The following is a 63256-nucleotide window of genomic DNA, read 5'->3' as shown; positions in this document are numbered from 1 at the left end:
ATAACAAGTGAGGAACACTCAGGAAACCTCTGTTTTGGTTTTCAGTGAAAGCTGCCTGTCTTTGCTGCTTATTCCCAATTTGAGAGTGTGAAACTGCTGTATTCACTAAATTAGATAGAAAAAAAAAAATGCATGCATGCAGGTGTTTTCAGTAAGGATCCAAAGTTTAGAAGCAGTGTTAGCAAAAACAGGGGTTTTTAATTTTAGAAAATGAGGTAGATCAAATTAAGAAGCATCATATCTGGGACTGGTAGAGGAACTATTCTCTCCCTGAGTTTTTTCTTCCTCCCTTTTCCTATATGAAATAAGGATTGATCAACCAAAAATCAGATCTGAATAGGAAGTGTAGATGACTCGTGTGTCAGTCAAAAGTTCAGGCAAGAAGAGAGAACTGATCTTCCAGGGTGTGTCTGAATCTTCATTCACGACAGGACTCCTCACAGTGGTGTGGGCAGGTGTAGGGAGTAAGCAAGCAATGGCTCCTAGACAAGCAACAATAGGAAGACCTTGCTTTCCCCAGAGAATAAGGGACAAGGGCAGGAAATAAAGTTTCTGGAGTCAAAGAGAAGTGGAAATGTGTAGATAGGGCTGCCCTGCTTCTCCTGGACAATCTTGCGGGGAAACAGCTATTGGCAGAGAGCTGGTGTTGAAACAAGGAGGGAGCAGGGTACCAGTACCCCACATCTCTCTGCCCCCGGCCTCTACTCTCTTCTCAGTGCCCTGGCCAAACCTAGAGGGAGACCAGCCCCCATGGGGGCATGAGAAACACATTCTGCAGCGCTCAGCCTTGGAGGGCACAGAGCAGGAGACAGAAGGATGGAGCGTGGATGGGAGTGGAAATGCAAACAGAATAATCAGCACACTCAGCTTTTCCTGCATTAAAATCCCCTGGGTAAATTCCAAGATGGAGCAAAATGTGTACGTGTGTCTCTGACTGGTAAGATATTAGTAACCTCGGTTTTTCCAAATCGCAACTAGCTCTGGGTGATTATGGGAGCCCTGTGGAAGTAGAGTTTTAAGGAAAGATTCTCTGGATATCTGTTCATGACATATGCATCATTGCCATAGTATGTTGCTTATCATATTTTGAGATATGTAGTTAATATTCTAGATAAACAACAAAGTGCTTGCATAAATTCTCAAGTTTCCCACCTAGAGGAATTGAATGATCAGATTAAAATCTAAAAAAAGAAAAAGTGCATATTCAACTTTAACTAAAGAATAATAATCTGAGTAAAATTGGAGGGTTTTACAAAAGATCATGTTAAGGAGAAAAGATATAGTTAACTCTTTCCTTCTGCATTTTGAAAGGGAAAGCTGCAATTTTAAAACTGTAATGTGTGAAAATTTAATTTAATTAAAGAAAATTAGCATTCAGATGGTAGGGTCTAATTTTTTACCGAGTTTTGAAGTGGAAAACAAAGTGTATTTATTTGAGGACTAAAAATTTTTCTTAAAGAAGGAATCATTTGCTCTAATCAGAAAGAATGAGTGTGTTTAAATGTATTTGCCCAAAAACGTTACAAACTTTTCATTTCTAAGATGAAGCATAACAAGCAAAACAAAAATATTACTACAGATTAAACTGTACTACACTAATAATTCTCTTTTCCAACATCACTTTACACCCAAAAGGGAAAAAAAAATTAACTTCTGTGCTGATAGAAATTGGCAGCACACCAATAAAAACATGTGCTGACATAATTAATTGCCTTAAGATTGACTATGTTAATAGCCAGGTGGGAACAAAAATTATTCTCTTTGGGTAAAGTTTTTATATAAATTTGGTTATTGTTGTTCTTTTAATTTTATGATAAACGTTTTCAGTGAAAATTAGGACTTGAGATGACTGAGATTTTTATCATTTACCTACTCTGAGAGTTATTTCAGTAATGTTAAAAGAAATTTATATTAGTAGATTAAGCCTTTTTTTCCATAGAAGTCTGACTCCTTATTTTACTGTCTCTGTGGTAATGAAACTGGGATGAAAGTATGGTGTATTTTTAATTCATGAAAAGATTCCTATTGAAGCTAAAATGACTATATTTTCTAGAGCTATAATTTCAATACTTGGTTTACATTTACCACCATCAAAACTGATATTTTAGGGCATAGAAATCTAGGGTAAATATGAGTACACAGTAGAATGTGTTAAAATCTAATAATGTGTGTCTTATATAAATCGATTTTTGTTAAACTAAAACAATTTTAAAAGTAAGCAAAACTATGAAATTCTTCTACTTAAATTATCTTGGAAATTCTGTTAAAAAACCAGCTTCATTGAGATAAAATTCATATACCATAAAATTCATTTATTTAAAATGTGCAGTTCAACGGTGTTTATATTCACAGAGTTGTGAATCATCTTCACAATCATTTTGAGAATGTATTCATCCCTTCAAAGAAAATTCCCATACCCATTAGCAGTCAGCTCCCCATTTCTCTCCCATCCTCCTAGCCCTGGACAACCAATAATCTTTCTGTCTCTATAGATTTGTCTATTCTGGACATCTTGGCAAATTTTTAAAGGTACAATATTTCTCAGACAAATTCTGAATTTTACATTGATTTGTTATACAAATTTGTTTTCTTTCTAATTAATTGACTATTGAAATTTTGTATGAATTTAATACTGAGGTCACATATAAGATTTTTGAAAAAAGTATAGTTGATCCTCAAACTGCTGTCATAAAGTATGAATAAATGATACCCTTGGATTTCTGTTGAGGTGAAATCTTGGCCCATAAAATGTAAAACACTTTAGGAGAATTTTAAACAGATAAAAAAAATCAATAAATCAAACAAACAACTTTCAAAATGTTACTTTAGTCTGTATTCATTCCCTTGGCCCTGGAATATCAGTGAAGGGAAATGTTTATCTTGATCTGATCCTTTATCTTTTGTCACCTAGATCTCTGTCCCATGTCATCAGCACCGAGCTGACTTTCCTATATAAGATTTTTGCTAATTTCAGAGAATTCCTAGTTTTCTACCAGTCTTTGCTGGAGGTTGAGTTCAGGCTCCTCAGTCATGTATTTGTAAGGATGAGTTCCTGCACTGGTCCATTAGAGGCTGGAGGTCAAAAAGCTTTCAATTGCAAAACATTCTGCCAAATGCTGACTGCTGTTCATGATTTAAGAAATTGCTTATCTCTGTTTGCCTGATTTTGTTGCTCTCTGTTCTGTTTCCCTGCCCTCCCCATGTTCCTCTGAATTGCACTGGAACAGCATAGAGTGTTTGGAGGCTGCATTTTATTGGGTGGAGCGTTTGACTGGTAGTAGATTGTGAACCACTTCCCGGTTCTTGAGTGCTTCTGAGAAAATACTCCTGATGCAGTAAGCTAGGGAGTGAATACCCCATCTAAAGGAAAGAGCGGCTGCTGTCTGCTCTGCTCCTGGTGATTGTGCCTTTATGGGATTTGGGCCTTGTCATATCTGTTTTTCAGATTTGTCAAGAGAAAGTAGAAATTCAGATTTGGGGTGGAATTTCCTAATTTGAAAATGTTTTTAACTAATTCAAAATAATTTTATAGCTTTATGTGATCAAGTAAAATATAAACTGGATACAGTCCATCGATTGCCACCTTTTAATTCCTACTTTAACTGGTGAGAAGTACACAGCGCATAAAGAAGTCCCATAAAAATGGTGAGATAACAGGCAGTGGGAATACAAAAGCCAGGAGAATTGAAAAGAACAGAATCTGATTGACAGTGTACAAGTTAGAGAGTGATTCATTAGATAAGAACAGAGTAATGTCCACTGTGTCTATTGTATTGAGAGCTTGAACGTCATTGCTAATCTGTGTCGAATCTCTTTAGATGAATAATAGGAGAAAAGTCCACGTTATAGAGGGTTGAGGAATGAATGAGAGGTGAGATAGTGGAGGCAGAGTACAGATTATTCCACAGGTTGTATCTAGAGGGAGACATAAGAAGACTTTTCTTTTCTTTTTTTTTTTTTTTTTAAAAGAGCTAGCCAAGGCTGAAGCATTTATGTGTGTGTGGGTATCTTGAATGAGGCAAACTTTACTAATTATATTATTTCAATTATTGTATCCTTATTTACAAAACTTTATAAAGCATATTTACAGGCTCAGATTAATAAAAACCACCATAGAGGGAGAAATTTAAAATGATGGAGGGAAAGCTCTGCTAATAGAGTGAATTTCTAGAAGAGATGGGAGGGGGTACCATAGCTATGAAAACACAGCTGGAAAATGAGATTCTCAGAGAGTGGAGGGAAGGTTATTAGAAATGGTATGGACTTGGGCAAACTCATGGTAATGCTGGCAGTGGAGGAAGCTGACAGAATTCTTTCCTGGTGGCAGAATTTTCTAGCTAAGTAGATGAGAGAAAGTTCACTGAGAGGGAGGGGAGTGGAAGCGGATATGCTGCTTGAGGAAGGTGGTGAGGGTTTGGAAGTGCCAGAGAGGGAGAGATGGGAAAAGAGAGATGTGCATAATGTATTGCTCTTAAAGAACCCGGTTGAGATTAGATACCATACTTGTGTAAGGTCACTCAGTGGAACTTTTTGAGGATTTCATCCTTGCTCAGCAGCATGGGTATAGGTGTGGAGAAGGTGGATTTCATCGATGGTTAGGATTTTGGTCAGAGATTGTGTGGAAATGAACTGAACCAAGGATCTGGTGAGAGAATCATTGAGGAGATTGAGGTAGGAAATGACATGAGGTCTGGAGGGCTAGAATGTTAAAAAATTGAGAGAGAGGCCTGTCTACCCTTGGTTCAGGCCATGCACCTTGGGATGTTGTTGCATCTGGATGCAACCTTAGGAGGATGTCACTTGTTATTGTTTGGAATATGTGTATTCCATCTGGTTGCTTAGACCTCCATGTTCTTAGAAGACGTGGATCAGATAAGAAGCAGTTTTGGCTTCCTGACCCATGAATGAAGCTAAAATGCTACTCTAAGATGATGTAAAACTCCTGGAAGAAGTAGGCAAGTGCCAAGGAAGGGAAGTGGACCAAATGTGAACTTAGGGGAAGACCACAGTTAGAATGTTGCAATTCCATTCAAAATTCATGTCTCTTCTTGACAAACTTACCACTTGATAAAACCACCACCTATGGCTGGAAGGAATGGTAGAGGCAAGTCTACAACTCTTAGCCAGCCCAACTTAAGTCTCATTGGGAAGAAGATCTCCTTTAAGATGGTGAAGGCTGAGAATATTCTTAGAAAGTATGTGCCCTGTGATGTTTATGGCCAAGTGCCTTTACCACCAGCAGGTGCACTCCTACAGATAAGGCTAGTTATGTGTAGGAATCCTGGCCATGTCAGGCTAGGGGAACAGGGTGAGCATGGCTTCTCTGTAGCCTTATCAGAGACCCATGCATGGGTATTCTGGCTACTTTTGGAACATCAGGTAGCCAGGGCTCACTCAGAACTTGAAATGGTTCTAGGCAGTAGTTCTCAAATTTTAGCATGCATAAGAGTCACCTGGAAAGCTTGTTAAGTCATAGATCTTGACCCCAAGTGAATTTTGTTCAGTGATTCTGGGGTAGTACTCTTGTTAGATACTTTAGATAGAAATGAGCACTGGGCAGGGGGAGTGGAAGGGGAAAGGAACAATCCAGGACACAAGGAACCTGAGCTGTCAGTCAACCAGAGAGCAGGGAACCTGAGTTGTCAATCAATCAATCAATCATGAAACCAGGATATAAAAATAGGAGAAACAAAGGAACGGCACCATTTTTCCTCTCTTGGATTGGCCCGCTCCCAATTCTCAGGAGTGTACTATCTTTCACTATTTTTTTACTTCACTAATGAAAATCTTGCTTATATCACGCTTTCTGTCTCTCATCAAAAATCTTTTTTCGGGGGACTAAGAACCGAAGTAATTCATATTTTCCTTTTCCTGGTAACACTCTAACATTGTATTTCCAGCAAGCTCCCAGGTAATGCTGATGCTGCTGGTCCAGGCACCAACGCTTGAAGCAGCACTGTTTCAATTTGGGAATTTTATTGTCTGGGTCCTGGTTCCACATACTTAATAAATAAATTGCTCTAGATCTATTTTGATAACTTTCCCTGGGGCACTGATCCTACAGAAGTCTCTACCTTAGGAGTTTCAGGTATGGCTAGCCTTTTGAGTAATCCAGTTCCTCTGCTATCATTAGCCAGTAAGCCCACAGCAATTTCAAGAAACTATAGAGACTGACCTTTGCCTTGGTCTTTCACTGCAACCACTGTTTATGGGAAGCATCATGACCATGAAATCACCCCAACACTTTTTTTTTTGATGCTAGAAAAGATAGAGATCTATCCAGATCTCTTGGAACTAGAATAGATATACAGCCCTCTCTGTCTCACCAGAATTGTAACTTTGTCTCTAATTTCTTGCTTGCCTCAAATTCTTGAGAAAAGAGAGATCTGAGTTGTTAGGGAATTAATACAAGAGACTTTTGGTGGGAATATATCTGGCTCCCAACCGTACCAGTTGGTTCCTGGGCCATATTCTTAAAATAGAAAAATGACAAATTACAGCTCTGCCAGGACTACATTTGGTGTAATCCAGAGAATATGTTTTCAAGTTGTCTAAGGACTCAGCCACAGGAATCTTGATGGTACCAGCCAAGATATCTGAGGTCCAAGGATGGCAAAACCCAGGGACCATCAGTACTCATGGGGGGAGTCCAGCTAAGCAGAAGCTGGGATTTGGACATGTCTGGGCAGGTCTGCTGAATACTCAGGGCAGGCATGCCTGGAGTCTATTTACATGACAGCTTTTGGCTGAAGAGTGATTGCTGATCTGAATGGAAAGTGGAATGGGAAGAACAGAAATGTGTCTGTCTTAGGACTCAGGTTTTGAAAAATGTTTTTTAATATATGAGTTTGTTGATTAAATCATATATTATCTTTTTAAATCTGGTAATTGTACAATTTACATTGGGATTTTTGGTAGTTTAGAAATAGCTTATTACTATCTTTAGGAATCTATAGTCCTCTTGTAGGAAATTATATCAAAATTAAAGAAGATGGGTTTAATTTAGTTTACTACCAGGGACTGTGTTGAGTGTGTGAATAAAAAGACAAAAGGCATATTTTGTGGCTTCGGAAAGGTGGGTGGGTGATGAAATTTTTTCTAAATTTCCATGGAAAATAATGTAGCTAAACCTGGTATTTGGACTGTGAACTTTTGCTATAGCACCTAGAACTTTTTGATGTTTTGTTAAACATTAACATGGCTAGATACTTTAAAATTATATATACCTTTCATTTAAAACAAATGTTTACACTTGTGCTTCTGGTCTTGATTGGTGCCATTCCTCATTCATTGAATCTTCAAGGTAGAGTTTGGTTAATGAATCGCAATTCCAGGTTTATTTCCTTTAATTAATAGCAATTATTATAATCCTAGAGGATACTTATTTACTGACTGTTTCTTTATATCCCAAGCACTGATCCAAGCACTTTATACATCTTATTTCTTTTAATCCTCAGAACATTATTTTCAGGGAGACAGTTTCATTATCCTGATTACAAACATGGGGAAATTAAGGCACAAAGGGGTTAAATTCCTTGTCCAAATAATACATACCAAGTAGTGGGGAGAACTGGGGTTTTGGGTGTTTGAAGTGTTTTAGCAAAGCTATTAATCATTCTCAATTTTAAGATGATTATAGAAAAGAAAAAATCTATTTTTCTCAGTTTAGGTAGGGTTTAGATGTCAGAAATTCTCTCATTGCCAATTTTGATTTTTAGCCTTTGTAAAATCACTGGAATTACTTTCCAGTCTTTCGGTCATTCAAAATGATTTAAAATTTTTTTTTATAAATCATTTTTTATGGGGGGAGTAATTAGGTTTTAATTAATTAATTTATTTTAATGGAGGTACTGGGGATTGAACCAGGACCTCCTGCATGTTAAGCACACTCTACCACTGAGCTATACCCTCCCCCCACAAAATGATTTGGTAAATGACTCTCTTTCAGTTGCTTTCCTAGAGATTGGGAGAAGCAGTCCACTGTGCACTTATCCTTGAGAATGACTTTTTAAATTTTTAAACTTTTTATTTGGCTATAACTTCAAACACAGAAAAGTTGCAAAAATAAAGATAGTATTAAAGATACCCATATACCTTTTACTCAAATTTACTTACTGTTAATAAACATTTTACTCCGCTTCTTTTATCATTTTTATGCTCTCTGAATTCATATTTTTTCTTGCTTAATCATTTAAGGGTAAATTACATTTTGGTCCTTTCCCCTAAATACTTCAGTGTGTCTTTCCTAAGTATAGGAATATTCTCTTGAATGTATAGTACAGTAATTAATTTCAGTAAATTTGACATTGATACTTTAATCTCTGAACAGTAGTCCAGTTTTGTCAATTGGCTTAATAATGTTATATATAGCACTTTCCTCCTTGGGTACAATTTAAGGTCTGGTACCGTATTGAGCTACATTGTTTGAGAATGATTCCAATTATGGCAGATTTTGTTTTTGCTATACACTAAGGACCATACCTATGGAACATATAAAAATCTTAATTGAAGTGGATATCTGATGAAAATTAGACATCTGATAGGTTTCTCTTTATTACTTGATATTTTGCAATTCCTAATGATGATTAGAATGTAATCATACTAATTAAAACTAGTTACTAGCAACTGTTTCTATTAATTACATTATACGCCTAAGTGAATTAGAATCTTCTGAGTCATAACTAAAATTCTAACAGTAGCCTAATGGTATTAATCTAGTTTTAATTTTAAAAGAGATTTCTATTTTTTGGTATTAATTATCCTAATGAAGGATTACGGGAAAAGTTGGAAACTCCAAGAAGGAAAGTGAGATACTGTCTGGTGTTTGAGAGGAATGATTGATGCTGACAAACATAAAATAAAATTTTTAAATAAATAATCCAGATATTGTTTAAAAGGCAAGCTGTTTATTTTGTCACACTCCTTTGCCAGGACACATATTAGTGCCTGTTAAATTTGGCGTTTTTACTCTGATCATCAATGGTAGTTTTAAAGCATCTGTAGCATCCCAGAAAAAGGTAACATATCAATTCCAGGATGGGATATGAAACCTTATCTGCCCATTCTTTCCTATTCCCAGAGCCCATCCTTAGTGGCAAGCCAGCAGCTCCTGGTCACCATAGAGGTTATAATCCTTGTCTTCCCGTGGTTAACGGCAGCCTGTTTGTCTTCTGCACCTCCCTTTCCCCTTTCTCTGGGAACCCGGGGCTGAGGGCTAACAAAACCCTACAGGCTCCTAATCATTATACAAACTCTGCCCACCCAAGAGGCCCCTCTGCCTCCACCAAATTTCTCATTTGGTGACCACATTTGACAGCCAACAGTCTCCTATAATCATTTAAAATAATTATTTATATTAGGTTTTCACAAAAGGGATAAACATTTTAAAAGAACTTGGGCCACAGTCTTTGAAAGAACATATTTGTTTAGCAAATGTTGGCAATATTGATTATTCTTTGCTTATTCGCTCCCACAATCCTAATCCTCACTTCACAACTTGCAATTGGTATTTTTAATACTTAGCCAATGAATTAGCACACAGTGAGTTGGAAACTTGAGATTATCTAGTTATGTGTCACTGCGTATTAGTGTATTACAGGGACAACTGATGTGGCAAATGCCAATCTGAGGCTCTAATAGTGTGAGTGACCTGGCTGTCTAGTGGAAACTGCAATATATTGCCACGTCTTCTTACCTTGAGGGTGTCATTGATCTCCATGTGACATGGACTTCTTTGTGGAAACCCACCCCTGCCCCATCCTTTGCTCACCAAGCCCCCCTAGAATTCCAACACTATATGGCCTTTATTTCTGTAGCTGATATTCTGATTTCTAGAATATGTTGTCATAGATTAGTCTATTTTCACTGTTCCTTGTAATGTGCTTTGTCTTTTAAAGATCTAAGATCCACTTTATTTAGATCAGGAAAGATAAAGGGTGCCTCTGGCTATGGAGATGAGTTTGGAACAAGGCTAGCTAAGAAGACTGTGTTTTTAAAGAGGAAACTTTAGGCTTGGTGCACTGCAGGAGGAACATCTGTAGCCCTCCTCTCCCTTGCTTAGTGGTAGGTCTGCCATCACTCCTACAAAGGGGTTACTGGACCTTAGGTCCCTTTATCTTTTGAGCTCCACTGAGATGACCTGTAATTTACCTTGCTTTGGAGCTCTGGCTGCCCTGGCCATTTAATTTCAGTGACAACTCTATTTCTCAGCAAATGTATCATATACATTTTTACTCAAAAGCCCAAATAACTTCTTTGACATCAGCAGCAATTGAGACCATTGGCTTTTTAAAATTTTTTTATTTTTTCACTCATCATTTATTTACAAATACACATTATAACTTTTATATACATTGCACATTTACATGGTAGAAAAGTACAAAACTATATATTTAAATGAATTTATATTTAACTTGCCATGTTTGAAAATATAAAATTGCATCAGAAAAAAGTATTATGAAAAGCAAGAAACTTGAACTGATAAAGCTTTGATATAACTTTTCATGACACATTGGGTGAAGAGAACTAACTTGAAAGGTACAGCAGACTAGCTTAAAGGAAACACCTAAGAAAAGGTTGAATGTGTAGGATTCCCCTTCAGGCTCTTGACACCCATATCACTCAATTTCTTTGGATCTGGAAAGTCTTAAAAGTACAGTAATTAGAAACCTAACAATCCTATCACCCCCTCTCTCTCACAAATGTCTTCATCAAAACAAGAGAACTGAAGTAGGAGTTTCCTCAAAGATGTATCCTCTGTACCTTCTCTTTGAGTCAGAGTTATAATGCCTTTTGGTCAGTCAAGATTCCTTGTAAACAAAACCCGAGGGATCATGTATGTACACAACAGGCAGCAGAGAATCCAATAAATAAACATGACAGAAACTGACATGCCAGTTTGCTAAAGTGGAAAGGAGCCTAACAACAGTGAAATGAAGGGAGATGGATGAGTGAATGGATAGTAAGGAATGGACTTAAATGGTTTACAAGGAAAAAAAAAAGCTTTTACTTTACAAGCAAGAGACCTCACAATAAATAACTGCTCTTCCTTTCACGAATAAATTTCTTCAAAAACAAGGTGTACAGTCAACCAGACATTTTATGTATAAATTATAAAACATGACACAGTATAAATAAATGTCTACAAGTCTCAACTACGGGCCTCATCCAGTAGACCTCACAATGACCGCCTCTCCGGGTCCAATGAGTAACAAGGTGGCCTGGGAGAGAGCATTAGGACAAAGGTCCTTTATGTATAGTTTTCCCCCCAAATAAATAAGCATACACTTATTTACAGTATGGACAATATATTTTTCTTTTTCTTTTTTTTCTTTTCTTTTTTCTTTCCTTCTTTTTTTTTTTTTTTTTTGCCCAAAGGCTATGTCAACACTTAACATTGGTGGAGGGTTTACCACTCTAGAATGGAAGATATAGGAAAGCTGTAGTCCTGGTCTTCATCTTCCTCCTCTTCCTCGGTGTCTTCCGAAATGGCTAGATGGGGGAATACAGGGGAGCTGCTGTTTAAATATGGACAACAACAGCGCAGAAGCAGCTCAGTGTATGTTTTCAAAGCCCTCTGAAACAGCCATATTACAGCGTTGCATTTTTATGTGACTTGCAGTAAGATGGTTTTTTTTTTTTTTTTTTGGTTTGTTTTTGGCATCTGCTGTTATGAAATAAGTTTAAAATTTTTTTTTAAAAAAACATTATCTATGAAGTCAAAAACTGCAGAAAGTTCTGAAGAATCAATGGCTCAGGTTTTACAGGCAGATTCCTGAAATTAGATAAAAAGCGCTCTTGTGTTCTAGGTATAACTGCTTTGGGTCCTTAATTCAGTTAGTAGAGGCAACTGCACAAAGCAGCAGCCCACGTGTGACAAAGCTGTCTTTGGAAAAGAAAAAAAAAAACATACTTTGAAGCAGTTAGTTTAGATTCAAGTGTTAATAAAGCAAACAGCAAAGCACACTACTAAAGCAAAAGAAATTATGAGCAAATGAGTGGAAACAGGTTTTTAGATGCAACCCCATTGATGATCATTGAGCAAGACCTAAAAGCCCGGAGACATTCCAGGGACTTTCTCCGTGAATTGCTGAATTGCTGAATTGCTGGTGAAACTTATCAGCTACCTAACTGAAACAGAAATGGGCCTATATGGGGAGTTTTTAGTGCTTCTTACATCTCCATTCCCTAGGGCTTGCCTAGGAAAGCCTTAAATTGTGGCAAGGTTAGAAATCGCACTTACAGTTACAAGATCCAGAGTGCTTAACTTCCAGCAGCACACCTGAGGAGCAGGCCGCCTCCTTCATGGCACACTCGCTGGCGTAGGTGGCATTGTCACTGGCACAGACAGGCTCCTCAGACTTGCTCTCAGGGCACAGCTCATCGCAGAGGGAACACCGGCCTCTGCCAACCTTGAAATCCCATAAACACTTTTTTCCACCAGTACACTGGATATCTTCACAGGACTTTGCTTCTAGGATATAATATACCTGTGATGAGTAAATCCATTTCCTCCTTGCCCCCTTTCTCTAGTCTCCTATCAATGCATGTCAACATATAACATACAGCTTATCTCTCACTAATGGAGATACTGTGCAAAAAATGCTTTATAATAAAACTGAAACCAACCCCCCCAACCCCCGTTTCCTACTTATTATATTAGTGTATGAAAATACTGTAGTATTTTTTTTGGAACAGGATTTCACAGTATTCTTGACTTAAATGTGTATTTGATTTCCCACAAGGGGGTTCTTTAAAAAAAAAAGAATTCCATCAGTTATCAGAATCTGATAACACATTTTAGGAACTGTTAAGTAATTATTTCTTGCTTCCAGCAAGTCTAGCACTTAAGAAATGTGTAAAATTGAGTTCTAAGTTTTCTAAGAAGGGAAATTGTTTCCCATTTCTTGCTGGTATTTGAATATATATGCCAATGCTTCCGGAAGACAATGGTTTTCTTCAGGAATGCTGTGGTCATGACAGTTTACCCAAGCTGGAGAGTATTTCTCCCTTTGGTGAAGCTATGTGTTTGGGGAGGCTTTGGGCCTATTTATTGGTTAACCTCACAGTTTTAACACTAGAAGTAGCATTTTTCTCTTTTCCTGTTTTTTCTTTTCTTTCCTCAATCCAGAATACCTACTGATACACTTTCCCTCATAGGCCAGTCCAATAGATCTGCCCAGGAGGCAGGTAGCCTTTCTTAGGTGACAGGCACTGGAGTAGGTCACTCCATCATTCCCACAGAGATACTGCTCAGAGGAGGTGGGCTCCGGGCAAATGCGGTTACATGTCACACAGTAGGCGTTATTAGTCTGGTCTACCACGCATGTGGAGCTGCCTGGACAGAAAACATCCCGACAGGTCTCTGAAACAAAGAGGGAAACAGACATTAATAGGCATCTTCTGGTCCCTGAGGACTGAGCATTTAATACTATTAAGGAAATCACAAAATAGAAGCACCCAGCTTTCAAAAAGCCCTTTGGGAGCCCTGTGGTTTTCAAAACCAAACTACGACTCTAGGTTGGTCCCTTCAGTGTTCTTAAGGAGTCTTTGGAAGTTAGAAAAGGGTTCCTTTATTTGGTATCATTATTATTATTTTTATTATGCTCTTACTGCAGACCACACCTTCCCACAGGGGTCTTCCAGTGGGTCTAGCTCAGGCAGAAAGCTGGAGGAGGGGTGGGGTAGGACCTACTTTTACATTTGCCCTGGTACTGGACTTCCAGTTCTGGCTGCTCTTTACATCTAGCCTTGAGGAGTGCACATTCGTTGCGGTAGGTTTTCCCGTCCAGCCCACAGACTGGGCCTTTCCAGGTGATGTTAGAACAGTCTGGGGCGCAGACACAGCGGGGTTTGTTCTTCTTGTTCATTCGGCATTTTTTCCCGGGTCCACAGTCCACGTTCTCGCACGTTTCTAGGAGTTGGAAAGAGGCAGAGATTGAAACCAGGGTCAGGCATCACGCAGGTCAGCCAGCAGGGCTGCGGATGCCTTGCGCAATCTGCAACCAAGAGTTCGAGACCGAGGGGCCTAGGCTCTTGCCCAGAAGCTGAGGAGGGACGGGGGTTGGGGACCGTGGGTTGCATCCCATACCCAAATTTCGCTCAAAGCGCGCGGGCTGGCTGGCTTCACCGCCACATTTGGCTCAGAAGTCTGAGAACTTCTGCCGACTTTGTTTTGCTTGTAGTATGAGACAGGCAAGATTCAACCCGAGTGGCTTACCAGGGCTGGGGGACTTAGGGGAAACCCGCGAACAAAGCTCTCCTAGTCCCAAACCCCAGCTGGGCAGCAGGGAAGCTGAGGGTAAGACGCCCTCTACTGAAAGCCTGCAAATTGGGGAGGAAGGGCCCTACCTTTACAGGGGATGCAGTTGGGGGCGCCCCCGTTGAAAATCATCCACTTGAAGAGCGTGTTGTCATTTACGTCCTCCTCTGTCCACGAGGTGCTCAGGCGGCCGGTGCTGCAGCACTCCTCCTTGCTCAGTTCTGTCTTGTACAGGACTTGGCAGCGGCCGTTCTTTGCCTGGCGGAGCCAGCAATTCCCAGCTGCGGGGAGACAGGGGTGGGGAGGTGGGCGAGTAAGCGGCGGGGTAGGGGGAGGGAGGCGGCGAGCCGGCGAGGGCAAGAGGAGGCCCGGCGGGGATGGGGAGGGAGTGAGTGTGGAGGAGGAGGAGGAGAGCGAGACGGTAGAGAAAAGCAGAAAATAAACCGGAGGGAGTGAAAGGGGTGGGGAAAGAGAGGGGGGAAAAAGCCTAGACTGAAGAAGTGGGAGGTGGGCGAGGGGGAGGGAGGGCGAGAGCGAGAAGCCGGAGCGCCCCAGCCATATCAATGTCAGTTACCAGTGACCCAGACACAACACGTGCAGCTTGCATTGACTTTTACTAGACTGTTTACTTTTATTCGTCCCATTTCATAACCTGCAGCGACTCGAAGAGCAGATTAAAGAACCTGACAAAAACAGGATGCGACGGATGTTTTTACATGTCGGTTTCATGTAGGCGGTATGAGTATTATTTGTGACAGAGGTTAAGAAAGTAGGAGAATTTAAGACAGCGAGAGAAAGGGGAAAAAAGGGTTGGGAGGTGGAGAGAGAGACCGAGACAGACACACATACAGGAACAGATCAAGGAAAAAGCACTTGTGAAAAATGAAAGCAAAAAAGCAATCGGGCCCTGCCCGGAGCTGCCCCGCGCGGCCTCGAGGAGCAGCCCGCCCGACGGGCCCGTTTTGCAATCCGCCAGACCCAGAGGACGCCCGCGGCCACCGCGATCTTTCGAAATCTCCGAGGGCTGCTTTCCCCGGCGCCCACGTCCCCGGCACCCAGGCAGCGCCTCGCCCGGAAAGGCGGGCAACTCGGAGGAGTGCGTTGCAGACGGCATGGGGCAGTGCCCAGGGAGACAGCTTACAATACACTCAAAATGTTAACGCTGAAACCAGGAAAGTTACACGTCTGTCTCAAGAAAAGTGTAGAGAGAAAAAAGGGGTTGGGAGGGAGGCTTCCTACCATTTCACGGTAACATATATGTACCTATCTCACACCTACCAAGAAATCTTTGCAAGTGAATTTTCCCCCTTCCTCCCTTTTAATGTTTGGACTTTGGTCAGGAAGACTTCTCATGAATCATCCACATAACTTTAACAATATTTGGACAGCAAGCTGTTATTATTATTGAAAAATTCTGCCCAAATATTAATTGAAGTAAACAAATCTAATGAAAACCCCCCAAACTTTAGAAATCTGCTTTTAAATGTATCTCAGAATGTAAATCAATTGTGGGCTTCTCACTGTTCTACAGAAAGTTAACAGCCAGAGGAATGAGGCAAAGGGAAAAGAAACTGTAAACTACTCAAAACAGTCATATATATATATATATTTCTGCGGGGTTGTGGGGAGGGGGTTGGAAGAAGCGTCCACTAGGCAGAAAACTAATTCCTTCTAAAATTTTCGGCACCCACATTTCCAAGTTTGGGCAAAGTTTCTGAAATCATGTCCCCCAGCCACCGAAGAAATTTCAGTATTCCCCCCCTTCCCACCCAGTCGTTTTTAAAAGTATCCAAAAGATGTAGGAAGGAGAGAGGTTAGATTGCTAATGGTTCGACTTAAATCTCCGGACTACTGATGCTTGTCCCCTTCTTCAGAGCCAAACAGGGGAGATAACATCTAGACTCACTATGTCCAGAACTTGGAGCATCTAACCCTAAGTACTGAGAAAGACTCCAGCTCACTCCCTTTCCTTTTAAAGGATAACCGCGCTCCAAACTCGGCTCCCGGTCCTAAAGTGTAACTGCCTTCAGTTTTCCCACTCCTCTCCATCCCAGACTCGCTAAGTTGGTCCAACATCTTCAGAGAGCAACGTTGCTCAGAACAGACCCCGGGGAGACGACAGAAGAACAAACCCCTGCCCTCAGCCGAGCCTCCCAGCGCATCCCCTCTCGCTTACCCTGGGCGCTGCGGTCCTCCATGAACTGGCAGAGCAGCAGCAGCAGGAGGCAAAGCCCGCCGGGCTGGTGCCTGGGACGGACCATCCTGGGGGCAGGCGCGGGGCGAGGAGCGCGGCGGCGCGGGGAGCGGGCGCGGCGGCGAGTGGCTCCGGCGAGCGGCGCGCGTCGCAGAGGCGAGCGGCGGAGGGCGCAGCGATCCCGGCGCAGCCCCGCGCTCGCCGCCGGCCGCCCGCGCGATTCAATGGACGTCAGAAGCCGGGCGCAGCCGCGCTTTAAATCTAGACGGGGGTCTCCGCAGTTTGCGGTGGGCGGTCTCCCAGTGTGTGGGGCAGTGGGAGGGCGGCCGCGAGCAAGGGTGTGCGAGGCTCCTTGGGGGTGGGGAGCTTTTAAAAGTTCAGTGTGAATCAGGTGACATTTCCCACCTTCTGGAAACCCTTCCCAATTATCTGGTGGAGGTGCCCGAAATCAAAGCGGCAGGAGGGGAATCGCCGAGTTCTTATTTGCGTAGGAGCGAGAGGGAGGGGGCAGGCGACCGGGGCGGGGGATGGGGGCGACGCTTCGGGGGTGGGGAGTGGGGGAGAACACCCACTTCAAGTCCTGCACGCCGCCGCTCGCAGGCAGCGCCGGCGCGCCCGGGGTGGCGGCGTGTGTGTGTGTGTGTGTGTGTGTGTGTGTGTGTGTGTGTGTGTGTGTTGGGGAGGGGGTCGCGGTGGGGGCGCTGGAGGCGGCGGCGGGCGGGGTGGAGTGGAGCGGGGACAGGGGTGGCCCAGGAGTTGGTCTCCGCACCGCCACTCCTCCGTTCCAAGAAGACTTTACAAATGCCCAGAGAGCCCCGAGCTGCCGAAATACCCAGCTCGGGGTCGGGTCGCCGCCGTTTTAGGCCCCCGCAGCTTGGGCGCGGGACCCCGCGACGTTTTGTGTCTGGGTCTCCTCTTGCCGAGCTCTGTGGCCACCCCGACCCCAGAGCTGTGGCTGGGAACCGTGGCCCTGGCACGTTCCACCCCAGCTGAGCCGGGCCGAGACGCGGCCCTCGGTCTCGACGAGTCAGAAGCAAACAAAAATGTTTAACACCTCAGGCCCGGCCGCCCCGCCGTCACAGTCTCGCCCTCTCCCTTTCTTTTCTCCCCTTTCACTTCGCCGCGTCTGGAGTCGGAGTCGGAGCCTGGAGCTGGGGCGCCGACGTAGGCGGTCTCGCCACCCCCCCCACCCCCCGCTCTCGGAGACTCCCCAGTTTCTGCCCTGTGAGTCTCTGTCTCTTCCAGTCTCCTCCTCTTCTCTCTCTCTCTCTCTCTCTCTCTCTCTCTCTCTCTCTCTCGGTTCGCGGAATAAAAAAGATTGCAACATCGATAATGAACTTCTGTAGCCTCAGTTTATTAAGCACAGTGCCTGGCATTCTTCGCTGAAAGTTGGCGGGTCTCTCATTTATAACATTTTTGGCACCGCTGAATGAAACTGAGGAGGCGATATTTCCTTTTATATAAAACGATTACTTCACGGAAAATGCTATATTGTTTATTCCAAAGCTGCCTTTTTAATTTCTATTCTTTTCGCTTCTGGAGCGCGAAGGACAACAGACAGCGAAGTATGCAGACAAAATTCTTGGACATTCGCAGGTCACTGGGATTTGTTCTCCTACAAATTTCAAATCCGCCCCCTCTTCGCCCCCCCCACCCCCAGCCTTCCCCCGCCAGACCGCCCCCCATGCCTCCTCTCGCCCTCCCACCCCCCATCTTCCACCACCCTCCTCCCACCCCCTCCACAACTGCAAATAACTCAGTGATAACAGATTTTTTTCCACCAACTGCAGGAGATAGTGCTAATCTTTTAATAAAAGATCCCATTACAATGGGATCTGTCTGGACAGACTATAATAGATCCCGAAATACAGCCGTGCTAATATTAGAAGACAGTTGTTTGGGTGCCTCTCAGACGGGCCCAAGCCCCCCTTTGAAAGTGGGCATGAATCACAAAGCCCCGCGGCCGCCGCACCTGCACCGCGCGCATTCGGTGCAGCAGGCTGGTAAAAACGGGTGACCTCGCCGCTGCTTTTCGCTTTATAATTACCGTCCTGAGTACTGGAGGGGAGGGGCGCGGGCGGTAGGGGCGGGTGGGTGGGGGCGCTGGCGTTTTGCTCACTTCAGACGGCTCTGGGGGCTCCACATCCTTTTTAATCTTTCCAGATTTATTCTCTCTCTTCCCTCTTCTCTCTTTTCCCTCCCGTTTGCCCACCCCTTCTCTTTTTTCTTTCCCTTCTTCCCCGACTCTGCTCATTCTTCCCCACCCTTTACCCTCCCCTCTTTTTTTCCCGTCTTCCTTTCTCTCTTCCCTCCAATGCAGCATTAATGTAGAGTTGTTTAGTGCCCTCTAATGGCAGACGACATTAACAATTAATAGCAAACTGTCCCCTCTGCAGGAGCCGACACTCAATGGCTGAGTTCCAAAGTTGAATTTATTCCTTCTTTATTCAGGCAGATGGACATAGTGCTTATACAGTAATGTGCTGGAGGGGAAGTTTGCTTTCTCCCCTTCAAGTCTTTTTTTTCCAGGGAAAAGTTATTTGAAGGAAAGGGGGAAGCTAACCATTATTGTTACTTGACTTTTTCGGGGGGGGGGTATAGATTTGTCTTTACAGCAGCAAGAGACACAGATTATGTTATATTAAGGTTTATCAAATCGTGTATCTAGGGTTGGAAAATAAATATTCTAAATACATAAAAATCTTAGGTAGATGGTGGGATCTTATGGTTGTGCTACCAATAGCCATTAAAACATTTTAAGACTCAAATGTAATCATATGATTTTATATTTGCCTCCTTTAAAAAATACATTTATTGGTCTTGAATCTTCTGTAGCCTCTTGAACCTGAAAAAAATCTAATTGTAGTTAAATTTTTCACCTTAGGACCATGCAAAACATTTAAATTTTACTCATGATTGGTGGTATATGAAGTCATCTTGCCTAGAAGAATACGGGGTCATATTGTAATGCATAGTTTATTTTCTCAGTACTTTTGGGACGATTGTTTTAAAGACCATAATTTCCTTGTATTTTATAACCTTATAGCAATAAAAATAGTGGTGTCACTTCCATGTTCTCAATAGATTTAACCCTTTTTCATTTACATGTGCACATAGAGTATATTGATATAAAAATTCATACACAATATGACTTTTTTGGGGGAGGATCTAATTGGCTAAATGAAAATTAGAATACATGCAGTTTTGAGGGATTAATCAAAAGAATATTTAATCTGGATACTTAAGCAAATGTATTTGGTTTATTCAGCAAGTTATTTTAGTTTGTGTACATAGAAACAACTGGTATCATAAAAAATTTCTAAATTAATTTAATCCAAGGTATGTCCACACAATTCCAGTATGATGGGTAAAAAGTAAAAATTCTGTTTCTGTTTTATTCTTTGTCTACATAATGCCAAGTACTCAGACCAGTCATTTAACTAAATTGACTGCATTGACTAGTGGGTTTGGCATCATGTGATTGTCTAGGCTAAGCCAAAGCAGACACAGTAGCTCTCATTGTAAAAATTGCCGCCGCTCACGGGAATGCTCCAGGACCAGAGGCAGACCCAATACAGGATTACTTCTTGCCCCCGAGAGGGTGGCCCTGAGGGTCAGGGTTGAGGTCACAGGCAAACACACGGTGGAAAACATAAGTGCTGTGTTGCTCTTGCCTTTGTGAATAAGCAGTTTGGTGTTTGTTTAGTGATACAAGCTCATCCTGTTTTCAGCTGCACCTTGGATAGTATTGATCTGTTTGGGAGAATGTCTGCTCCCGAATCGGCACAGATCAGTCATCAGGATTCTTGTTGGCCTTGGGTTATTTTCTGGCCAGTCTGAGGAAATGAGATACAGGTCAATATTGGTTTCATATGGGCTTCCTGTGAACATCAGCAAGAGATCCATCCAATTTCTGGGTATGAAATGGTATCACACCTGTTCAGTGACATCACAGAAAAACAGCTGCTGTTTCTTTTACTGTTTTATCTCCTGTAAATGTTAAATATTGGGTTTGTAGATGTCTAAATGTCAAGGGGACATTTTAAAATAAAAATGCCTTCTTTCATTTTTTTTGTATGCCTCCAAGTTTGACTTCTTATTTTTTTCCCTTTCTGCTCTGCCAGAAAAGTAAATGTAAATCATGAGAAACACAATAGGACCACTTTGTAGCTGACTCTCTGGGCAGCACACAAAAAGACTGCTGTTCTCTGATTGTTTTCTTGTCAGCTTCAAAAACTATCTTCCTTCTAAAGTTTATAAATTTAAAATATATAGAGCTTAGCAAATAATTCAATCTAACTCCCAAGATAGCTAGTTGAAACCGTTATCAAATTGTTGTTTGAGGCAGAACTGACCTTGTTAAATTTTAGTCCCTAAAAAGAAAATATGGAGGGGGTAGGGTGAGGTTATATATGGAATTTTTGGAAATAATGAACTAAGTAGCTTTTATTTTTTGCTTTAAAATTAACCATCAAACTTTTTTGAAGTAAGGGATTTTCCAAAATGAATATTAAAATTTCAAATGCAGATAATCAACCTTGATTAACAAAATTTAAGCACTTGAGAAACAGGCTGAAGTGATTTTAAAATCAGATTTTGTTCTTCTAGGTACAGAACAGTTACTTAATGCGTCATAGTCCTAGGTGTTGTGTAACTTCATAGACTAGGATGAGGATTTGAGGTCAGGGGTAGTAGTTCTGTATTGGCTGAATTGTTGCAGAACTAAGTTAAGAAATGTGAGTACATAAAAGCAATGTTTATCCAAGAGGTCCAAACCACCAGTTGATTAAGTTTTTAAAAAGTCATTAGAATATATGGTTTTTAAACATACTACTGAGAAAACAATCAACTGATTACCTGAACGTTTCTATTTTCAGTGTTGCTTTTATGTTATGTAGAGTCAGCCAATCATGGACAGCCCTTTCTTTTTGATACTACTGGTTTCTAACGTTTCTATTGCTTTATTTTGCCCTTCAATTTCAGAAATATTTTGGGTTTCCAGAAGTCATCTATGCTATGTGGCACATAGTCACTTAAACCAGCCGTATAAGCATATTCAAGTTTAATATAACTAAGTCATTAAAATAAACCATAGTAAGGAATTCAAATTATGTCTCAGGATAGGAATGTTATATTGGATTAGTAGAAACTTCTAATAGTTTACTGTATTTTAGTTCAACTGTGACGGCACAAATGATTCATATATTTATATGAATGAAAATATCAGTGTATGATCTTTAGCACTTTTAACCCTGATTCTGTTTATATTTCCTACTGTATGGAAAGGGTGAGGAGAGCAAATCAGTATTTGCTGTTCTGTTTCCCTACTTTGTGACTGAAACAATGTGTCAGTCAAAGTCAGTTCCACCTTTCTGGATTATTCATTGGTTGAAGGTGAGCTGATATGTTACTTTTGTATATTATGGTTTCTGTTACCTCATTTTAGCTTCCCATAGAGTAGCAGTGGTTTGCACATTTAATAATTAGTTCTTTTCTAAATGTTTGTCCATTCAATATTGCAGTCAGTAGTTGACAGAATTGCTGTTTAATCATCCATGGTGTCATTTGTATTTTTTTTTTATTTGACATGAATCCTATTTCATTTCTGATGTCTAATTTACCCCAAAAGTGAAATGTTATATTTATGATAGGTCCAAAGTTCACAAGACAGACATGGCTTTATGCATCCTATTGCATCTTTCTATAGATTTTTAGTTAGTCATCTTTCCTCAAAGGGGAAGTCATTCCAAATCTATATTGCATTTGCCTTTGCACCTCATAAGTATGAATGGATCTATTACTGGGTTCTCTATTTTGTTCCATTGATCTATTTGTTGATCCTATGCCAGTCTCACATCATCTTGACCACTGTGACTTTGTAGTAAGTAAGGAAGTCAGGTAGTGTAGTTCCTCCAACTTAGTTCTTTTTCAAGATTGCTTTGGGTATTCTAGTTGCATTTTCATATAAATTTTAGAATCCACTAGTTGGATTCTACCAAAAAAAAAAAAAAAGTAAAGAAAAGAAAAGAAAAAAGCTTGATGGGATTGTGATTGGGATAGATCAGTCTGGGGAGAATTGACCTTTTAAAGATATTGAGTTTTCAAAACCATGAACATGGTATATTTTTCCATTTACTTAGGTTTTCTTTAATTTCTCTCAACTATGGTCTGTAGATCCATTTTATATTTTGACTGTTTTTGAAAAACATGCTGAAGCAGGGTAATAAATGAAGTTTTCAGCTCTTTATCACAAAGGAACTCAATAGGTTATAAAGATTTCCTGGTTCAGGTTTATACATGTCTTCAGATTTTCTAAGGCTGACTATCTATGGTCAGTCAAAAAAAATATATTGAGCACATTTTCCAGGAGTGATGTGCTAACTCATCAAGATCTCTTGCATGCATTCTTTTGGTGTTTCTCTTAGACCATAGTCACTCCTTTAAATGAATAATTTCTGTCACCATAAGATTCCCAGTGAGTGTTACAAATGACCCTTTATTGGTTAGTGTTTTGTTGAATATTCTTTCAGAATTTTCATGTGAATATATTCCTACTCAAAATAATCCATCATCATGCTTAAGTTTTGAGAGGTGGAAACATGCAGTTCCTGTTGTGCCAACATTATGTGGCAGTTACTTTTTGTCTGTATTCTTTATTGAAGAGTTATGTCATCTTTTCATTTGTCATTGCTCTCCCTGATTCATTCATCCTCCCTGTGGTTTCTTTTCCTCTTATATCTCATTTTCCGTCCACCAGAAGGATTAGTACTATAACCCAAAATTGTACCTTTTGCAGCATATATTGGCTTATTTTTTTCATGTAAATGCTACATTCAAAAGTAAACTATACTTTATATTGTTTATCCAACAGTACTATTAAATATTTAACAATGGGTTGAGGTCAAATGGTGATGACACAACATGTGGAAATAAAGAACAGATGATGCATTAAGTGTTGAAATAAATTATTTCAACACATGGTGAACCTTGGTATTTTTTTGGACTGGAATAGGAGTATGTATATTTTGAAGACTAGTAGATGAATGACTTAAAGGCAGTTTTGGTCAATGTATGCTTAATCTCCCATAAATAGTCATTCTTTAACAATATAAATTTTTTGTGTATATAGGAGGCTCATTTATTTGATTTTCCAATACATTAGTTAAATGATTCTTCTAAACTAGTCTCAGTGTGATTTCCTTGCAAACAAGGATATGAAAATCATCAACATGAACCATGTGTTAATGGCTCACATGCTGGGCAGATGGAAACATAGTGTGGAAGAACTATTTAGTTGAGATCATTTTGGCCTCAAGACGTCTAATCTTTGCTTTAATAGAAAACATTGCTTTGGCCAGCCAGATGACACAACCATCACAATGTCAACATTTTCATTTTGCCAGAGCACCAGATTTCCTGAAGAAACTTTTAGGCAGTGATTCCTAACTTTTTCTTATTCACTGTCTATCTGAGAAACTATTGAAAGATATGAACCATTTCCTTGGCATAGTGCACATAAACCAACACATATACACCTGCACAAAATTTTGCATTCATTTTTAGGAAGGTTGTAAGTATTTTGAAATCTATGCATGAATCCTTGCAGGGTTCCATGGACCCCAGATCAAGACCCCTGATTTTGAAAGATCCAACTGCTAGATGGTCTGATTATTCTGCCTGTGCACCCCAATCAGCCTATCTGTTTTTCAAGAATCATTCAAACCATAGTTAGTGTGTCCTCCCTAGAATAATTCCATATATTAATGTGTCTTACATAATTAACCAGTGTTAACCATTAGAACAACTGTCTTGAGAGGGTTCAAAATACACACACATACACACACCCCGATATGCATCTATCTATTATTTTGTCTTTTAATAATAGCTACCATGTATTGAGTACCTATTTCATGCCAGGAAGAGGAAATATATCATCTCTATTTTCTTAACTACTTTCCAGATAGATGATATTATCACCATTTCCTAGATCTCTCCACAAAACCAAAGAAAGCTGAGCCAGGAAAACTTTATAGCCCAGCATTTAGGAAGGGATTGTACTTTAGCATTCCAAAAAGTAATGAGCAAAAGAAACAGCTCTATAAGGAATACTATATTCTAAACAACTTAACATACTTTTACAAATGATGTTTTTCTACTGTATGCATAAAATCTGCAGTTGAGGCACACAAAATTTGCTAAAGCAAATAGCTTACAGTCTTTCTGTGGCTTAATTTTCCACATAATTTCAACAAATATTTATTAAACGTCTGTGATAGTTTCCAGACTCTGTGGTACAGATAGAGAAGAAAACAAGGCGAATCTAGTTGCAGCCTGCTTAGCACTTTTGAGATAACAGGGACGGCAGATATTAAATAAGTGCAAATAATAAATTGTGATGAGGATGGCCAGGGAAGGTCTTCCTAATGAAGTGACATTTAGCTGAGACCTTCCTTGTGTTTGAGGAGGGGTTATCCAGCAGAAGGTAGTGCATGGAGGAGATGGTGGAAGAGTATTTTTGAAGCCCAGGAGGCAAGAGAAAAATCGTTTGAGGAACCAAAAGATGTTTAGTAATGACCAAAGCACATACTTAGAGATGAAAAGTGGAAATTGAGGAGATGGAAGAAGTTGATGGTGCAGGTTACATGTGTGCTTATAAAAATCCTGGGTTCACTGGTTGCCCAGAGGAAATCCATGGGAATATTTGACCTGGAAATGTTCTCTGTGTCTGAACTGTGGAGACAGACTTTGAAGGCACTAGCACTGGTGAAAGGCTACCTTTTGGGATGCCATCCCTGCAGCAGAACTCTATCAGGGTTGAAGAGGAGGATAGATTTAAGACATGGTTAAGAGGTAGAATTGATACGTTCTGTTGATTGATGGAATGAGGGAGATGAGGGAGGAGAAGGACACAGGGATGACTCTCGGGTTTCTGGTATGAATAAGGATGTGGATGGTGATGTCATTTCCTGAGATAAACAACACTGGTGGAGGGGCAGGTTTCTGTTTGGGACTTGTGGGATTCAAGAAATTTTGAATGCCCTGAATTGCTAAGGTCATCTTTGTGAACAAATCTGTTGTGGGTAACACAAGACAGTCTTTCTTTCTGACCCTGAAAATAGGCAGATCTACCTAGATATGACCAATTACAACCAAGAATACAAAGCACTTTGAATGAACTAACTAAACAAATGAACACAAATGGGTGGTTATTTCATAAATCAATACCAAGAAAATACATGTGCCCCTTTGCACTTTCTAAGCGCTAGCTTTAAAGGGTAGCAGCAACTCAATATATAAAACTTACATGAGGATAGGATGAAAGGGGCCCAAGCACTCTCTTAAGATACACAACTGTGTGGGAATCTTTATGTTGTGTAAATCTATCCCAGTCCCAGAAGGCATTGCTATCCAGGATCCAGCTCCTGAAGTGGGGATGGAGAGAGTAGAAGATGAGAAATCCATCTTCAGCTACTTCGGGTGTTCATTCATACATTATACAATGTTTATTGTGTGAACAGAATTAATTGAGTACAATTGAGTAACAATTGGTAGCAAAACCATTAAATGAATAATTGATGGGGAATTGACATTTATGTCAATATTTATATATCCTCACTAATATTTGGGTTGTGCTCACTCTTTAGCTGTTCTGGATAATACTGCTATGAATATACTCATACAAGTTTTTTACAACCTATATTTTCATCTGTCTTGTATATCTAGGAATACTATACATGTAAACCTAGAAGTGGAATTACTGGATCATAGATAACTCCATTTAAACTTTTTGATTTGCTACCAAATTGTTTTCCAACAGTATTTTGGAAACTGTTCATATTATATTTAATTCCACCAACAAAGTACGAGTGTTCTAATTTCTCCACATTCTTGCCAGCCCTTGCTAGTAACTGCTTTTTTTTTTTTATAGCCATATTAATAGGTGTGGTATCTTAAGTTTTTTTTTTTCCCAAAAGTAATAGATTCTTTTTGAAACTAAAGTCATATAAAGAGATTTTGTAATGAGGAAGCAAATGACAGCAGCCTGTACATTTCAGAGGAAAAAAATTCAAATGCACAACAGTGAACTTTAGTTTTGGTGGATGCATTTGAGGAAAGTAGCTTATAGAGACTGCAACACAATATAAACAATTCATTGAGGAAGAAAACACATTTCTCAGGTAGAGTGAAAAACTGTGAGATTACAAGAAGTCAACGCCCCATCAACACAGAAAGATTCAAGTCTTGCTACTAAAGCACTGGTGGGGGGTGGGGGAGGGGGAGAGTGAGGGGCACTTCTAAAGTTGGAGGTCATTTGATTTTATGTCCAGGGCTTAATTCCTTGTGTCCTGCCTTCCCCTTTTTGTGGCTTGGATTCACATTTTCCAGTGTAGTTTTAACAATACGTTAAACTAATGTAATTTTTTATTTTCTAATTTTTAACTTCAGTTTTTTACTTTATAATTTTCATAGCGCCATCAAAATCTTGATTTTTTTATATCATTAATTAAATCATTTACTTTTCTTTTTCTATGTTATAAAGGATATGGTTTCAAAACCTTGCTTTTTTATGATACAGAAGATCTTAAAACCTATTTTTAAAATGTTTTCTCTTAGAATTTGTTCTTTAGATTTTTGGCCTTCTTTGTGGAGAGAAAGCTCTCTTTTATCAGGGCTGGATTTGGAAAAGAGAATATAGAATTTACTGAAGCAGAAACACAGGTGAAGGGATAGTGGTATGTCTTGGTAACTTAGGAAAACAGAACTTTTTTTTTTCCCTGAGTACAAAAGTTAAAAAGAACATTTGGAAAATATAGTAAAGGAGAAAGTTGAAATCATGTGTTTTCTTACCACCCAGAGATAATGATTATTAATGCTTTGGTGTATATTCATCCAGATTTTTTTCTATGTATAAAAACAATGACTCAGAAGATCACCAATACTAGTCCTTTTGGGCGTGTAGAATCTCACCAACAAAGACGTAGGGATGCTGCAAATAATTCCCACTTTTCAGGATTCTTGCCAACACACAGAGTCTAGCTCTAGGAAGGAAGGCTCATAGGAAGTAGACGGGATTCAGGGTTCTCAGCCTGCAGACTGAGTTTCAAGCAGGGTTCCAGATCTCACTGCCAGTGAAGAAGACACAAGATGGAAGGCTCGTGCGTCAGGGGAAACTGACCTGCTGCCAAGCTCTTTAAGAATGGTAGGGTTATGGCTACTCTGTTCCTCATTTTTCTGGTAGGACTGTCTCAGGAAAGGGGATGGACTTGTCCTCTATTGATGGAGCTCATCAGAGGCTCCAACCTGGGGTTCTGAGGAAAAGAAAGGCAGATAACCAAGCCAAGGACTAACACCATGCAGGTTGAAAATAAGTCTTATTTCTAATTATAGTTACACATTTTTTTTTTCTGAAAAAAGAAGTCTTTAAAACTGTTTTAATATGATGTCTTTTTTCTCAGCTCAGGCTACTAGTGGCCTTAATTGAATGTTTAAAGAAGTACCATAAAGCTTGCTCATAGACTATATTATATTCATTAAAATGTTAATGAAAGAAGTAGAAAATTGTATTGTGTTATGTGAAGCAATTAGAGATATTTGAGGAATGTGTGTTCTTGTTGGCCTCACAATAGCTAGACAGCTTTTAGCTTTCAGCCAAAGTGTTTTTGTCCCCCCTAGAAACTTTTAATAAGATACAAGCCATACATCAGTAGTCCAATCGTGGGTGTTCAATAAATATTAAACACTAACAACAATTGTTGAAATTTCCTATGTTATGTCTGCCCTAGAAAGGATTTCTTCAGCAGAGCTATGGATTAAGGACAGCCTGGGGCTGCAAGAAAGAGAGACATAGAAACTTTGCCCACAGCCCAGTCCCACACACCAATGTGTCAGAACAAAAAGATCAGTATATGGCGGTAACTTCTGCGGTCCTCCCAGCACACTGAGCTGCCTTTTCTTGCTATTGGCCCTTTATGAATAAGGAGTTGACTCAGCCTGTGATAAGGCAACTGAGAAGTGCTGGCATTTTGAAAAGGATAACCTGTGAATATGGTCTTGGGTTTTACTTACATATTTACATCTCCCCAGGTCTAGCTGCAACTTGAGAGGAAGCTGGAAATAAGGAGATAAGGATTCTTTGGCCCAAATGAAGGGCAGAAGTTAGTCTCCCCTCTGATCTGCACTCTGGATCTCGTATCTGTGCGTTGAATCTCTACTGCATGAGGGACAAGTGCAGACTGTGCAACAGAGGGCCCCTGTGTGCATCTGACAGGAGAAGTTTGTTCTGAGTGTCACAGTGTTGTTTTCACCTGGACAGGCTAGAACAGTCTGGGTCAAATGGTGGGGGAGGGTGCGGGGAAAGGACAAATGCTCAGGGAGCTGAACAATGAAAGCTCACATGCTACACGGACAGAAAGGAAAGGAGAGCACAGCCAGCTCAGTGAAACCGCTGGTTAGCTGAGGCAACGAGAAAGTGGAATGGGGATTTCAGGAAGAATTACATTGTAAAGGCTGAATATCATCAGGGGGCTCAGAACCATGTACTGGAAAAATGATGGGAAACGCAGTGATACGTCCATTAACCAAAGCACCATCACCATCCATCATCTTCCGTCTGTGATGAGGATTCAAGACTCAAGAGAGGCCTGTCTTGACCTGTGTCTATACTTCATGTTAAGTATTTATTTTTGTACTTGGTATTAGGAGACGCTGCCGCTGATGGCATTACGATTCATGTGTGAGAGCGGGGCTCAAAAGCTGCCCGATTAATGACGCATAGTTCAATGGCGTCTAAGTACGCATGTAGACAGGCTGTCTGTCTGTCACCATTGGTAACTTTCCCTCTTCACCTCTGGGGCTGCATGAAATCTCAGTTAACAAAAAGCTCCTCCAGGTTTGAACTATGCAGCACTGATTTGTTGACTGCTGTGGTTTCCCAGAGCCAGAGAATATGCCGCGTGGCTAGCTGTTGAGCTTCTACACATTCTTCCCAGTTTTCTTTTGTTGACCCTGCTTCTAATCAAGTCCCTTTGGCTTACGGTGGGTGCAGCTGCTGTGGTTTAGTGCATATGTCTGGGGCAGAGATTCAATGAGCAGAGCTTAGATGCTGATGGAGTGACTATACCTTGGATCTTTGTTTTTGGCACTCTTGCGTTTCCACTGATGTTAATTATGGCGCATGGGTGATGCTGTGGAAACTGCGGGAGGGAGCAGATGGGAGTCCAAGTTACTGTCATTCTTCCTTAGGAGAAATCCTTACAGTGCAGAGGTTTACTTTGGTTGACTGCTTGATGCCATGTCTCGGTCCTTTTGAGGTGATGTCCACCAGAAGGCAGCTTTTTTGAACAAGTGTTCTATTTTTTTAAGGCTGCCCATGCATTTCTGAACAAGTTTCCTAGGAAGGGGCATTTGCAATTAGTTCTCCTCATTGGATTTCTGGAAATCTCCTCTGTGAGGATGAGAATACCACCTCAGTCTTTGGATCATATTTTTGCCTTGGTATGATTTTGTATCATCTGGGACAGAATTCCATGGAATCACATGTATTTTCTTATGCTTTGGGTTTAGAAGTACAGTCAATGAATATATAGAAGTTCTTGAATGATTGCACCAATGTTGCATGATCCTGCCTTCTGTGCTGGCTTGATTTTTAAGAGAATGCTGGGCATAGTCTGATTCTGGCTTTTAGAATCACGGTTTTGTCTAGCACACTGCACAAATAGATGTACCCAAATTCAACTGGTGGTGAAGAGCAGATTTCATAGCTTTAGTAAAGTCTGCCACCAATCTAACATGCTGGCTTCATCATTATTTTAGAAGTTTAGGAAAACTTTCTTGTCAAGATACCTACTTGTTAAGATTTTGGTATAAGGGTCTGAGTTAGGCTAACAATATACATTGAACTGATAGTATCAAAGATGTGGAAATGAAGCAGATCAGGGTAAAGTTTAAATTCAAGAACTAAGTTCTGTGCTTTTTGAGGATTATCCCTGATACCACAGAACTTGAACCTCTTGCTTCATTGAGGAAAAAAGCCTGTCTGTAGACAGATGTGACATTTGGACACTTGTTTTTATTACTGCATTCTATATTCTGTTTCTTATTAAAACTGCTCTTTTCCAAATAGGTTTATATGCCTTGGTCAAAATAAAAACAAAAGAGATGAAATGTAGACATAGGAAGATTTCTGTTACTTATTAAGTAGAATGGTTGATACGAAATGATTTATGGGTATAAAAATTAGAGAAATATGTATTTAATATATGAAACATTTAGTGTATTTAGAAATGAGATGTCTTACACATTATGAAATAAATTGCAATATTGGGGGATTAAAGAGGGATTTACCTTTCTACTTTTGGGTATTTGAAGTCTTGTAAAAATATATTAATTTTGCAAAGAAAAAATGCGTATTGTCAACTTTGGCTATCTTTGAGGAGAATACTAGCCTTCTATAAAGTGAAGCAGCATTTTTTAATGGTTGTTTAGGTACCTAAGGATAAAATATAAATTCAAGCAGACTCTTAGATGAGAGAACTCTTGAGTATTCAGGTTCAGCATTCCTCAGAGATAAAATTGAAGAGAATAAACATTAAAATTTCAACTATTTGAATACAGAATGAAGCTTGCTCAGGTTTATAAACTTGTGGCTATTCACTTTATTATACACAGCTACTTATGCTCTTGACCTATGAGGGAACAACAACAACAAAAAAGGTAGATCTGATCTCATTTCTTAAAAGATTGTCTAATTAAGGCAGAGAGTGAAGACTTGAACAGCAATGGACTAATCGCAAAGTAACCTAAAATCAAGTTAATGGCCATGTGGTACACATAGTATACATAATTTCCAAAGGAATTCAAGATAAGAAAATATTTTGTGTGAATCTGTTAGTTTAGCTGTTCACAGTCATTATGTTTCCAAGACAGGATAATTTGAAATGACAAATTCAACTCAAAAAATAAAGATGAATAAAGCATACTTAGTGATCCCCAGAAGATAATAGTTTTTATAATCTTTATAGGTAAAATGCTATAAAGCCTGTGCTTTTCATAAATTGGCACTATTTATTCCTCCATAAGTAATTAAATTTTCCAAAGAAGTCAAAGAAGTGGTCATAACATATGGAAGAGACCTCAAAAGAGAATTATTTTATTACGAGAAGAATGAATAGAAGGGTAGTCTAGGCAGAAGCAGAAGAAATAGTGCCAATTTTTGAAAAGCACAGGCTTCTGAGGCGGGTACTGTAGCTGGTGAGTCCGGAAAGATTAAATTGTACAGGTTAATGGCAGATTAAGACATTTAGATTTGATCTTGTGAACAATGTGAGACATTAAAGGCCATAAAACATGACTAGATCTGTAACTGTTACTATGAAATACATCCAGAAATATTCAGGAATTGAAACAAGAGTTCCGGCTTGCGCAGCTGCAGTCCCGCCTCTGGGCAGAGGGTGCGCGCGCAGCGACGCCTGCTCCCAGCGGCCGTTTCTGCGGCGCAAGTCGGGAAGGACGCTGAGGTGGAGTTTCCAGCCCGGTGAATCTGAGGCTCGGGCTGTGGCCCCATAAAGCATAATCACCTTCTGTCCAGATTGTGGCAGAAGTATCGGAGCACTGTTCGAATTCTGCCCCTACCGCGGTGAACCTTTGCTCCCAGAGGAGCGTCAGGTCCCAGACCTTCGTCAGAGTGCTTGAAGCAGCCTTCTGAGGCTCGAGGAGGGAGCTGAATGCCGCTTCTGGAAATCTCTTTTAAGAAAGTGCAGTGGGCCAGCTCTGTCACCTCTCCATCAGCCCTCTTCTCAGACGGTGAGAGTCCTGGGTCTGAAGATACCTTGAGTCCCCTCGAGAGACCCAAAGGTCCTGGTGTAGACCCCAGCCCTCTAAAGCGGCCTGCACGCGACCAAGTGAAGCCCTCAAACACTGAAGTGAAACCGAGTGACCGCCTTGCTTGAGGCCTTGCCCGGGGAAACGGTGCTGACAGACAGGAGTGGGCAGCACTGCAAACTATGGATCCCTCCGGACCAGGGATGATCAAGGCATTCTCTATTAAGGTACACTGTCCATGGAGGGCAGGTGCTGGGCTGGGCCCAGTCATCTCAGTGCCACGGTGAGGGGAGGGGGATCCCTTTCTCCGAATGGGAATGAAATCCATATCCCAGCTGCAGACCTGCCTCTAGGCAACCTTCTCTTAGACTCGGGACTGCAAACCTACCCCCTACAGGGGCAGGGCAGGTAGAATAAATGAGTGCTGGACTCTGGGAGTAGGTAATTGGGAGTGGTGGGGACTGTGGCCAACTGGAGAGCTTGTGCCCGGTGTAAAGAGGGTTCTCTTCTTCAGTGGCACCTAGTGCTGTCATGTGGGAGTGCAGGCCCCAGTGTGGCTGATGGATAAGGATGATGATGATTGTTGTATAAACCCTGCAGAGAAAGGATGGACACCCCCCCACCCCCAAATTTGGCTTGATTGTTGAGACTGATGATGTCAGACATCAAGAGGATATGAAATGTTTATTGCTTGCATAACTGAGGTCTCTGGGGAGAGTAGGTTTGAAATGCCTTGAGAGAGCAAGGGAAGGAGCTTGGCCTGGGTTTTTGTTGTGGTTAAGGGGGCCAGGGCCTCACTTAGTTTGAATCCCTCACTGGCACCAAAGAAGGGAACACCCAGGCTTTCTTATCAGCTTCCCAGATGTGGGTAGGTGGGGAAGAGACAGGGCCAGGCTGAAAAGCTGTCAGTTGTCAAACATTAAAAAATGGAATCACTTTATTGCAATGAAGAAAATGATAACTGTGCAGGGGGTATTAGTATCAATTATACCTAACATTCACTGAGTACTTACTTAAGGCCGGGCCCTGTTCTAAGTGCTTTATGTGGTTTTTTTTTGTTGTTGTTGCAATTTTTAAATTGAGATAAAATTCATATAACATGAAATTCACCATTTAAAGTGCATAGTTCAGTGGGTTTTAGTGTATTCACAATAGTGTGTAACCATCACCCCTATCTAATTCCAGAACATTTCCATCATCTTAAAAGGAAGCCCCGTGGCTTTTAGTAGTCACTTCCTTTTCCTCTGGCTCTCTAGCCCTTGACAACCACTAATCTACTTTCTGTCTCCATTTGCCTGTTCCGGACTTTCCGTGTAAACTGAATCATTCAATAAAAACAAAAAACTCCAACAATTCAGATGGAAAGCCTATAGAGTAAGTTCATAGCTTCTCAAGCAGGTGCTGTTAACATTTCATACATGTCTCTTTAGCTAATCACACAACATACGATTATGACCAAAAGGCACAAAGTATACAGTCTTCAGCACACTAAAACCTTTCCTATATAGTGCTAAAAATTAGATAATAGTTTTGTTTAAAGTTACAGCCTTTTGCTAAATATTATATAAAAAAGAAAACCTCCAAAGCAGTAAAAAAAAAAAAAAAAAGATAACAAATAAACAAACAAAAAACAACCAAAAAGCAAAAAGCAAAAGAAATTGACTATTTTAATGAAAAGATTTTGCTGGCTTCTTACTGCTCTTATTGCTACTTGTACAAACACTTGCTATTTGTCTTTTATTGAGGACCTATTATTGGCCAGATATTGTTTTGTTTTGTTTTACAAGTTAAAAAAATTTTTTTTTTCTGGAAAGAACACTTAACATGAGATTTACCCTTTTAACTAATTTTAAAGTGTGTTAGTATATAACTGTTGACTATGGGTACAGTGTTGTACAGCAGATCTCTAGATCTTACTTATCTTGCTTGACTGAAACTTTATGCCCATTGATTAGTTAATTCCCTATTTTCCCCTCCCTGCACTTCTGACAATCCTGCTCTTTGGTTCTATGAATTTGACTAATTTAGATACCTCATAAAAGTGGAATCATGTAGTGTTTGTCTTCTGTGATTGGTTTATTACACTTCACATAATGTCCTCAAAGTTGGTTCATATTGTTGCATATTGCAGAATTTCCTTTTATTAAGGCCAAATAGTATTCCATTGTATGTATATACCACAGTTTCCTTATCCATTCATCTATCCCATGGACATTTAGATTATTTCCACATCTTGGCTATTGTGAATAGTGCTGCAGTGAGCAGAAGAGTGCTAATATCTCTTTGAGATCCTGATTTCAGTTCTTTTGGGTAAATACCCAGTAATGAGACTGTTGGATCCTATGGTAGTTCTATTTTTAATTTTTTGAGGAATTTCTATACTGTTTTCCATAGTAGCTGCACTATTTTACATTATCACCAATAGTGCCAGGGGCTTCAGTTTCTCCACACCCTCTAACACTTGTTTTGATTTATTTATGTATTTATTTATTAGCCTTCCTGACAGGTGTGGAGTGATATCTTATTATGGTTTTGATTTACAATTCCCAGATAATTAGTGACATTAAGCATCTGCATGTCTACTATCTATATGTCTACTTTGGATAAATATCTCTGCAAGCTTTTAGTCTATTTATAATTGCACTATTAGTTATTTTTGAGTTGTAGAAGTTTCTTATATATGTTTGATACTAACTCCTTGTCAGATGGATAGTTTGCAAATATTTTTTCCTAACCCATAAGTTACCTTTTCACTCTGTTTCCTTTACTGTGTAGAACTTTTTAGTTTGATAGTAGTCCCACTTGTTTATTTATTTTTGTTGTCTGTGCTTTTGTCAGCACAGCAATGATTTGGTGTCAAATCATTGTCAAGACCAATGTCATGAAGCTTTTTCCCTATTTTTCTTCTGGGATTTTTATAGTTTCAGGTCTTGTGTTTAAGTCTTTGATGTATTTTGAGTTGATTTTTTTGCTTATGGTGTAAGATAAGCATCCAATTTCATTGTTTTGCATATGGATATTGAGTTTTCCCAACACCATTTGTTGAAGAGACTGTTCTTTTGCCATTGTATGTTTTTGACCTCCTTGCTGAATATCAATTGACCATATATATGTGGATTTATTTCTGGACTCTATTCTGTTCCGTTGATGTATACGTTTGTCTTTATGCCAGTACCATTACTATGTTTTACAATATATTTTGAATTAAGGAAATGTGGTACTTCTAGCTTTGTTGTTCTTTCTCAAAATTGATTTGGCTCTTTGTGGTCTTTTGTGTTTCTGTATGAATTGTAGAATTTTTTTTCTCTTTCTGTGAAAAATGCCATTGGGTTTTAATAGGGATTGCATTGACTCTGTAGATTACTTTGGATAGTATAGCATTTTAACAATAGTAAGTCTATATATTATTCCCAATGCTTTACCTATAGTAACATTTAAATTTTTTCTATTTCTAGTTTTTACCTTTTAAATAAACTGTTGATTTTAGGATAGATTTGGATTAACAGAGAAGTTGTGAAGATAGTATAGGAAGTTCCATGTATCCTGCACTCTATTTCTACTATTATTAATTTTACATTATTATTATATATTTGTCATAATTAATGAATCTACATTATACATTATTATTAACAAAAAGTCCATACTTCGTTTGAATTTCCTTAGTTTCTACCTAATTTCTTTTCTTTTTTTTGTTCTAGAATCCATCCAGGATACCACATTACCATTAGTTGTTATATTTCCTTAGGCTCCTCTTGACTGTGACAGTATAAAGTAGCATTCTTACTCATCACAATAATTCCATGTGGTAGGACTGTTATCATTTATTTTTAAAGATGTGAAAACAGGCTAGGGTCACACAGAAATGGGAGTTAGCTCTGAAAATCTGGTCCAGGGCTCCCTCTCTCAACGACTGCACCGAAGTGTTTATAACATATTAGGTACTCCATAAGAGGTAAATGAATGCACAACTGCACACCTGGACTGTGATGTAAGGCAGCATGTGGTAAGTGCTTTAGAGCCCCCAAAGGTAAAAGTTATTTGTAGGAGTTTAGTGAAATTTGTATAATATTTCAACAATGAGATGAAGTTTGAGCTAGGCCCTGAGAATTGGGAGGAATAATTATATAATACTTTATAATTCCTTTCAAATATGCTAGAATCCCTGTCCCAGTCCATTTTTATAACATCTCCAAGTGTAGATGAATGGTTTTCCCCTAAAGTAAGTGGCTTGGAGACAAGAAGTTTTGGGTTGTGGTTTAGTAAACTTTCAATGTCTAACCAAAGTCATGTTATGCAGAATTTCATTTTACTTCTAGGAGGACAAAACATTAAAAAATATATATATTTTTTAACCTGTGAACATTTACTCTCAGAATTGGTTTGATCACATTCCTAACCTCTTTCTCAACAAACTGAAGATGAAGATGAGTTCAATTTTGTTTGATTAATGCATTGTTGATTCGTTCACGCCATTCTGGCACTTTTTGCTTATTAGCTCATGTTTGTAAGGCCTGTGTTTTAAGGTAGTTACAATGTGTAAAAAAGATGTTATAACCCAAAATAAAATTGATAAATAAAAATAGTTGTTGAATGAATGAATGAACCCTGATTCAATCAAAGAGATGTTAAAGATACCTTGATTTTCTGTTGACAAGTAGAACCTACACAGGGTTTCCCTTCTCAAATGAAAACACTGTTGGAGAATCTTAGCATCTTTTAAGACTTACACATGCTCAGACTCCTTGAAGTCTGTAAAAAGGGGCAACAGAGTTGTTCCAGAGAGTTGGGGGCAGGGGGAATCGGCTCCCTCAACCAGAACCCTAACTCTCTGAATTTGTGAAAAATCACTTTCAAAATGTTCTAGGAGTATGTTTTATTAATTAACCTTTACAGCTTTCTAAAAAGCAAAGGGTAAGTCTTAGACTATTTGGAATGAACTCTACTGAGAAATTATTTTAAAATGACAACCAGCAGCTTTCCTTTGTATTAATTAACTATGCTGGCCTGGGACAATAATGAAGTGATTCATGATTGGTTTTATGAAGCAGTGACTTTAGAAACAAAGGGCATTCTTCTTCAGAGAAGAATGTAATATGGATGTCATATACTTGATCTTTAAGAGTTTTTTGGAAAATAACCAGACTTTTCAAATTTGGAGCATGGTACTTGTATTAATGACTGTTAGGGCTAAAAACGCTTCCTTTGGAATTATGACCCCTTCCCTGCTGCTGGCCCTTTCCCTCAACTAATGGTAGTTTTAAAAAGGAAAAAAAGGAAAACTAGCCAATTGGAAATAGTTCTGGCAGAATAAATTTAACCTTGCAGGAACCTGGAAAACTGCCCTCTAGTGGAACTTACTGAAATTTAGGGCTGGAGGGTTCTAATAGAGAGCTGTCTTAGGGTCGAGGATTGTATGCAATTCCATATTGTTTCTTAGATTTCTCTACAGCAGTGATGGGGAGGGCAATTTAAAGTAGAAAGAGTAAAGGTCAAATGTGACCTGTAGAGTATGCGTTTATCATTTTATTATTCTTTCTTTTTGGTTATCAGCTCATGTTAGTAAGGCCTATGTTTTTAAGGTAGTTATAAATGTGTAAAAAAGATGTTATAATCCAAAATAAAATTGAAAATATAAAAATAAAAAGTTGTTGGCAGAATAATTAAACCTACAAAGAATAGAGGCATGGTCATTTTTACTATGGTGACTGGTTTTGATGTTTGGTTTTGACTGTGATTTTGAGGAAAAAAGCAGCATCTTTAAATTTAAACTTTATAAACTTTGTTTTCTGTTTAATTATATTGCTGTGTGGATAGCTTGGAAATAGTCAGATATTCTGTGAATTTATCCTGAGGATTGAGGCAAATATGTATTGGTCATAAAAAGGATGCTCCAAGGGTCCCCATCTTATGTGTAGGGTAGTAGTTATTTCTTACAGTGTTTTATTTGAGCCCTTTTTTATAGGATGAACGACGTTCAATGGGAGAGCACTGAAAGTGATCGGCATTTCAGACGTGATTGGGCATGTTCAGGGCGGCATGGCTGTAGATCTTCTGCATTTCAAATATCCACTCTGTGGCCAGTATTACACCATTGGAGATACATATCTGAAGCTCTAAATACTTTCCGTCAAGAGTTCTTTGGTGAAACCTAAGCTATTATCAATGAATACTTTAATTACCAATAATACCGTAATGCATAATTACCAAGCTTAGTGCAGTATTTATTGGTGAACGATCTGCATCAGAATCACCTGGAAATTCTGTTAAAAACACTGATTTAGGGGTCCTACCCCAGACCAGTTTGGACAGAATCTTTGGATGGGAAGATGAGTGAGCCAGGGTGACTTATATCCAGTGAAGTTGTAGAATCACTGAAAAAAGTTGAGAGGCCTCTGAGAACAAAACTCTTTAGAATGCAGGGTAGTGCCTGAGGAGGAGGAAAGAATATGTCAAGATGAAGAGGACAGCAGAGAGGGGGTGAACGGGAGACACCAAAGCTGAGCTTTGGCCTCTTCATGATTCTGTCCAGGGCCAGTCCCCAGAAGAGTTAAGTGTTGCTTTGGGCAGTGTGTCTATGACTTAATCTCCCTCATCTGGAAAATGGGAGACATGAAAACCTTCTTTTGGAAAAGGCAGTACTGGTCCACAAGAAAGTCTGAAAAACAAAGAATTCTCAGAGATAAACTCCTTCAACTTAACCGAGCCGTAGGGGTAGAGGGTTTTCATTTCTGCTGGCCCCAGTGACATGTGGTGCAGATCCAGATATGTCCTGGGTCTTGTGATCACAGTCTTTCTTTTGAAAACAGTTGCTGACAATCTGTCACTCCTTTGTGTTAGAGCTCAGCCCGTTTGAAAATGCAGGGTATCAGCTGCTGTTGCTGTAGGTCCATTTCTGTTTTCCAGCAGGTGGGTGTGTCTGCTTCTTTCCTTTCATCTCCATCCAGGCTTTCTTCTTTCAGGCACTTTCCGGTTTGTCAAGCCAAGTATGCCTGTCATGTTGGAACCCAGCCCTGGGACACTTACCAACTTCTCTTTGTGTTAGGATCTCCCTTGACTGTGTTCCCACTGTTTCTTATCTTCCTGAAGTCTACCAGTCCTTTCACATGCTCACCTATATGTCCTATTCTCTTTATTGTGAGTGCTCCCAAACTGCCAGGTAACCTTGTAGTCTCACCCTTTCTGTGTTTTCCCTTCATCTAGACGTGCCTTGTGCTTTTTCCTTTGATCACTTCGGCTGTTTCTTCTCTCTTCATCTCATTATTTTCTATATCAGATCATATTAAGTACTTCAGTGGCTTCCCTGAACTGAAATATTATGGGTTTCAGACTTAGGCCAGTATTGGAATCCTCTCTTTGCTACTTACTGGTAGCTCTGAAAACATAATTCTGTCACAGAGTCAAAATTTAATTAGATAATATAGAAATATGCCAAGTACAGTGCCCATAAGAATAGATATTCAATACATGGTAGCTATTATTATTCACATTATTTTTGTATAAGAACTTTCCATATGACTGTAGCCCACAGTGCTTTTTCTTCCTTTGTGCTTGTGTAGATTTTCTTGGTTTGGTGTTCCAGGAGAGGTGGGAGACTTAGATATGCAGCCTTAAACAGGTGACCCAGGAGTAAAGAGGCTCGTGAGCAGGAGGATGCTCTCTGCTGCTGCTCACAGGCAGAGGTTTCTCTTAGGACCAGGCCCCTGGTGGTCTTTGCCTCAGTGTTCAGGAGGTTCTTTCTTTAAGCACAAGCCATCCCCAGAGGAATTTGCTTGCTGGAGGACACATGGTTTCCTCATGTTGAGTTAAAGCCTCGGAGTCATAACAGTAAAATTGACATACAACATTATATACATTAAAGATGTACAACATGGTGATTTGATACACATATATATTGTGAAGCAATTGCCAAATAAGAGTAGTTAATGTCTTCATTGCCTCATATAATGCTTTTAAAAAATGTATGTATGGTAAGAATGTTTACAATCTATTCTCTTAGCAACATCCAGGTACATAATACAGTTATCCCTTGGTATCTACACAGGAATGATTCCAGGACCCTCTGTGGATATCCAGATCCGTAGGTGCTCAAATCCCATCGTTGGCCCTATTTTTCTAAGGTTCCACATTCTTGGATTCATCCAACTGCAGGTTGTATACTACTGTATTTACTGAAAGAATCCATGTATAAGTGGGCCCATGCAGTTCAAACCCATGTTGTTCAAGAGTATCATTATAGTGTCAGCTTTTTTAGATTCCACACATAGTGAGATCATACAGTATTTGTTTTTCTCTGACTTACTTATTTTGCTTTGTCTAAGATCTATTTGTGTTGTCATACATGGCAGGATTTCCTTTTTTCTCATGGCTGAATGCTGTATACACACACACACACAGACACACATACACTTAGTTTCTTTCCAAACCTTGGTTAATGTACTGCAGTGAATGTGAGAGTGCAGCTATCTGTTCAAGACCCTGATTTCATTTCCTTTGGATGTTTATATCCAGAAGAGGAATTGCTGGATCATATGTTAGTTCTATTTTTAACCTTTTGAGGTCTCCCCTTATTGTTTTCCATAGTGGTTGTACCAGTTTACATTTCCGCCATCAGTGACCAAGAGTTTTCTTCTCTTTACGTCCTTGCCAATACCTGTTATCTCTTGTCTTTTTGATAATAGCCATTCTGACAAGTGTGAGGTGATAGCTCTTTAAGCTGGTTTTTTTTTTTTTTGACTTAAATCAACCATTTTGTTATCATTTTATTACCAACCCCTGTTTCTGTGGTTGGGAATTCAGGGAGGGCTCAGTGGGAGATTCTGTCCTGGGGTCCCTTATGTGGTTGTGTTGAGGGAGAATAGGTTCTTGCCTCTCGCAGGAAAGAATTTAAGAGCAAGGCATAGTAAAATGAAAGCAAGTTTATTTAGAGAGATACACACTCCATAGACAAAGTGTGGTCTGTCTCACTCAGAAGGGGAAACGGCTTAGGAGATATACAGTCCATAGGCAGAATGTGGACCATCTCAGAAATGTGAGAGGGAGAGAGACTGAGAGGTGTGGGGTGTTCAGTTAAAAGTAAAAGTAGAAACACACTTGATAGACAGAGTGCAGAAGGTGAGAGTGACAGAATGAGAATGACCATCTTTAAGGTTTTGATTTGCAGTTCCTTGATGATTAGTGATGCTGAACATCTTTTTGTGTACCCATTGGGCATTTGTATATCTTCTTTGGAAAAATATCTATTTGGGTCCTCTGCCCATTTTCTAATCAGTTTTTTTTTTTGCTATTGAGTTGTATGATTTCCTTATATATTTTGGATATTAACCCCTTATCATGTAGATAGTGGTTTACAAGTATTTTCTGCCCTTCTTTAGGCTACCTTTTCATTGTGTTGGTTGTTTCTTTTTCTGTGCAGAGGCTGTTTAGTTTTTAAAATTGAAATATAGTTGCTTTACAATATTATGGTAGTTTCAGGTGTACAATATAGTGATTCAGGATTTTTACAGATTATACTCTATTTAAAGTTATTACAAAAATAAGGGCTATATTTCCCTATGTTGTATAGTATATCCTTGTTGCTTATTTATTTTATACATAGTAATTTGTACCTCTCAATCCCCTACTCCTGTCTTGCCCACCCCTGCCACTGGTAACCACTAGTTTGTTTTCTGTGAGTCTGCTCTGTTTTGTTATATATATTTGTTTGTTTAATTTTTAGATTCCATATATAAGTGGTAACATAGAGCATTTACCTTTCTCTGACTTATTTCACTAAGCATAATATTCTCTGGGTCCATCCAGAAGCTGTTTAGTTTGATGTAGTCCCATTTGTTGAAATAAACTCATGCATATGCAGCCAACTAATATTTGACGAGAGAGCCAAGAATACTTGGGGGTGGGAGTGGTAAGGATAGTCTTTTCAATAAATGGTGCTGGGAAAACTGGATAATCACATGCAGAAGAGTGAAACTGGATGCCTGTCTCACACTCCTCACAAAAATTAACTCAAAATGGATTAAATATTTAAACATAAGACCTGAAATTGTAAAAATACTAGAAGAAATCATAGCAAAGAAGCTCCTTACCTTTGGTTTTGATAGTGATATTTTGGATATGATACCAAAAGCATAATCAACAAAAGCAAAAATAAATAAGAAAAGTATTTCTCAAAACTTTAAGTTATCTACCAGAGTAAACAGTATAGGCCTTTTCTTTCTACTTCTTACTCCTCCCCCAAACTTTCTGGTAAAGTTGAAGCAAATGTATCTGAAAGCCAATCAACCAATGAAACAAACAAACAAACAAATCCAACCTCTCCTCCAAATCCCTAAAACTGTCCAACAGCTAGAAAGCCCCCCTCCTCTCTTTCCTGCTCTGCTAGACTCTAGTCATCCATTCTTGGACCATGCTTCCCTTGGACTTCCCTTTTACATCATCTTGCCCATCACTGGCAGCTCTGTCCCTGTGTTTCTGGCCACTGCCCCAAACTCCACCTCTCCTCAGGACTCTCAAAGACATGTGTTTGTGCTTCATTTGATGCAGATCACATACTGTTAGTAACTGTTTTTTTTTTTTTAATTAGTAAGATTGTATGCTTCTTGAAGGTGCAGCATCTTGTACCTGCTGTAGAGAGTAGCACAATGATTTCCAAAAAGCAGCTGCTCAATAAAAATATATTGGCTGGTTATTGATTTTTGCCTTAGTTTTACTTCACAATTTTCCTGCTTGCCAGGTCCTGCTTCTAGCCAACATGGGATTATGTGTGGCACCTCAGGACAAAGATGGCATAGAGAACTAAAAATCTAGAGATAATCCTATAAGCTCACTTAGAACAAAGGGTTTAATTATTCCCCTATCAACTGAGCCTTTTATCTGAGCTGAGTTGCAATAAGCAACAAATTGGTGAGTTTCATTCACTCTGCTTGCTTTGGCTACAAATAGCATAAGGAACATAAGTCAGAGTGAAAGAGAAGCAAAGGATATGCACAGGACAGGTAGCTTTTGTCTGGTTATGCTGGCCAAAGAGCAACACCTGCCAAGTGCACTCAACAAGCATTTCGCCTTGTCTTGTGGGGAAACAAGCATCTGACGATTTGTTTCATGAAGAGCTTGAACTATACTACTTACTTTCTAATGCCCAGTTTTCCTCATTTATAAACCGAAAGGCTAAGTGGTGCTGTCCCTAGAGATGGAAATGGCCAAGTGTCAGTGGGAGGAATAGAAATAAAAAAAAGGGGATGGCGACTTCCCAGTGTGGTTTTTCACTGCTGCCAAATACGTGGGCTCTTTCTTGTCCCTCTTGTGCCCTCAGTACCTCCTACCTCTCAGAGGAGGCTGGTGACTGGTGGTAAAGCCTGTTGATATGCTGAGAGGGTATCATTTCTAGCTCCTAGAAACTTTCTGAATTCTTCCATCTCTTTCCATCTCCACTACCACCTCCATAGCAGGGTTTATATTCAGAATATTTAATAACTAGTATGGCACAAGGCACTGACCTGTCAGGATGGAGGCTGGTTATAAATAACCAAAACAGTCATACTGGTCACCCCTCTTCTCTGGAATCTGAGGTCCAGGTGCCTCTGGCCTGGACCCTTAAGGGCCTCCTAAGCGGGTCCTCTGGTGTGCCCTAATCTGCTGCACGGTCTCCAGAGTGATGGTTTTCAAGTACATACCGTGTTTGGTCTCCTTCCTCCCCTCACTTCTCAAAACCATTCCAGGACTCTCTGTAGCTCTTGATGTAAATAAAGAGAGTGTCTTTTACTTAGCCTTCCAGGCCTCATGCGATGTGCCCCCATCTCTCTGTAATAATATTGATAGCCTGTTTCCCACAAAAAGCTGTAAGCTCAGTGAGAGTGGAGACCGTATTTGTTCTTTTCTCTGCAGTTATTTGCCCAGTGACTACCGAGTGTGGAGCTCGTTAAGTATTCTTTGAGTAAATAAACAAACCACGAAACAATCCCAACTTTCCCAACATGTATCTTCATATCTAGTCCACGATTTTTAATGTATATATATGTGGGTGTGTTTTTCATAGTTTCGTAGAAGATACTTGTTCATGTTTCTTACATTGTTGAACAGCAGCAGCATTCTTCTAGTGGCGGATGTCAGACATCTGGGAGTTAGTCTAGGCTGCCCCCTTCGCCCTCCCTCCTCCCCCCTGTCTAAATAGTCACGTGGCACTAGAGTTCTGTTTCCCAAGTGATTCTCCCAAGTGATCTCTCCTCTCCAGCTCCTGGCTATGCCTTAGTCCAGGTCTCATCATTTCTTGCAGTTACTTCCAACCTGGTTTCCCTATTTACTTTCTTACTCTCTTCAGTCCGTCTTTTGAAGGGCTGCTGGCAGAAACTTTCTAAAACCCAAACCCAGTCATATTATTCTCTTGCTGTAGAATTCTTTAGAGTGTCCCACGGAGGATTAATTCTTAGCATAACCTACGGAACCCTTAGTAATTTGGAACCTCTCTGCTCTTTGAGACCTTATTCATTTAATAGACAGTTATTGAATGCCTACTGTATGCCAGGGGATCTGTTAAAATATTATGGTAAATAAGGAGTACTTTCTTTGTCCTTATTTGAAAATACTATTAAATGATGGAGCAATCTTGCAACAACAATACATAGCTAATATTTGTGGATCCCAGAATTGCCACACCCTCATATTTCTTTGCCATGACTGCGGTCCCCTTCTATTCCTCACCTCTACCCACATCCACCAAACAAACTCCTATTTATTTTCCAGGGCTTAATTTAAGAACCATTTTTAGGGGGGGACACTTGGATCATCTTCCATCCCCCAAGAAGGATTTACTGTTCTTTCATTATCCAGCCTCTCTCAGAGTACTGGTTACATTATTTATCTTTCTTTATTTTTTCTCTGTGCTAGTCTGTGAACTTCACATTACATGGCATTTTGCCTTAGTCATCGTTGTCTCTCCAAAGAATGGAAGGGTACGTGTTACGTGGTAAGCAGGCATTCAGTAGTGCTTGTTGACTAAGAAAATCTTTTCTTGTAATGTGAGACCCAAGAAGATATGGCATATATTTAACAGGTCATTCTGTGACAAACAGATTTTAAGATCTTAAGAAAGCATAATTTATTATAGTGATTTGTTGATATATTTAAAAATGTATTTAAATTTTATTCAATATCCTTTAAGTGGAATCCAGTTGCAAACTGACCCCTTATAAATCTTATCAACTGTAATAATTAAATTGTATACCCTGAATGATATACAAGTAGCTATTTAAAATCTCAGCAGTAAAAATTTTCATTTGACCCTTCCCTGCTTTAATTTATGATGGACTTTGGTGTAGTCTGGTAATGTAAACATTGATATATTCCCACCTGGAATTTGCCAGCTTTTCTTCCTATTGTTGGGGATAGACATTTTAGAAATTCATTTTCAAGCTAGATCTCTCCGCCATCTTTTTTTCCCCAGGACACCTATTTTTATTTCCATCTCTTGGTTATCCTTAAGCATGAAGTTAGTATTAACTACTCCCTGTGACAACAGACCCTGGTTAGAGCTCCGTGAGGTATGAGGATTGCAGTGGAGGGTTGTCTGAGATGAGGCTTCTAGGGATTGGTCTTGTCCATGCACGGGTATTTATGAAGCACATGCTCTGTGCCCAGCTCTCCAGTGACGTATAATTATTTCTGTCCTATTCACCACTGATTCCAATGCCTAATAAGTGCTTGATGAATATTTTTTGAATGAATAAATTTTAGGAAAATATGGAGCCTGTCCTTCGAGGGGTTGAGAAGAATAGTAGAGGGAGAGCTATGGAGTTATGCTCCTACTATGTGCTAGACTTTATGTTCACACTTTCCACACCTTGTAAGTTTTACAAAAGCCCTTTGAGGTAGTTGTGCTTAATTCACTTTTCATGCATTCCTTGTTTTCCTAGTTGCAGAATGAAGGGATAAAATAGGAATCACACACATAATATCATTGTGTTCCTAGCTCTGTATTTAAGCTGTCTATATTTATAGACCTTCACTCTTCCAAAGCCCCCTTAATTATTATGGAAAATGCCTGGGGGTGTCCCCTGTGTACTCATGAAAATAGTCTGCATTTACCACTGCCCTTCCATTTGCCATGTCGTGTCTACCATTTTCTTCCTCCTCTGGTCTACTGCTGTGGATGTTTGTGCCTGCTGATGTCTCCAGGGGTTGAAATGTGCAAGACCTTGTGGCACTGAGCCTGCTCCACTGTCACATCATGACCTATTTTGTGCACAGATACAGCAGTATCATGAATCTATGAGAAAAACAACCTAGTGACCAGATGATCTTTCTCTACAGAGGACAAAGCATCTGGAAGGAAGGGCTGATGTGTGCAGGGCACTCATCTGATGTGCTTTTACATGTGGTATGGCAGTCAGAGGCCGGAAATCACTGGAGGGAGTGTAGCTGGAGCTTCTGGCTGGATAGTCTACTGTCTGGCTCAGTCCAGCTGATGATAATGTTTGCTGTTAAGACAAATCTTCCAACCCTACAGGAGAAGGAGAGAGGTTGGAAAGATTTGTGATCTGATGGAAAGTGCCTCTGGGGAACAAGTAGCATGTCCTTTTTTGTAGACACCCCCATCAAGGTTTAACTAGGGGGAAGCTATGACAAGAACAAAAGAATTAACCTGGTAAATACTGTTAGCCTTCCCCTTTTTCTTTACCTTTGAAGGAGGAAGAGTTCTCTTTTCTTCAACCGTCCCAGGGACTGGATTTTGTTTTGGTTAATGTCTGGGGTATACTAAATGAAGAAGCTCTAAAAATCAATATTCAAGAGACAGAGTAGAGAAATATTCAGGGAGAATACTAGATTGAGAGGTAAGAGAATATGAGAGAAATAAAACAGAAGTATGGACTAGAGTTTTAAGGGTAGAGAATGTAATTAAGAGGGAGAGAGAAGAGTGACTACTAAGCAGCTGTTATAAAAGACTTCAGAGACAGTGATGGAAAAAGAGGATCTTTATGATATTTTCTGTCTCTTTGAAAAATCTCAGTATAAATTTAAGATATTCTTAAATGTATCTTGGGTTTTGAACTTATGCTTCTGTTGGATACAGCACTGATCTAAGACTGGCCATGAGAATGGTTCAGCTTTGTGTTACTATCATATTGAAGAGCCAAGTTGAAGCCACAAAACCACTGGCAAACAGAGTGATGGATTGTGAGGTGCAGACGATACGTGTTTCCAGATACCAGACAAAGCAAGAATCAATGTGGGCTGTGGTTGTTGGTGAAGTTCTCAAAGAGCTTAATGGAACATAGCTGTGACTCAGATCTCAAAAAATATATAGGACTTGAATAGATGGCGAGAAGGAAGGACATGTTAGCCAGAAGAAATATACCAAAGTAAAGGCAGGAGGTAGGAATGAACGTTACATCTAAGGGGGGCTAGTCAGGAGTTCAGCCTAAGGGAAAGAGAAAGAAGAATGATGAATAACAATTGAGAATTACAATGTATCAGTAAAGTGGGATCAGTTTATAGAGGGTTTTAGAGGCTACACCAAGGAAGTTGTTTGTAACTACAAAGGACAACTGGTATATTTGAAAACTAGAGTTGTAAAAAGACTCATTTGCAGGAAGTGATTGAAATAGAGACAGCCTGGAGACTTTTTGTCTTAAATCCATGTGTGAAGCATTTGGGTTTGGACTTGGTGGAGAGGAAATGTTGAAAGGATAAATCATAGGACTTGTAACTAATTAGATGTTCAGGACAGATGTGAGATCAGATTCAAATGTAATTCTACTTTTTCTGGTCTAGAGGTTTTTGAGAATTATGGCTTCATTCATTCATTTATCCACTTATCTTTTTACTTATTCAAGAAGTATTTATTTAGTACCTACTGTGTTCTCCGTACTGGGATACAGTGAACAGAAGCATTGAATACTCCCTGGCCTCATGGAGCTTACATTCAAGAGAGGGAGAAACAGATAATTAAAAATATAAACAAGTAAAATATATAGTGTATTAGCTGCTGATAAGTGCTTTAAAAAAATAAAGCAGAGAAGGAGAATAATGAGTTAGGGGTAGATAAAGAGGTTACAGTGATAAATAATTGAAGTTGAGGTGTTGGAAAAGGAGCTAGTTGTTAGGGAAAGGTGGGATTTATACACATTAGTAGCATTATTTTCTGAGAAATGTAGGCCAAAAATTCTAACAGATGCATGACTGAGAATGTAGATTTGGGAGCCGCTAGCATAGCTGCAGTAACTGAGGCTTTTATCTTGGGAGAACTCTTTTTGTTTAAATTTTTTTTTTAATTGAAGTATCATCAGTTACAATGTGTCAATTTCTGGTGTACAACATAACGTCCCAGTTATGCATATATATTCATTCTCATATTCTTTTTCATTAGAGGTTATTACAAGATACTGCATATAGTTCCCTGGGCTATACAGAAGAAACTTGTTTTTTATCTATTTTTATATATAGTGGTTAACATTTGCAAATCTCAAACTCATCTTGAGAGGACTCTTAAAAAAGCAGGATTTGTTGAAAGCCTGAGGTCTCAGTTCTGGAGGTTGCCCATTTATTAGGAGAATTCCTTGGAAAGAGGAAGAAGACCCAGGGAAGGAGGAATAGTATTCACATTACCAGAGTTAGAAAGAGAGGCAAGAAAGGAAGGGAATTCGCTTCTTAAAAGTTGTTTTTACTGTTCCTATGTAGGTGATAACTAAAAGGTATATGCTTATCAAAAGTGTATTCCAATACAAACAGTCTTCATCATCCTCTGGTAATGTCTTAACAGTTTCTGCAAATATCTAGAGGATTGCTGATTGAAAGGCAGTGAACCACTTTGTTGCCTAGAAATGGAGAACCAAAGTAAATTAATTTTTATCTTAACACCAACATGCACTATTAAAATGACAATGCCCCAAATAATGAGTATCTTATGACTACTAAAGGGTTTGTAGATGTGTTTATTTCACAACTAACCCATCCACTCATCCTCTGTAAAACTGTTATAATATGTCTCTGGATGCCATACCCCTGATCTTGAGATTTGACAGTCTAGCATGAACAACACCAATGTGGCAGGGCATGAAAGCCTTTTTAGACAGGGAAAACCAGTAGGCAAATTTGATACATGAAACAAGAAGTAAATAAATAGGTGACTAATACCGTGGTCTGTAGGGAATGGCCTACCAGTTAGGCAATGGCTCCTTACCATTTTACACGGTGATGTTACTAATCCCTTCCTACAAAGTCAAGGCTGCTAATGTACCTGTTATTTGTGTCCTCTGCATTAGAATCTTTTTCTTTTTAATTGAAAAGATTACGAAGATAAACAAATGAAGGAATGAATGCTCCAGGACTCTGAGGGAGTGAATTATGAGTCTTGTCTGTGAACTGTAAAGGCATCCCATGCTGACACTCCTGTGTGAACTTGCAGGTTGGTATGATAAACAACAGTGATGCAACAACATAACTCGGGAGACTTCAAATGATGGTGACCTACATCTCACGTTACAAAAAACTTAAGTATTAGTGACTGCTTGTAAAATCAGTATATATTGGACTGTATATACATTTAATAAGAAAGGAATGAATAACATTTAATATTTGTCAAAAGCTCCCAAGACACTAATTTAAAAAATCGATTTATTACTTCTTTGTCCTATTCATTAACTTATAGAGGAATTAATCACAAATGATGACGGTGATTGAAACAAAAGTTCCTTATCGTATAATAATGACACATGGAATTCTTAGAAGCTAAACGTATTTATTTCTATCCTTAGATTACACAGGCTCTCTCTCAGTAATGGAAAGAAGCAAGTGGTGAACTTCAGTTTTGATGCTTTTGAATGATGACTCATCCCCAGTTTGGGAACCCAGAATGGTTGAATAGTATTATCCTTGATTTGCAAGCTCAGGTTTTGCTATTGGAAGCAAATGCTTCCATTCCCATCTTCCCCTCTGCTCTTTTTTCTATAAAGTTCAGCACTGAAAGAGACTAAATATTTTTCAACTTGAACATTTTTTATTTTTAATTTTTCTATAGATAGTAAGCATACTGTCACCATTCTTGAACTAAAAAATGACAGATATTTGAAGGCAATATGATGTCACTGATTTTAATTGCCTGTCTTTTGTCAGACTAGATATTTCTGTTACCAAAGTTGATTCAGTTTCAAGTTTTTTTGTTGTTGTTTCTCTTTGTTGTGAGAAAGGAATTTTTACTTTCATAAAATATTTTAAAATATTAAAAAATTAATATAGTAACTCAATACTGGCCTCAGTATAATATTTAAAATAGCTTAAATGTTGTTTTAGTTATAAAGTTCTGTGCCCCTGTAATTGATAAATAGAACAAAGCAAAGTCAAGGAAACAGTAGTTAGATTGATTTTATAATCCTTCTTCCATAGGATCATCTGGAATATATTAAACATATCTTCCCTTTACCTTACCATAAAATCTAAGGGGAAATAAATATTTTTACAGAAGTGAATCATTCACATTTGAAGTTAATGAAATTGAGAGCACGCTCAGATTTCTTTCTTCATTAAGGTAACTCCAAAGGTACTTTACTGCATGGTTTTATCTGGCCAAATAAAAAGAGAAATTGGGACCAAGAAGCAAGAAAAGTATGTGTAGTGTACAATGTCTGTGTTGAGATATGAATTGAAAGACTCAGAAAAAACTTTACATGTCTTCCAACATATCACACATCTTTACATATTATTAACATCTTAAAAAACTGGAAATAAAATGAAATTTGTAAAAGCCAGCATTATGTCATAAGGAGCAGAAAAGAGAAGAAGCAGACATTATAAACTTATATGCTTTTCTATCCCAAAATTCTTAAAAAAAAAAAAAAAAACCAAAACACTAGAATGTGGCTTGCAGCCATAAGTGCAAAATAGATTATAAAATAATTTGGAAGCAGGTGTTTCCATGGTTGTGGGAAAAACAATGCCAACTGAACATTCCCATAGCGTTAAAAGAGCAGACTATGGTTATACTTACAACAGGCAGGAAAGAGAAATAAGATCATAATGCTGGAACGTATTCCTCACTTTCTGAAACAAAACCTGGAGCCATAAATGCTGCAGCTGGAAGAGTTTTGTAGGAGTTTTGATCTTGGTGGGTGAATTCAGCATTAACATATTTAACTCAGATGCATAGCTTACAGTAAAATCCATATCCACAAGGTATTTTCTATTCCCAGTTGTGAAATTTCTACTCTTTCTTTTTCTTTTGAGAAGAAATAAACAAAGACCAAAAATTATTATATTTGTTAAACTTTAATTTGTCATTCTTGGAGCAAGTGAAGTTCTGAAATAGAAAATCTCAAGTTAGACATATATATGGTTACAGTATTCTACTGCTTTTTACTCACTGGCACAGAATCCCATTCCATTAGTGAGCTGTGTTGGAGAATAACAATGTCTATACTTCCATAGGCAATATTTTCCTCTGATAAGCACTGTGTTTCCACTTGATCACAGATTCCATCTGCTAGTTTTCCTATACCTGATTCTGGTGAGTCCCACCTCCCGTATTTTCATTTTTGGGTAAAGGAAAAGATCTGACACAGGACTCATTTGTCTTTTTAGTCCCTGGCCTTGGCTGAATGACAGTTGTGGCATCTTTCTACTCTGCTCTCCATAGAACTTGGACATATTGTGGGATACATATATGCAAATTAAAAAAAAGTTACCTGACCCTCCTGATAACCACTTGCCTGATTATTAATGGGCTTGTTAGATAGTACATTTGATTTCATAATTAAAGTATACATACACATTTAATATAAAGTTTATATTTGAATATATGCAGACAAATACTAAAGATGTAAAGAAATACAGTTGATCTTGTCATGTTTTAGTGGTAACTTTAATTTCTGCTTGTATTTTCATTAACTTGAAACTATGAGGCAAAAAATAAATAAATGAATCATTTACAGACAATTATTTCCCATCATCCTCCTCAGATTGAGTAATCATCTACTGAATTGTCTGGTTTATTAGATTTGGTTGAATCATATAGCATTGTTATTTCCATAGGAGAAAAACATTTGAATATTAGCAACGTCATATGATTCAACCTAATAGATTCAAGTTCAATCACCAACCATGTGTTTCCATTTGTTGGTTATTTCCAGCTAAAAATGTTAGGACCAGGAATCTTTTCTCCACGCGCTTTCATTGGAGCGTCTCAGCTTTCCCCCACTAATTTACCATATGTCCTTGTTTCCTCTTTAAGGGGCCCATTTTCTCTGCCTTAATATTCTTTTCCCTTTCTTCTGTTTTTTCTGGGGAGGGGGGTAGAGAGAGAGAGAGAGGGAGAGAGAAAGAAAGAAAGAAAAAGAAAAGAAAAGAAAGAAAGAAAGAAAGAAAGAAAGAAAGAAAGAAAGAAAGAAAGAAAGAAAGAAAGGAAGATAGGAAGAAATGAATAGAGGAAGATGGAGAACAACAAGGTGAAACTGTCCCCAAATCCTCCTAAAGATTCTAGACTCAAAAAATGTTTGGGTGTGAGTAGATTTTTATAGAAACTGGTGAACAGATTGGGCTTCCTGCCTGGATTGATGTGTGGAAGCATAGAGGCAGAAGCCCAAGGAAACCAGTCCTGGGCACTCACAAGAATCATGGGGAGGATTCTGCCTTTAACAATCTTACAGAATTTGGGTTTGCCCAAGTTTAAACAGATCTCCAAGTTTCCTATTTGACATCTGTGTTTCATTTTGGGGTCCTGTCCAGTATTGTTTGAATTAAGGGGCAGAGCTGAGCCAGAAGTACAGCCTTATAATGACTTCCAAACTGTGGGGGACACTGTACAGGGAGATTACGGGTTTGCTGGATTGACTAAAATTTTTGATAATTTTGGAAATTCCATTTAAATTTAGAGCAAAGTTATGGAAACCTTTTTGAAATACACAGTGCAGCCTTTGGAGAAAGTTTAATACTGGCTATTTCAGAAAAAGCCAGATATGTGCTGAATCACAAACAAGATGGGTGGTAATATCTGTCAATATAAGAGACATAGGAACATCCATGGCAGTGTGGTTTTGTTAATGGAGAGAAGAGACATTTTGTGGCAAACTCCTACTAACAGGGAAAACCATTGCTTTTCCCAAAGGTGAGGAAGTGGGAAGAGGTCAAAGAAGTGAAGTACTCTAGCACCATGAGCAAAGGTGCTCATATAAACACCTAACCTTTCCTTGTATGTGGGTGAGGCTCTTGAGGGAGGAGCTGCAGGGGGGAGGGTACCCACTTAACGATATCCAGGGTGGTCTATGACTCTGAGGATGAAGGAAATGTGGCATAAGGTTTAGACTGGGAGTCTCACCCCCTTCTTGGGGCTCCCTTAAGCCTAGTGCCACTGACTGTATTGCAGTAGTGCTACATTCACAGACTTCTCTCCAGGTTCTTGTTGCCAGAGAAGACTGTCTGATTGAACTGAGTGGGAGAGGACCCCTCAGATGAATAAAGAAGCAAAACTGGAAGAGAATTCCAACAAGATCTTTAGAGGCTGGATTTCTTTAAGGCCATTGGAGAAGGATGGAGGAAGTTAGGGCCCTGTAGTGAAGCAGGTGTGGTGTGGAGGGGAATGGAGTGCCAAGTAATCAACATGCTTTGTCTTCTCCTTACTTTTTCCTTTGGGGGAGAACTTGGTAAAAACTGTGAAAGACTGCTAATATTCCCCTTTTCCCCTTCACTTAGGGGAATTTTAATAAGATGGAAAAATTTCATTCACTAGAATTCACTTAGATGGACAAACGTACTGTTTAGGAAAGTGAGTGTGTTTTAGAAGAGATTCCAAGGATGAGGATGTAACTCTTTTGGGCTAGACAAAGAACTTTCTCACTTCTGGGAGGAGAGGAAAGGAAAGACTAGTACTGCTGGATCCACCCAAATGACAGAAAGTCACATACTCTGTAATACACTCTCTCTTCATGACTTTAACAAGGTAATAAATTCAAGAGATGCTTGAGCATGAGTGGATTTTTGGTGGCAGCCATGAGGAGGCTCTGTTTAGAATTATGGGAGCACATGGATGGGAGAGCATGAAGCCAGGGAGAAGGATGAGAAACTTGGACATCACCTGTAATGTTGTGCACTCTCACAGTCTATAATTGGCAGCCAAGTTTAACCAGATCTATGGTGTGTGTGTGTGTGTGTGTGTGTGTGAGTGTGAGTGTGAGTGTGAGTGTGTGTGTGGTCACCTAACTGAATGAAAGGAGTCCTGTCTTCCTGGGAATCTTTCTGACCCAGGACTGTCCCATGGCAGCACTTTACACATTGTATTGTAATTATAATCCTTCTGACTACCTTTTTTCCCCCAAACACAATGTTTCCAGTCCACTGAGTTATCACAGTTCTCTCATTCAAAGGCTCCTTTGTCTTTCTTTTTCCATTGGAAGTCCATGTGGATGAGACAAAATTTTTTCAAATAATTATAAACTTGTTTCCATCTCTAATAAGATCAGAAGAAAAATGGAAGGGAGGAAAGAAACCCCCTTGTGAATCCCATTTGACTGCCATGTTCCTGCCTTCACATCTTTGCTTATCTTAGCCTCTTGCCTAAATGCCTTCTTTTCACCCAAATCTTATCTGTCCTTCAAGGCCTAGCTAAAAGTACATGTCTTCCTGAACTTTTCTCTTATCTTTCCAGTCCTTGCTGATCTTTCTCACATTTATCTTGTCTCTAACTCTACTGCATCCTCTTTGAGGATGAGGCATGTTTTATGTGTCTTAAACTTCCACAGTACCTAGCAAAATGCTAAGTGCATGGTAAGCATTTTATTTAAACACATTTCTTACTAACTATGTGCAAGTGTGGTTTACCCACTAAGGATGTAAGCCCCTAGGGGTCACAGCCTAGGGCTTGCAGGCTTTTTTTTTTTTAAATGGGGCTTTAGACATTTTAGGCTGTTTGACTATATTGAACAATGAGGGCCATGAGAGTAATAGAAACCTCATTAAAAGTTTCCATGGGATGCATGCTTGCTCTGATACTTTATGATGGATGTGAGACAGCAACGAGCTATTCTGTAGGTATACTCCCAGTGGCCAGGCACACCAGGAGAGCAATTATTGCAGTTACTACCTACTGAGATTTTACCTGATTTTCCTTTGTGCATATATTTCTGTTAGGCTAAAAAACCTAACATCTTGATTTTGAATTCATCCCAAATTAAATAATGAATTATTATTACTAGAAAAGACATGAGAGCAAAGTAGAAGTAGAAAACCAGCAACCATTGGTCAATAGTAAGACTGGAAAAATGGAATTAAGCCAGAGTCTCTTTACTCACTCAAAGAGCTCATACCTTTCTTAAAGCCTTGTGTTATTAATAATAATAATAAAAAACTTTGTCAGCTACTTGGATCCAGAGAGCATTCCAAGACCAACAGAAATGATTTCAGGGAGCCAAGTCTTCAAGGTTTGCATAATTGCTAAACATTGTACTTCTCAACTTTCATGAGACAAACCCATCTTCAGAATTTATTTATGAGATGAATAATTGAGCCTGAAAATTTGATTTTGACATTTCCTGTCTATTGTGAACCTCTGAAGAGTTGTCTTAATCACGTTTTTAGTAGTGTCCAAGAATAACATTCTTCTGACTCCTTTTAAGCAGAAGCTGCAGAAAGTTTTAGTGTGATTGCCTCAGTTTTGGTAGCCCTTTCCTTGGGGCACGCAGTTGTGCCTCTTTCCCCTGTGGAGTAGAGCCTGCAGAATGGAGGAATCACATCCTTCCCCTTCTTCCTCCATGGCATCAGCACTATAGAAGATTTGACTTCATGAAAAGCCTTTATGTATCATAGACAAAGGATATTCTTTTTCATCCTTGTAAAAGTGGTCTTGCCCAGGTAGTCACATAGAGAAGGACTGGGTGAGGCAGAAATGAACTGACTCATTGATGTATCTCCCATAAACTCTCTGGATTGCTTTAGAGGGATGAAACAAGCAGTTGAATGACTGTCTAAATTCCAAGGCAGAGACTGGCTTAAGAACAACAAACACAGTTTGGGCCTGCGTAAAATAGAGGGCTTTCTAGGGGATCAGAAAAAACCTGTTTTGCACAGGTGTTACTCTGTGATCCAAAGCTATGGAGAATTTCACAGTGTGCTGCGGTTCCTGCATTGAGACCACAGCTGTTACAATTCAAGTCCCTCCCCACCCTGCGTGGTGGTCTTGCATTGTTACATAGGTCCATAATAGGATGCACATAGAAAAGTACAAGACATCAAGGCTTGTGCCTGGTTCCAGTGAATGGAGGTAGCTTTTTTCCCAGTTAGGTTTTGATCTGTTTAATAGGCCTTTGGAGAGGCAAATGTACAAACTGAAAACTTCTTCCAGTGTATATAGAACTACTTGTTTTAGTGGTTACCAAGTGAAGATTGCACATGCTTTTATTTTAAGTTAAAGTGAAAGGCAAAATTTTCTTAAAAAAAACAAAACAAAACAAAACCCTCCCTGGTGTTCCAGAGACTAATACCCAGGTCAATAGGATATAAGTTTCTGTTAACAGGGTTTTTGGTGTTATTGCTCAAAAGCTGATTTGGTCCTGAATGTTAGTCTTCTGAATATAAAATGTTACCTACTCTATCTGTATTCGAGTCTTGGGGTAAGAATAAAAAGTGTCCATTCCTTTTCATTAATGAATTCATTTGATTGTACATGGGTCATTTACTGGTCTGCTTTTAAACTGGTGAGTGTGGGTTTCCTTGAGGGTTGTCATTCTGTATATTGTTGGCACAAGATTTATGAAATATTGGGCCCAGTAGAGCAGACCAGTTTTTAAGATTGTATGTTTGGTTTGCTGTAGTTTCTGGGATAGGCAATAAAGTACTTCATCTCTGTGAAATTAACCTTTTAAAAAATACCAACAGTAAATAACTTTTCCTTGGTTATTAAGAACTCCTTATTGAACTATCAGTGTGATTGCTTTTAAATTTTAAAAATCTTGTCACCCTATCATAGGTGACATTGTCTCCAGTCGTAAACTGTCTTGGGTGTTCTTACCTCCCCAACTTTCTATAGAGTTTTTCTTTCCTCACTCAATTCTATATAAATTGCTTTACAGCCACTTGCCCATATAGCCATATTTCAGTGCTTTTTCCTTCCTATTCCCATAGCACCTTAGATGTTTTATTGGTAAAGAGGTTGTATATTCTTCAAAGGTTAGAAACTATTGTATATTTATCTCTGTATTTCTATTAAGCTGAATGTGTTTAATAACTCAAAGATTATTCCCCACCTCTTCTTTCACAAACCTTTGTTTCTTTTCTTAATATGCCCTCTTTTTATCATCCCACTGAGAGATATAGTACTTTGTTAATAACTTTAATGCAGTGGCCCTCAACCTTTACTATGTATTGGGATCATGTGGAGAGGTCAAAAAATACTGATACTTGGGTCCCATCAGCAGGAATTGTGATGGACAGATCTGTAATGTGGCCCAGGCTTTAGGGTTTTATAAAAAGTTCCCTAGCTGATCCTAATAGCCAGCCAAGGTGGAGGGCCGCTGCTCTCATGCTCTGTCAATTCCAGTCATGAGTTTAATTGGGTTTGCACTGTCTGCAAATGTCTAGCACTTTAATCTTTGCAATGATGTTTATTTAAAATGATGATGATGATGATGATGATGATGACTAACAATTATTGAGCACTTCTTATATGCCAGGCACTAAGCACTTTACGATTTATTTTCCTTTTACAAAAACAATGAGATAAGAAGTAGTGTTACTCACATTTTATAGATGAAGTTTAGGCATAGGGAGGTTAAGTAAATTCCCCCAAGTCACATAACTAGTAAATGACAGAGTTGAGATTTATACCCAGGCAGGCTAACCTCCAGAGTCCACACTCCCTGTCACATTATGCTGTTGTCTGTCACATCTTGGGATCATGACTCCTGATTAATGGGGATTTCTAAGTACCAGAAGAAAACTGCTAGCCAGTCACATAGCATTTCCCCTGTTGCCTTCACCTATTCACCTCTGCCCTGAGGGCTATGAAATTTCTTCTAAAGAGGGAACAAGCAGATCAAAATATAAAGAAAACATGCTGCAGAGCCATGGAAACATCTGAACCAGTGTTTTCAAGTGTGGCACTATTGACCAGTAGCAAGCCGCCTCCACTTGTGACAATCAACAGGGTTTCCAGACATTGCCAAATGTCTCCTCATTGAGAACCACCACTCTAATCAAACAGCTTTCAAGCTAATAATAGTAGTTAAACTTGTAGTAATGTTTTGATTGATGGTGACAGTTTCTTTCAAAACAAACATATTATTATTTATTTATTCAAATGAGTGTTTCTATCCAAGTAATCGACTTGTAAGACTATACTCTTATTCCAACAATGCTGCTGTGTTCAAAGCATTTAAAAAATTGTCTTCAGATCTTGTAGTACAATTTAAAAATACTACCGACCATAATAAATCATCCTTTTACATGGTGGATTTAGTATTTAGAAATCTCTGAAAGATATTTAGAGCCAGGTGCTCTGGTGAGCAGGGTGTGTTGATGAAGATGAACTGTAGAGATTTTTGTAACCCAAACAATATGTCTCAGAATCTGTCTTTGACATCCGTTAAATAAGAAGAGTTCAAACTAACGTTCTAATTAGTGATGCTCTTTGTAGAAGTCCTTCTGGAACTTCTCTTTTGTTACTGTGTAACAATACTGTGTAGTGCTTATTTTTGTTTGAAAATAAATTTTATTTTCTAAGCATCATATATCATGCATGTCTTAAGAATTTTTATGGACGAGCAAGTCCTGGTACCAGAGAAAAGTGGGAAGGCTTCCTAAAGGGATTTAGTCTTGAAAGAAGGAAAAGTCAAGGACTGACGGAAAAGAGTTGGGGAAACAACCCAGGTAGAGGCAGTAATTTGTGCAAAGCTTGAAGGTGGGAGGGAGTTAGTCATAAATTAGGGATGGTAAGCAAGTGTGCTTAATAGATTGAGTCAAGGACTGTGGTTTCAATCCTGGCAACGATATCAGCATCACCTGAGAAGTTAAACCAAAAAAAATGATAGCTGCTTGAGCCCCACAGCAGACCTTTAAATAAGATACCACTGGAGATGGTGTCCTGAGTCTCCGTGTTTTGTTTTGAAAATTTTCACAAGATATCTTAATGCATAGAGATGTTTGAGAATCAATTTAATAAGACATATACGTGATTGAGTAAAGAGCCTGCAATCCATGTTTTACATGACTCACAAAGTAATATTGGGTCAGGTCAGGCTTCTGAGCAAAGCAGTAATAACTTCATGTAGTTTTGTAGGTACCAGGATGATGATACTGACTTAATATCAGAGAATCCAAAAGAGGTTAAATAAGTTGTCCAAGGTCATCTATCCAGTAAGTGCAAAGCTGAGGCGTAATTCTCAAGTCTTTTGATTTCAGTTCTCACACGGACAGACCAGAGAAAGAATTAGGGAATTTGTTGGAGAACAGGAGTGGGAGAGAGGTTAGACTAATAAGGAAGGGGGCCTTAGAGAGTAGAAGGGAAGAAAATGAAAATTGAACACCCACCATATGCCAGGCTCTGATTTAATCTTCCCAGTACCCTAGAAGGGTAGCAGTTTGCATGCAAAGGTACTGAGGCTCAGGGTGGTCAGTAACTTGCTCAGGGTCTCACAGATAGAAAGAGAGATTCAGACCACACCCAGGGCTGCAGACTCCAGAACTTATGCTTTTTTTGTTACTTTATTCAGCCCCTTATCTGAGAGCAGTGGTCCTTCACTGAGGACAGTTTTGCCCCCAAGGCAATGTCTGGAGACATTCTGGGTTGTCTCACTTGTGGGGTAGGTGGAGGCTGCTGGTTTCTAGTGGGTAGAGGGCAGATACGCTGCTCAATAATGTGTAGAATAGCCACAAAGAACAATCCAGCTCAAAGTGATCAAGTGTTGAGGTTGAGAAACCTTGACCTAGAAGGATGGTTGTAGCTCAGGAAGTTGGAAAAGAAAGACAGTTTTATGGGTGAGATGAAGATGTGGCTTCAGACATTCCTGTTTTCCTGTGTTCAGTTAAATCTAGCTGTCTCATCTCTTCCCACCTCAGAGTTACTTGAGGCTGAGATTTTGCTCATTATATTGTAATCTAGTAACTGACTTCATGCCTTAACTGACTGCTTCTTTACATGAGCCCTCCTTCAAGACCCCAGGTAGGTTTACCACAATAACAGCCAGCTTCTAATCATCTATTAAGATGAAGGCTTTTTTCCTTTTTTCTCCTGGTTTATTGTTATTATTATTATTACTATTTTTTTCTTTTTTATGGCCCACTGAGTTCTTGGCAGATCTGTTAGACATTTGCTCCAGGTTTCTGTTTTAAGCCTTTTGTTTGAGGGAGTTGGATCCTTGTTTACCAGAACTTGAGTAGAAACGTCCAAGCCCAGAGGCCACAATAAGGCAGCCATTTTTCTGTCTCTTTCCACCTGGCCTGAATCTGAGCCAGATGATAAGAGGCAAAATGTATCCCATTATCAGGTCCCTAAGCCATCTACTCCCCTGATTTCTCCCACAGATATTCTTGTTCCAATGCCAGTAAGCCCACATGCTCTGTTTTTGGTGGCTTGGAGCCAAAATCCAGGTGTGATATTCCAAAACATTCTTGTAGAGGAGTTTTCAGCTGGTATTTTGTTTACCTGCATTTTTGGCCAGTCTCAATCCTTTGGGAGCCCAAAGCTTACAGAACTGTAACATCTCTAACTCCTGCTATACCTGTCTGTAAAATATGCATGAATACATACTTTACACAATGTGTCTGCGGCCTTCAGTGACCCCTTCTTTGCTTTTGTCTTTCTTCAGGAAATTCCAAGAGACTGTGGAAACACCTCCTATTTAGCTACTGCTCCTTGGAAATCTGGTACCCCCAGAAAGTGCTCTGAGGTCCTTGGCAGGAAAAGAAGCCCTCTAAAATCGAGGTATGTTGTTCTTGGGATTATTTCCTATTTTTCAGGAGAAGACCCCTCTCAAATCTTTATCTTAAGGCAGCCCTGTGGAGGAAAATCCTAATAAATAAATTAGCTATAAATCAGTTCTTCTACTCTATCCATTCTAGAAAGAGACCTAAACATAATCTAGATTTGGATTTTGGTGGGTTTGGTTTTGGGGTCACCCTCCTCTTTGGCTTCTTTGGGGCCATTGTATTGTTCCTCTCACGTTGGGGCTTGGATGTATGTGATCTGGCTGGCTCTGACTTCCTCCTGTGGTCATCTCTGCTACTCCTCTAGGATTTATCTCTGCTGTTTGCTTTGGCCTCTGATATACAGGGCATGGGGCAGGTGGAGGGTTATGAGTTAGTAGACAGAGACTTATGGAGGAGGGCCTGCAGGCAAATACTGCTTCTATGACTTTTATTGTTTACACGTAGTCACTCAGTCTTATTTCTGTCATCTGTAAAATGGGAAAATGCTCTCTGGCTTCTTCACCCTACACCTGAATTAGGACTTTGCCTTGTTCACCATATCGAGAACAATGCATGGTGCCTAATAACCACACAATAAATATATTTTGAATGAATGAATAAATATCATGTAAAATTCTCTAGCTCTAAATGAATTTTAGGTACTGCTTTCTGGGAGAGGATGTTGCACTTTAAACTAGTCAATTTTTTTTTATTAAACATAAAGTAAAACAAAAATTTTTGATAATATTTTTGCCTTGACTTGCTTCTGGCCCTGGGCCATGGACCTATCAGAAGAGCACAAGGAATGAGATTATCATAGATTTTTCATATCAGTAGTGAAGAGCCTTTCAGAGTACACAGTGTTTTTTTCTAGGCATGGTTTTAGTGGAAAATGGTTATTGTTTTTTATTATGTATTTTTAAAGGAAAAGTCACTGTATAGAATCGTCTTCTAGATTTTTTGCATCTCAGTTTTTAAGAATTATATGAGAAGAGAACTAGATATAGGATGTAGGATCTTGATAAGTCCATTGCAGTCTATATTTCCTAGAGACTTCAAAGCAGGGAGACCCCTGGCCATGGCTTGCAGCTCAGGGAGAGTGAAGGCATCTACAGTCTATGCCTGACTCTTGATTCATAAGCATGATATACTTACACATGTGTGCATACACACACACACACACACACGTATACACACATGTCATCAGGACAGTGGCAGCTCACTCGATGGCTAACCTTGCTGTTGAAACAGTCGAACTTGAGTACTTGGCTTGTGCCTTTTGTTCAGATTCCTTGTTGCACTCTTGTTGAATCTTAGATAACTAGAGCTTGCATATGTTTTTGTTTAAATTACTCAGTGGTAATTTTCCTTCTTTGAACATCCCTATGGTTAAAAGCTGAAGTGTTGGGGCTTCTTTTGCCATTGGTAATCTGTCTGATCCTCATGCTAAAAACCTCAGGACCACTTGAAACTTGTAAGTTTTAGAGTTGAGTGTCTTAGAGATTTTAGACTTTATGTTTTAGATTTTTAGAAAGACAATAAGATGTATTTAGTATGTGATGTAACACCCTTATCTGGGTCTGGACCAGCATCCATAGTCAATCACATTTTTGCAATGAAATGCATTATATTTATACTATGAGGGCTAAATCAAGACTGTAAATAGCCTCATGGACATTCAGGTCAGATTTTTGCCATCAAATGAGCTTTCAGATCAAGTCAGATTTGCCACTAAAAGAGTTTAGAAAAAGAAACCTTTTGGTCTTTAGAAACTTTTGGTTATCTGAGTTAAGGAAAAAGGATTGTAGACTGATATTTCAAAAACAAAATGATGAATTAGCTTTATTTTTTGGATTTCATTAAGAAGAGAGAAATCTCATTTTATCCAGAGCTTTGTGGAGGGAGATTGGTGGCTTACCGTGGGGTCCTTTGTCCTCCACAGAAAGCCTACGGTGTTTCTGTTCACAGTCATTTGAAAATCAGCTCAATGTATTTCTTCATGCAGACTGTTAAAATGGCTTGGATTCCACTAGAGGGCAGATGGGCCTTATCTCAGTGGACTTTATGGTTACCAGCTCTGGTCATGTCAAACTGGGTAATTTTTGCCATTG

General features: G+C 39.3%; 1 protein-coding gene and 1 pseudogene across 3 annotated transcripts; one reads left to right on the top strand and one right to left on the bottom strand.

The window, feature by feature from the left end:
* Nucleotides 1–11309: 11309 nt before the first annotated feature.
* On the bottom strand, nucleotides 11310–17588 carry FST (follistatin). Of its 3 annotated transcripts, none has more exons than XM_014560290.2 (6): nucleotides 16437–17588; nucleotides 14350–14541; nucleotides 13694–13912; nucleotides 13139–13363; nucleotides 12242–12469; nucleotides 11310–11490 (listed from the first exon to the last, which is right to left on the bottom strand). In XM_014560290.2, the coding sequence occupies exons 1-6, from the start codon at nucleotides 16519–16521 to the stop codon at nucleotides 11408–11410; spliced, it is 1032 nt and encodes a 343-aa protein (XP_014415776.1). In that variant the 5' UTR covers nucleotides 16522–17588; the 3' UTR covers nucleotides 11310–11407. The 3 variants fall into 3 exon arrangements, with proteins under 3 accessions (XP_014415776.1, XP_006185981.1, XP_006185982.1); XM_006185919.2 differs by having other exon boundaries at nucleotides 12242–12472; nucleotides 16437–17108; XM_006185920.3 differs by lacking the exon at nucleotides 11310–11490 and adding an exon at nucleotides 11653–11773 and having other exon boundaries at nucleotides 12242–12472; nucleotides 16437–17587.
* Nucleotides 17589–31799: 14211 nt separating this feature from the next.
* Nucleotides 31800–32499, top strand: LOC116659912 (annotated as a pseudogene).
* The last annotated feature ends 30757 nt before the right edge of the window (nucleotides 32500–63256 follow it).

Source organism: Camelus ferus, chromosome 3 (assembly GCF_009834535.1).
Source record: "Camelus ferus isolate YT-003-E chromosome 3, BCGSAC_Cfer_1.0, whole genome shotgun sequence".
NCBI classification, from domain to species: Eukaryota; Metazoa; Chordata; class Mammalia; order Artiodactyla; family Camelidae; genus Camelus; species Camelus ferus.
This window is presented reverse-complemented; position numbering and strand designations above follow the sequence as displayed.

What these genes read in the sequence shown, in the direction of transcription:
- FST (XM_006185919.2), bottom strand. Translation starts at nt 16,521, where the DNA reads ATGGTCCGTCCCAGGCACCAGCCCGGCGGGCTTTGCCTCCTGCTGCTG. An exon ending in GGAGGACCGCAGCGCCCAGG is followed by an intron (nt 14,542 to 16,436) that starts GTAAGCGAGAGG and finishes GTCTCCCCGCAG; the next exon opens with CTGGGAATTGCTGGCTCCGC. An exon ending in CTATGAGGGAAAGTGTATCA is followed by an intron (nt 12,473 to 13,138) that starts GTAGGTATTCTG and finishes ATTATATCCTAG; the next exon opens with AAGCAAAGTCCTGTGAAGAT.